We start from the raw sequence: 72089 nt of genomic DNA, 5'->3' as shown, positions 1-72089 counted from the left end.
TATCACAAGAAGGTTGTTCACAAACTATCATCATAACAACCTAAGCAAGAGAGCAAACAAACAATCAAGCACACACCATTGTTCGAGTACAATGCTCAAGAACCCCAAGCTAATATAAAAAAAATATCCAACGGGTACCCCACCCCCAACTTAAAATAATACATTGTCCCTAATGTATCTCTAATCTAAGTTCAACGAAAAATAAAACTGATGGAACCGAGACATACGCAGCGGAATTAGGATCTAATTACACTCTAATTGCACTTAAATTAAAGGAAATAAGCATGCATCATGAAGGAAAAAACAGTGGATTAAAAAGTGTAGGATACTACCTTTAAAGCCCCCGAAAACCGCTTCTCCTCGTTGAATCTCGACCCGAACTCTTTCAAACTACCACTAGAGTTGACCTACTATCCTCTGGACTCAGAACTGAATTGTGGGACTTGGTGGATGAAGAGAACCGAGAGAGAGAAAAGAGATGGAAAATAAGATGAATTTGAGTTTGGGTTTTTATTTTACTCAAAGAACATAGGATTTTCCAGCCCAAATTTAGAGCACCCTTTTTCTAAAATGGAAAAAGTCTTTTAATAAATTGAAGAACCCAATTTATAGAAAAAAGGCATGCAACAATTGCACAAAAAATCTTCACAAAAACCCAACACCTAGAATCCATTCATTTAGTGGGCTTAATGTCTCCACTATAAGCCAACATCTAGCCCACTATTTTGTTAGTGGAATTATCCAATAAAAGTTTGGTTTTTCCCACTAACTATAGTCAAAGGGCAAAATAGTCATTTGGTCAAAGTCAAACTTTGACCAAAAAGTCAACATTTTGACTTTTTATGATTTTTTCCATGTTGACTAATTTTGACCTCCCGAGCATGAATCCGCATTCATTTTCTCGAAATTCAAATCATATTTGAGTATAAGGTCGGTCAAAGTTTTGACTTTTCAAAGTCAAAAGTCAACTCTTTGACTTTTTACAACTTTGACTATTTCCATCATTTTCGAGCTTCCGAATATGAACGTATTCATATTCTTGATATTTAAATCACATTTAAATATTAAAGTTGTATCTCTAAGCTAAAAAAGACCCGACCACTATATCACATATACTTGTCGATTTCTCTCTCTCTACCTAATTCGAACAATTCAAATTATTCTATCATACTGTTCTAAGTTTATTCCATATGAGCTAGTAGGGGAACCTAATGGACCTATAGATCATGGGCTCCAACGATCCAAGATTAGCTAGCTAAACTCTTTAGACGGAGCTAATCAACATTCGTTAACTAATGGGTCATTCTACTAAAGTCTCGTAGTTGCACTCCCCTCACTATAGATATATTTGTGTCCATTTGATATAACCATGATGAGTAAGTTAATCCTTCACAGGTTTTTCGTAATCTCGGCTGGGTCATAAAAACCGTTTTACCCCCAAGATTACATCTTGTTTCTTAAGTTCCACTGATCCTCTAATGAACAACTGGTTTAAGGTCCAACCTATAAACCGAATCCCTCTTAGGTCAAGGAGAGGGTGGGGCCCCTTGTTCAAGACCTGGATTCAGTACTAAAGGGAACAACCTATCTACTGTCCCTATAATGGGTAGGAGTGAATTCTGTCTTGCACCTTATGTTCCCAGCTATCCGCCCAATCTTACCTCTGAAATGGGAAGCTTATTGGGCTAGCGATATTGAGCTGCCCTCACGTATGCAGATCTAAGGATAATTCTGAGTGAACAGGAGTTCATAGTTAGCTCAGGATTAAGATTAAATTACCTAGGTCATCAATTAACGAAATAGTCAGTTTTATACATAAAACGGTATTTATAACGTAAAAAATGACTATTTCATGGTTCAGTCTTATGTAAACTCTTTACATAGAATACCCCCACTCACATATCTCTATATGAACGATTCAGGATCATATCATTTGTACTATCTACAAAGTGGGCCGCATCCATAGTGTCCCCAGAATAAGGCGCCCAACCTTATTCATATACTATAGACCATTTTGGTTATATATTTGAATTTAATCCACATTTATGTCACTACATAAAGTTCAAATTACATTAAATAGCCTCGGAACCTTAGTTTATTGGATTCAAGATTACAATTTCAATAACAACTTTATCGAAAAACAAAATAGAATATATTTATTAATTTACAAACTACGAGGTGGTGGTAAGAGGGCGACTTCATTTGATTCTTATTTCTTCTTCAAGACTAATGAGAGAAACCTGCAAAAGAAAAATAAAATCTAAGTTAGGAAATCAATAAAAGAAAATAAGTAAATTTATTCACTTGACTCCCTCCAGGAAAGGAAAATTTTTAACGTCGATTTCTCCACGTGACGCATCTCCTATCAAGTTACAAAGAAACTCTCATATTTCTCTGGTCCTTTCTTGGATGAGTCGATATAGCCTGGTAAAGCTATAAGGGTTCCTATCTTTCAAAAAGAACCAGACAGGTCAAAGTTGTGATTTTTTTTAATTGATGAAAGGAAAAGGAAATAAAATAAAAAAATTAACGACTAACTTTTCTGAAAAATAAAAACTCTGATTCAAATAACTTAACTGAATCATGAGGAAAAGTTAAGCAAAATTAAAAAAATAAGGGAAATGCCAGAGGAAAGAATTTGATGAGGCCTTACAACCTCTAACTATATCACTTGGAGCTCCTCGATATGAAGCTGGGGCTCATACTTAACCTCGCAGACTTGCTCTGAACATGGCAGAGAATAAACTCATCATCACTTAAAGGGTAAGATTCCTCCACAAACTCAATCTCAGTTGTATAAACGTTGTGATCTGGACGACTCTCCAATGTCGACATGGAATTTGTAAGTTGAGAAATAGGATCCATCTCAACTAACAGGGGGCTTAAGTCTCCAGGTGAAACTCAGTAGACTTCTGCATACACTAGAAAGAACTGTCAACAAGTTCATGATGGAGTTGACATTCAACATGCAGAAGAAATTAAGGATCTAAGTACTCTAACTATATCAATTTTAGAGGAAAAACATGCATGTTCAAGGAGAAAACAGAAATAGGGTTTCTAGTATACAACCTTCATAGACTTTCCAAATTGTGTCCAATCTTCATGAATTTCTTCTCAATCCTTGACGTAGATAACCACAAAAGTCTTATCTACTATCCTCAGGCCTTAGATTGAGTGGTGGAACTCAAATTAAGAGGAAATCAAAATCAATTTAAAGTAAATAAATTTTATAATTTTGAATTACATAAATTCAAAATTTGATAATACTAAATTGAATAATTAATTTAAATAATTTAAATAATTTAATTTAATAGTTAAATTAATATAACACCTCAATGAATATTTAAATCATACTTAAATATTGTCAACTCTTGAAAAATCGTAACGTTTAATTCGTTAATTAAACATCAATTATATCAAATATAATAATGCAAACCCTAAATCGAGTTTGAATATTCCAAATTCTCTCAACATATTATTCTAAGGTTTAATCCTTTTACGAGCTAGTAGAGAAACCTAATGGACCTATAGATCATGAACTCCAAGGATTTGAGATTAATTGGCTAGACACTTTAAACCGATTTAATCACTATTCGTTAACTAACGAGACATACCACTATAGCTCAGTAGTTGTACTCTGCCCACTATAGATATATTTCTATCCACATGATTTAACCATAATTAGTAAGTCGATCCTTCACAGGTTGTTTTTATTTACAGCTGGGTCAAATTTACTGTTTTACCCTATAATACATCTTGCTCCTTAAGTCTCCGTTGATCCTCTAATGAATAATTGGTTTATGGTCCTACCAATAAACCAAATCCGTCTCAGCCACGAGAGGGCGAGGCCTCTTTGTTCAAGGCCAAGAATTAGTACTTAAGAGAACAACCTATCTGCTGACCCTAAGACAGATATGACTGAATTCTGTCTTGCAGAACTATGTCCCCAACTATTTATCCGGTCTTACCCTCAAAATGGGTGACTTATTGAGCGGTGATGTTGAACACCTCTCACTATGTAGATTAAAGGATAATTTCAAATAAATAAGAGTTCATAGTTAGCTAAGGATTAAAATGGAGTTACCTTAGGTCATCGAATTGAAATAGTCAGTTTTAATAGTAAACGGTCGTTATAAAGAAAAGTGACTATTTCGTGGTCCGATCTTATGCAAACATTCTTTGTATAGGATGCCTCCACTCACATGTCTCCACATGAACGACTTTTGGATCACATCGTTTGTATCAATATATAAAGCGGGCGACATCCATAGTGTCCCTAAGATAACGTACCCAACCTTATCCATATACTTATAGATCTTTTTGGCTATATACTAAAACTTGATCCTCTTTTATGTCTCTACATATAGTTTAAGTATGCATGTTATTGAAGGATCTCATACTGAGAGTTCCATGAGCGGGTTTAGATCGCTCGACTGAAACACAAACGACATACATTCAACACATACAGTTATGTATCTAAAACTCAGTATCGGCATGCTCAGAATACAATAATTAACAAGGAAAAAAGGTTCATACTAGATGAAAACTCTCTTCGTATGTCTGAACCTTAAGCAGTGGAAACCTCCCACCGATTTACCAACACCCGATGAGTATGTCGACTACAACAACACAATCCAAACGTACACGAACAATGTAGCGGGGACGACACCACCACAAGAGAAACTTGGGTATCCTCAGCGTAAAAAACCCAAAGAGTGGGCTCTTGTGAGTTTGGTAGAGGCTGGAGGAGAAGGCGTTGTGTAGACGATAAGCAAGTGGGAGATGAAACTCTGCTATCGTATAGCGAAAATGCTTATCATATAATAGAGCTACACAATCGTGTAGGAAAAACTGAACGATCGTTTAGGAAAAATGTATGTGATCGTTTAGCGAAACTGTGAGGCAAATGATCGTTTAGACGAATGAGATTCTATTGTATGGGCTCTTGCGATCGCTTTCATGAATTCTTTTGGGCACAGGCGAATACGAATGCACGATTGAATAAAATGAAAACGATTTTCATTACTTTAATCCGCTGGTTATCATAACCATCGTAGCCCCACTTCCCACATCCGAACGTGGGTAAATCCGTTAATTATCAAATAATTAATCAATTAATTTAATTAATAAATATAATCATATTATATTTATATCTTATAGCTTGATGATATAAATCATATTTATATCTAATTTCCTCCAAAATAATGTATTTCATACATTTAGCCAATTATATCATATATAATTAACCAGTCCAATTATATCATATATAATTGAACTTCCTCTTGTCAATTTGAACATTACAAATTAACCCAAACATTTGTTCTCGACTTTATCCATCTACCCAAGTGACCTAATGGACCTGTGGCTCGAAGATCCAACGGTACGTGAATAGCTGACTAAACTCTTTAGCCATGAGATCCACCATCCGTTAACTGTCAGTGATTCCACTAAAGACCAACAGTTGAACTCTTCTTACCACAAATATATTTACGTGTCCATCGGATATAACAAATCATGAGTACGATGACCCTTCACAGATGCTCGTAAGTACAACTGGGCATATTTATTGTTTTGCCCCTGTAGTTACATCTCACTTCTTAAGTACCACTGATTCCTCTAATGAACAATACAACATAGTCCAACTATGTGTGAACACCTCTTGAGCCAAGAGAAGGTGTGTGGGACCACATTGTTCAAGCCCCGGAATCAGCCCTTAAGGGAGCCATCTATCTACTTACCCCTGCCTCGGGGAAGAAGTGAATTCCATCTTGTGTAGTTGAGTTCCCAACTCCCAAATCAGACGAATCCCCAAAATGGTAGGTTTGAATCGGCGACCTGGCCACTCGCACCCATACAAATCAAAGAACTGCCCTCAATGGTAGGAGTTCCCAAATCACTCAGGATTGAGGTTATGTTACCTATGGTCATCCTAGTAAAGTGAAGTCTCTGTCATGGTCGGTGTTATATAACGAGACATTAACACTTCGTGGTCAGGTCTTATACAACTCTTTGTATAGAATGCCCCCGCTCGTATGTCCACAACACGAATGATTAGGATCAGACCATCTGTGACAAGTCACAACACTTGTGACCATTCCACAAAGCGGGCCGCGTCCGTAGCGTTACCAGGATAAGGTTTCCCTCATTTATCCATTTACTACAGACCATTTTGGTTACCACTCAAGACATGATCCACTTGTATGTCACCACATACATATTTGAGTTACATACAGATAACCAGGGATTTTATGTTTATTGGTTTGTGATAAAGCAAATAAAACAAAGAACCGAGCAAAACAACAAAATGTGAAGTAAATATCATATAATAACAATCATAGGTGCTCGTATATACTGTTTACAAACTACAGGAAACGAGACTTTAGGGCATCAACCCCAACAATCTCTCGTTTGTCCTAAAGCGAAGTGAGGTGTACAAAAGTCTTAGTACAAAACAATAAACTAGAGCATAAAAGCCCAGTACAAAATCTTTCACTTGCCCTAGTTCAGTCGCGGGTGACCCTCAAACACTGTAGCCATGTTAGTATTCGTAAATGGGTCAGCAACATAGTGCTCCGAAGCGATCTGCGTGACGATCACGTCCCCTCGCAGATCAGATGATAATTCCGCTCTAGGTGTATTCCGTGTCGGTGACTTCTTGGCTCCTTGGAGTTCGACACTGCCTCACTATTATCACAATAGAAGGTAATTGGCCTAGACATATCTGGAACAACTTTCATGTCTGTCAAGAACTTCTTGAGCCAGACGGCCTCCTTAGCAGCTTCGCAAGCCGCTACGTACTCCGCCTCCATAGTGGAGTCGGCGATGTACCCCTGCTTAGTGCTTCGCTACACTACAGCTCCTCCGTTAAGAGAAAAGATTGACCTTGATGTATACTTGCGAGAGTTCTTATCCGTCTGAAAGTCAGAATCTGTGTATCTTGTAAGGATCAAATCCCTCAAACCATACACGAGCATGTAGTCCCTCGTTCTCTAAAGATACTTGAGGATGTTCTTCACTGTGGTCCAGTGACCCTCCCTTGGGTTAGACTAATACTTACTGACTATGCCCATAGCGTAGCAGATGTCTGCACGAGTACAGAGCTTCGCGTACATCAAACTGCCAACGGCAGATGCATATGGGACCCATCTCATCTCCTCAACCTCTTGAGGCGTCTTATGACACATTTCCTTAAACAAAGTAACTTCATGTCTGAACGGCAGTAGGCCCCTCTTGGAATCCTGCATCGAGTACTTGAGCAACATTTTGTCAATGTACGATGCCTGAGACAGTGCTAGCACTTTGTTCTTGCGATCCTGAAAGATCTGTATACCTAGAACAAACTGAGCCTCTCCCAAATTTTTCATTTGGAATTGAGTTGCTAGCCAGTTCTTAACTTCAGTCAGTAGACCTAAATCATTCCCAATGAGTAGGATATCGTCTACATACAACACTAAGAAGACTACTGAAGCGTTGATGATCTTATTGTAGACACAAGGTTTATCAACGTTTTGGTCAAAGCCATACGACTTGATCGCAACATCAAACCGTATGTTCCAAGATCGAGATGCCTGTTTCAGTCCATAAATGAACCGATTCAGTTTGCAAAAATTTTGCTCTTGACCTTGGGCAATGAATCCCTCGGGTTGTACCATATAAATGGTCTCCTCAAGATTGCCATACAGAAAGACTGTCTTGACGTCCATTTGCCAGATCTCATAATTATAATAAGCTGCAATGGACAGGAGGATGCAGATCGACTTTAACATGGCAACAAGCGAAAAAGTCTCCTCATAGTCGACTCCCTCTACATGGGTATAACCCTTTGCCAAAAGTCGAGCTTTGAAGGTCTGTACCTTCCCACAACACCCCGTTTGCGCTTGTAAATTCATTTACAACCTATAGGGCGAACCCCATTAGGCGGATCTACAAGATCTCATACTGAGTTGAAGTACATCGACTCCATCTCGAGATCCATGGCCTTGACCCATTCATCCCTATCAGCATCCTCCATTGCCTTCTTATAAGACAACGGATTCTCAACGTCGCCATCTGTTACCATAGCAAGGATTTTTGTGAAACCCAAATAGTGAACGGGTAGGTTCACAACCCTCCCACTACGACAAGGTTCCCTCAACTCTTGAGGTGGAACCGACCTACTGAATGAACTCCCATCAACAACTCTTGTTGACGTAATAGGCTCTTCAACAACTCTTGTTGAAGTTTCAATAGTTTCATTAGAAAGCTCACGCAACATGACTTTGCTTTGCGGACTGTGCTCTCTTATATGATCCTCCTCTAGGAAAGTAGCATTTGTTGAAACAAACACCCTATGTTTCATTGGATCATAAAAATAACCCTCGTGTACCTTTGAGGTAGCCTATAAAGAGGCATAACCTCGACCGTGGTTCCAACTTTTTGAGATTAGCCTCAAACACATGTGCAGGACAACCCAAAATGCGGAAATGACGTAAACTAGCTTTACGCCCGTTCCACAACTCTAAAGGTGTTCTTGCAACACTCTTGGAAGGAACACAGTTGAGTATGTACACCGCAGTCTCCATTGCAAAACCCTAAAACGAGTTCGGTAAGGAAGTGTAACTTATCATCGAACGAACCATGTCTAATAAGGTCCTATTTCTCCTCTCTGCTACACCATTCTGCTGAGGTGTACCCGACACTGAGAATTGGGAAATGATTCCATGTTCTATCAAATAGTCCTGGAATGCGGAGTCCAAAAACTCTCCACCTTGATCTAATCGAAGTGTTTTAATCCGTATATCTAATGCGTTTTCAACTTCAGCCTTGAACTTTTTGAACTTTTCAAAGGATTCAGACTTCCGTTGCAAAAGATAAACATACCCGTACCTGGAGTAATCATCAGTAAAACTGATAAAATACTCATAGCCACCTCGAGCTCACACATTCATAGGACCACAAAGGTTAGAATGTACTAACTCAAGAGACTTCTTGGCTCTAAAACCTTTTCCAGTAAAAGGTCGTTTAGTCATCTTACCCTCAAGGCAAGATTCGCACATGGGTAAAGAATTTTCTTCTAACTCACTTAGAAGTCCATTTTTCACCAATCTCTCAATCCTATTGAGATTTGTGTGCCCTAAACGTAGATGCTAAAGTTGGGCATTTTCTTTTGGAGAAATTCGTTGATGTTTTGATTGAGTTACGACAGTTATGAACATTTCAGTATTATGAAGGGAATTAATGGCTAACGGCCTTAGCTCATATAAATTTGATTCAGGATTTGCTGTGCAAATAAAGACACCATCTTTATGACTAAACACTTTACTCAAATTAAAAGAAACAATGTATTTACATTGCAATAAATACTTTACAGAAATAAGGTTCCTTTTTAGTTTAGAAATAATATATACGTCATTTAAAATTAGAAACCTATTCTGTATAGTTAACTGGAGTCCTCTCATTGCCACAGCTGAGACGAAGTGCCCAGTACCTACTCGCATCGTCATCTCACCAGCCTTCAGCTATCGCCAAGATCTAATCCTCTGAAAAGAAGAACAAACATGGTTAGTGGTGCCTGAATCAATTATTCAGGCAGAATCATCATTCTCCACTAAACAAGTTTCGAGCACAAGTAAATCACATTTACCTTTATCTGCCTTGGCCTTAGCCTTGGCTGCTTTCTTCTCCTTCAGATACCGAGGATAGTTCTTCTTCCAATGTCCATCTTAGTTGCAATGGAAACACTTTCCCTTAGCAACTGGTGGATGCCTCCTCGGGGCGACAGGCTATGGGTTAGCAGATGCCTTCCCTTTTTCCTTACCACCCTTTTTCTTCTTCCCCTTTGCAGAGTTAGAAGTAGAAAGTACAGACTTCGTTCCTGAGGTCGAACCTCTATTGAACGTCCTTGAGGATGAAGCAACATTTGCCTCACCCTTCTTCCTCTCCTTACTTTTTAGTAAAGATTGGTATGTCTGCAACTCGTTGAGGAGAGTTATAAGGTTGTAATTCACTTTATTAAGAATCAAATTACTAAAAAAGTGCATGAAGCTCTCCGGCAAAAAATGCAGGATTATGCTAACCTGGCTGCCCTCATCGATGGTGGACCCATTCAACTCCGCCACATTGAAGTGGACCATCATGTTTAGCACATGTTCACGAACAGAGGTGCCTTATTGCATTTTGGAGTTGAATATGTATTTAAAAGCCTCATGTATAAGCTGTTTAGACAATTATCCAAACATCCCTCGCAGATACTGCATGATCTCACGGGCTGAGACCATAGGCTCATACTTCTTGGTCAAAACGTCAGAAAGACTTGCTAAGATATAGGCTCGGGCCTTCTCATTCGCCTTTGTCCATCACTCGTATGCCTCTCGAACATTTTGAGCGGCATTTGGAGCTAGAACAGGAGGATAAGCCTCCGTGAGAGCGAACATGAGATCCTCGATGATTAGGATCATCATGATCATGTGTTTCCATGTTGAAAAATTATCGCCAGTTAATCGCTTAACAACAATAAAGTGGCTGTAGCCATTTGAAAAAGTTGTTGAAAATACGAACAAATCTTGATTAGATTTTGCAAAACCACTTTTAAACCAATTAGTTTTGCAAAACAATTTTAAGTACCCTAAGTTATAGACTTCTATTTTGCAATGATGCCCTAGTGAGTCTGGACAAATTCCACCGGTGGGGTGATCAGTTGCCTCTTCACTAGGATGAGACATTCTCAACTATTAGATAGAACCAACTCTTGGAACTTAACCTAACAGGCACCATTTTTTGGTCCAGAATCGTTAACCTTTAACTATTCCGTGTAAGTGTAACCTCTCGTTTTCGGTGTCAGAGTCCCGCCCTAATGCGTTTACAGTAGGGAAAACACAGATTGGAAAAGAGACTAAGTTACGTTATCCTCTTACAGGAGATCAAATAAAGAAACGCGCATAATTGCCATCTTTTAGAGGACACTCCCAGGGTGCCTCGAGGCGATGTGCATAAACTTTATTCAACCTAACAAGGGAGACCGAGGGATATGTTGTCACACATCCCGCTCCTACTTACTATGAACATTCTCTCCATCCACCTTGATATTGACCTACCCAAACACCATCCGTTGGGGGGACACGCCAAAGGTGCCGCGAGACCGAGGATAGATCTCACGGTGTGGACTTTAGAAGAAAAGTGAAAGATTTAAGTGAAGCATCTTATGCCCCAAGTACCTCCTACTGAATGTTCTACCTAAGGATTCATTAACCTAGACAATCCGGCTACTGATTTTAGTCTAAGTGGTCTTTTTAAAGTCTGCTCATAAACAACGTTTGTTTATGAAATAAAAACAAGTTCAAGTAGTCACATTTAAACACTTTAATGAATTGTCCTTAACTTGCATGCATGCATCAAATCTATCTAATTCACCTTTTCAGGTAAGTTCCCATGTAGGGGTGTTACGTTTCCGTCAACTTAAATACCCCAGCCTAGATAGAACCCGCCTTAGACAAAAGGTCCCTTATAGATAGATTTGCTACACTTTAACCTTTTATTAGCCAATTTAATCTTATTAAACTGATTAAAAGATTAAAGCCTTAGGGTTGCTAATCATATTAGAACCGTGATCTTAGGTCTATGTGATCCAAGTTTTAAACATTTTAAAACCATGAATTAAACCTAAGTGAGCATGCATGTCTTGCTTATTTCTTTTAGTTCTAATCTCTTTAACTCTTAAAAAGAAACAACTAAAAAATATTGCACATAATAAGGCGTTTATAACAATTATAAAGTAACCTATGTGTCATGCTTCATGCAATGTCAGGTCATTACTATATAACTTTTATATTATTCGTAATAACCAAGCAAACATGCTATCATTCACCCTTATACTATAACAATTATAATATAAAGATGATGCATGTCAATGCTTTTTATACATGCATAAATATAACTCTTATATTATATAATGCATGAGCATGCTCTTCATAATTAAAATCATGCTTCTTTAAATTATAACAATTACAATAAAGAGATGATGCATGATCAATGCATAACCTAAGGTGGGATTTACTATATGTACATACCATATGACATATAAAACATACATCGCATGTATTAAACAAATAGATTAATGGACCGGGATGAGCCTTTAAACCCAAAAACCGGAATGAAAACCCTATCTATTACATTTTTCATCGAGCAAACCGGTTCACAGGTGAACCGGATCTTGAACCGCCAAAAGGTCTTCATCGTGTAGCAAATTCCAACATGTAGACGATAGTTCAATGTGCACTAGACGATAGAAACTTTAGCAAACGATTGCGTAGACGAGACAAGGCTGCGAAGCCTGATCGTTCAAATGATCGTGTGGCGCGATGACAGGTAAACAATTTACCTTGAGTTACTAAGCGATCGTTTAGTCAGTTACTAAGCGATGAAGCTTGCTTACCTAAACGATCGTCTAGCGCATTTTTAACGATACGCGAGCGTCTTCATCGTCTACACGATGCGTGCAACTTGGTAAATGATTTACCTTGCGATATTAAACGATCATTTAGTCAGTTACTAAGCTATAAAGATTGCTTTCGTAAATAATCGTCTAGCGCGCTTTAAACGATACGCGAGCATCTCATCGTTTACACGATGCGTGCAACTTGATAAACGATTTACCTTGCGATGCTAAGCAATCAGTTAGTCAAATACTAAGTGATAAAGCTTGCTGACCTAAACAATCGTCTAGCTCGTGCAAAACGATACTCAGCAATCGCGTGCCCGATCGTCAACTTGATACTACCAACTCTTGATCGCATACTCCATCGTTCAACCGATGCGTTCAACCACGATCGCATAGTCCTTCATCTTCATGATGTGATGGACAGTGATCGCATAGAACCTCTTCTGCACGATGCGATCAACTCTAGATCATCTCCTTCCTCGAAAAGCCGCAACCTTTGTTCAGAACTTCGACGAACGACTCAAGACTCCAAACATTTTGAATACAAACTCGATTAAGATTATTTATGCCCAAAAACGCTAGGGCCTTTACAAACAACCGCAAAAGTAAAAGGAATTAAACAGACCGAGGCAATTCATCCCGAAAACATCCATTAATCTGACACATCCACAGCAGAATTAACATTTAAAACAACATAGAAATGCACCCACCATGAATATATACATTATTTCGTTGCAACAGATGAAATTGGAGTATCAGAAACCTGGCTCTGATACCAATTGAAGGATATGATACCGAGAGTTTCATGAGAAGGTTTAGATCGCTCCGATTTCACAGTGATCGAAACACAAACGATTATGTGTTTGGAGATGGTACTTAGAGCTGCTGTATGAGCTGATTTCTGCTAAGAGCATCAGCAATAATGTTAGCTTTTCCTGGATGGTAAAGGATCTCACAGTCATAGTCTTTGACTAATTCTAACCATCTTCGTTGTCTCATATTTAATTCTTTCTGGGTAAAGAAGTACTTAAGACTTTTATGATCTGTATAAATTTGGATTTTTTCCCCATATAAGTAATGTCTCCATATCTTTAATGCAAAGATTACGGCAGCTAATTCCAAGTCATGAACCGGATAGTTTTGTTCATAAGGTTTTAGTTGTCTTGAAGCATACGCTATTACCTTTCCGTGTTGCATTAATACACAACCAAGCCCTTTCTTCGATGTGTCACTGTACACAGTTAAACCCCCTGATCCATCAGGTATAGTGAGAATGGGGCTGTGGTCAACTTTTCTTTTGGTTCATGGAAGCTTTACTCACATGCTTGGTTCCACACAAAGGATTATTCTTCTTAGTGAGGTTAGTTAAGGGTAATGCTATACTTGAGAAGTTTTTCACAAATCGTATATAATATCCTGCTAATCCAAGGAAGTTTCGCACTTCGCTGACTGTTGTTGGGCGAGGCCAGTTGTTAACCGTTTCAATCTTAGCAGGATCCACTGAGATTCCTTCTTGCTTTACAATATGCTCTAAGTAGGCAACTTGTCACATCCAAAACTCACACTTGGAGAATTTGACATACAACTTTTCATTTCTTTATGGAAAGAACGTCCCTAAGATGTTTTTACATGTTCTGCCTCTGACTAAAATATCATCTATAAATACGATCACAAAGTTATCAAGATGATCCTTAAAAATTCTATTCATCAAGTCCATGAAGACTGCTGGAGCATTCGTTAATCCAAAGGGCATCACAACGAATTCATAATGCCCATATCTTGTTCGAAAAGTCTTGGGTATATCTGACTCCTTGATTCGTAGTTGATGATATCCAGATTGTAAGTCTATTTTGGAGAATACTGAGGCTCCTTGTAATTGGTCAAATAGGTCATCAATGCGTAGGAGTGGATACTTATTCTTTATTGTCAATTTATTCAATTCCCGATAATCTATACATAAACGCATTGATCCATCCTTTTTCTTAACAAATAAAACAGGTGCTCCCCATGGAGACACACTAGGGCGTATAAATCCCTTATCTAACAATTCTTGTAATTGTATTTTGAGTTCTTTTAATTCTGCAGGTGCCATTCTATATGGTGCTTTTAGTTATTGGTTCAGCTCCGGGAATTAGATCTATACAAAATTCTATTTCTCGATTCGATGGTAAACCCGGTAGTTCTTCTGGGAATACATTTTCAAATTCTCTTATTACAGGAATGGCCTTAATTTCATTCTTTTGGTTTCGTAAATCTACTACGCTTGCTAAATATGCCCAAGCTCCATGGTTGAGCAAATGTTTAGTTTTTAAGGTTGAAATTATTCTTGGGGCTAATGGTATATTAGAACTCTTAAACTTAAACTTGGTTCCTGTTGGAAAGGTGAATATGACCTCTTTATTATGACAATCTTTGCTTGCATAATTTGCTGCTAACCAGTCCATACCTAGTATTATGTCAAAATTACTTATGTCTAGGATGATAAAGGTCATCCCTAGTTTATGTCCTGATACTAAAAACTTACAGTTTTCCCATCAGAACTTTATATCGTCTTTTAACATGAAGGTGGCACAATTTACTTTCTGTTCTTCTGGGATGTTCATGTGGTGGAAAATAGTTTTATTTCTATCCAATTCAATGTTATAGTTGGATGCACGGATGATTCGTCAAATATTGAAGGATTGAACATCCTGTATTCTCAAATCATTTTTTTAACTCATACCTATGTTTACTAAATTATTTACTAAATTACTTATTCAAAAATTTCACTTACCAGCGTATTTGGCATAACTATAGGCATCACTTAACAGGCCAAACCATCAAACACCACGACTCTTCTAATGCAATAGAGCCTATTTGGCCCAAACGCTCTGATACCAACCTGTAACAACCGGATCCTTACATATTATGGCCCGACCGCTACGACATGCATGCTTAGAATTTTCTATTATGAAATGAGTTTTGGTAAAAATCTCAAAAGAACATATCTAAGATTTTATAAATTAGGTAGAAAACTATATAAAAAGTTTATTTTACAAAACACCAGGATCCATAAAATACTAGTGTAGTGATACAAAAATGCATATGCCTATAATAGTGAGTTTGATGTTTGGTCATTTGAGCGACGTCCAATTCTGTCATCTACGCTGTGTCCTTACCTACAAAGTCTGTAAAAATATAAGATGAGTATATAATATACCCTGTAAGTAGTTCTCACGTAGGGTAGTGACCAAATGCACAATCACAAGCAACATGTCATGAAAACATATGGTTGGAACCGAAAACGTATAATAACATATGGTGGTTGGTTATGCTTCCAACATAAATCTCTCCGCCCTAATAAGAAGATGAGGACCTAAGCAAAAACTAACCCACCTGATGATTAGCGGGTCATGCAGTCAGTAGGGCCAGAGTCGCATCCAGTATCAACCATTAGCATAAACGTAAGATTGGACTAGAGGGGTGCAACCATACATACCCTGCTAGTCCCTAGCACAAACATAACGTAAGATTGGGCCTGGAAGGGTGCAACCATACATGCACTGCCAGTCCTGGAAGCATAAATTTCTCTGCCCTGATAGGAAGATGAGGACTTAAGCGAAAACTAACCCATCTGATGATTAGCGGGTCATGCAGTCAGTAGGGCCAGAGTCGCATCCAACATCAACCATTAGCATAAACGTAAGATTGGACTAGAGGGGTGCAACCATACATACCCTACCAGCCCTGGAAGTATAACCTACACCTAATTAAAACTTGATTTTAACATGATCGTAAACAAACATAATGCATGGGGTCCCTTGCAGAGAAACATGTTCTAAACATGTAATGCAACATAACAATAACATAATCATGCAACATAATAAAGGTACACTACCATAGAACACTTAAAGAGAGGGTGAGATAAATTACTTACCTTGACTGTGATCTAGTTATTCCTTATTATTCTTTGTGATTTGATCAGTAGAGCTTTCTTTTTAAACTAGAAGGAAGGAAATTTGGGCAGCACCTTATTTCTCTTTTAACCTCACAGAACTTCCTCACTCACACTTATTCTTTCACACTTTGTTACTGAGTTTTTGTTTAAGAATGGGTTCAATCTTCAGGCAAAGAGTCCTATTTATAGTGGTTTTCAGCTCTTCTCGGTGTGACAGCTCATCCTACAGGTGGTTTCTTTAAAATTACTTAGGGTTTAAGGATTTCTCTTAATAAGATACCTAATCTTGACTAACATTTGCCCTTACGTCATCATTCTTTGTTTGTATTCAATTTTAGGGTTTTTTCATGTATAATCTATAAGATCGTGGCCAAATTCAACGCATAATTCGTGCTTCTGTCCAAATCTCGCTCACTCTGCTCTCAGAATCTCTCTCTCTCCAGCTTTCTCGCTAGGAATCTCGCTCTCCAATTCTCTTCAATCTCGCTCTCTCTATTTTCAGAATCTTGCTCTCTTCAGCTTTCTCGCTGGGAATCCTGCTTTCTCCACTCTCGCTCTCAAATTTTCTCTTCAGTCTTGCTCTCTCTAGGAATCTCGCTCTCTCTACTCTCGCCAACCTCAATCTCGCTAGCATCGCTCGCTGGGGTTTCTCGCTCTCCAATTCTCTCTTCGATCTCGCAGCTCTCTTCTCAGAATCTCACTCTCTCCAGTTTTCTCCCTGGTGTGGCTCTCGCTCTCTCCCACTTTCTTGCTGCAAATCTTGCTTTCTCCAATTTTCTCTTCAAGAGCTCTCTCCAGCTTTCTCGCTAGGTGGCTCTCGCTTTCTCCAATTTTCTCTTTAAGAGCTCTCTCCAGCTTTCTCACTGGGTGGCTCTCGCTCTCTCCCATTTTCTCGCTGCAAATCTCGCTTTCTCCAATTTTCTCTTCAATCTCGCTCTCTCCAGGAATCTCGCTCTCTCTACTCTCGCTTTCTCCAATTTTCTCTTTAATCTCGCTCTCTCCAGCTTCGTTCTTTCCAATTTTCTTTTATTTTTTATTTTTATTTATTTATTTATTAATTAATAATAATATTATTTTTTAATTGTTTATCTGCTTCCTAAATTAAGGTTAGAGTATTTATATTTATCATCCAATAAATTTCAATATTTAATTTCCTGTAGTGTATGCATACAAATCTGGGTTGTTACAAGTTCGCTTCCGCTGGACTGAGTTTGAGTGAAGATTGTCTTCAACTGGTACGTTTACTCAGTCTTTTGTATTTTAATTGTTAAAGCATGTCTATAATTAGTGCTACAATGCATATCTGTTCGTTAAAATAAATGTGTGGTAATTCTGTCACAATGAAATCGGAAAGATCCGCATCCGCTCATGGATACTCTTGTTTAAGAGTTCCTTCAAAATAAGCTTATCTTCCCTTTGCCAAAAACAACCTTAAATCAAGACCTACAATAATTAAGCCAAGAATTAAATTAAACCTTTGGAGTCTAATTCGAATTAACCAAATTTATCTAAATGTCTCCAATTTAACTTACCGAAATTGTTGCTCGGTCCAAAATTAGTTCCAAAACTCAATTCAGTTGGCCAACCTAAACATAAAAAAAATCCAAATTTTATTAACTTAGGCCCCATTTAGTAATAATTTGATTTTTTGCTTTTGTTTTTTAAAAGTTAAGTATATTTCATCCACATTTCTTTTTATAATTTGCATCCTTATTAAGTACGATGGTTGAATTCTTAGTCAAATTTAAAAAACAAAAATAAGTTTTTGAAAGCTATTTTTTTAGTTCTCAACATTTGGCTTGATTATTTAAACTATTGGTGTAAAATAGATAACAAAGAAAGAAATTTGGATGTGGAAATAGTATTCATAACCTTAATTTAAAAGAAAAAAACAAAAAAACAAAATGGTTACCAAACAGGAACTTAATTTTCAACCATTTTCATTAATCCAAAAAGGACCAAAGTGCTAAAACTCACCAAAACTTACCAAAATCCTAAAAAAAATCAATCCTTGTTATGTTGGATAGTACGTTCCCAACTTTAAACTTAATTCCAATCTTCAAAACATAATGGCATCAAAGTTTCGAAAACAACATTCAATGGGTAATGGAACAATTCGAGTATCCCACCAAAAACTTATCGAAAGCATTCTGAACGACTAGACAGTAGCCTAAAACCTCCCAGAAACTCCAATATAACCTTTCAATGTCAAAAGGAAAATGAAATTAAGTTTAATTCGTAGTAGGTGTTCAAGATTTAAGCCAAAACCCTTCAAAGAGAATGTCTAAAACCAACAAGAATTCACCAAAAACACCCTTGAATGTGCTGGACAGTGTGACTTGGATCTGGCGTGGCCGATGGTGGCGAAGCACGGAGATATGATAGGGAAAGATGGCGGTGGTTGGACAAAAAACAGACAGCGGTGTTGAGCTGAGCGGAACAGACCGCAAGAGGGAGAGCGAGCGACACAACTAACTATTGGGTTTTATATCCTAAAACTCATGGTTTGTAAATAGTAAAACATATTCTGAAAATTCAATAAGTTGTTTTTGAATATATGTATTGCTTATTTCGTTTTAAAAATAAATCCAATAAACTAAAAGATCTATGACTATTAGATGAGTACTTGAACTTTATGTGGAGACATAAAAGTAAATTAGGTTCGAGTAAATAGTCAAAATGATAAACTAAAAGATCTATGACTATTAGATGAGTACTTGAACTTTATGTGGAGATATAAAAGTAGATTAGGTTCGAGTAAATAGTCAAAATGATCTATAGTATATGAATGAGGTTGGATGCCTTATTCTGGTAATTCTATTGGATGTGGCCCAATAGTTGTTACAAGGAGTTGTAAAATGCTAATGATGTGATCCTAATTCGTATATGTTATGACATGAGGAGTGACATGAGGAGTGGGGGCATCTTGTGCAATGAGTTTGTACAAGATCGAACCACGAAATTAGTCACTCTTACTTTATAACATTGTTTACTGTTTAAGACTGACTATTTCAAAACGATGACCTAGGTAACTTGACCTTAATTCTGAACTAACTATGAATCCCTATTTATTCGGGATTATCCTTAGATTTGCATAGGTGAGGGTTGGCTAACAGCGCCGGCTCAATAAACCTCCATTTCAGAGGTAAGACCGGGTAGGTAGCTGGGGTGCAAGATGAAATTCACTCCTACCCACTTTTAGGGATAGTAAAGAGGTTGTTCCCTTAAGTGCTGACTTTGGATCTTGAACAAGGAGCCTCACCCTCTCATTGGCCCGAGAGGGACTCAATTTGTTGATTGGATCACAAATCAATTGTTCATTAGAGAATTAGTGAGACTTGAGGAACAAAAGGTAATCTGGGGGGAAAACAGACATTTGACCAGTCATTATTACGAACAACATGTGAAGGGTTAACTTACTAATCATAGTTATATCAAGTAGACATAATATATCTACAGTGAGAGAGGTGCAACTATGAGTTTTAGTGGAGTAACCCATTAGTTAACCAATGGGGGTTAATTCGGTGTAAAAAATTTAGCCAATTAATCTCGGATCGTTGGAGCCCATGATTTGTAGGTCCACGAGGTCCCCTTACTAGCTCCTAAATGGATTAGCTTTAAGTAGCATGATAAACTAATTTGAAAAGTTCAAATTAGAATTAAGAGAATCAGTAACTATACGAGATATAATTATGAGTTTAATTTTGGAATTAAACGAAAATTGGAGAATTAATTAATATTTAAATATGATTTAAATATTAAATTCATGAAAGTGGAATGTGTGTAAAATTAATTTAATATTTGATATTAAATTAATTAGAATTAATTAAATTATTTAATTAATTATTTATTATTAATTTTATTAGAAAATTAATTTGTGAAAGTAATTTTATAAAATTAATAATGTTTCCAATTTTGAAATCAAATTAATTTTTGAAATCATTTTGTAAAATTGGAAAAGTTTGAAAAAACACGAAATGAAAATATGGATTTTTCCATTAACACCTTCAACTAGCTCACACTAAACCCACTTAAATTTTGCTTCAATTCTCCAAGCATGGGTTGTATCTCATACAACCTTCTCTGTTGCATGATAATCCTGCAATAAATAAAGAAAATTGAAGTGGAAATGAGGCATACATCATTTGAGTTTTTTTCTAAAAAATTCTAGTTGAAGAAAGATGTTCTTCGAATGGGTGTAGCAGTGAGTTCTTCTCCAAATTCCCTTCATTCAAGCTTATTGAGTCCCACAACTCAATCTAAAACTCCAAGAAAATAATAGGGAAGATCTTGAGGTGGTTCACAACAACGAGATTTGGAGAAGATCTAAAACTCCAAGAGAATAATAGGGAAGATCTTGAGGTCACAACGAGATTTGGAGAAGATTTGCAGCTGATTCAAAAGGTTCTACAAAGGTATTACTTGAAACCCTTTTATTTTTGTATGAGCATGCTTCATTTATAACCAAAATTGATGAATTAGAATGTTTATTGATTTGTGTTGCTTCCACTGCATGCTGAAATACTCCTACACTAATAACGACTCACGAACATAATGACACGGACATGACCAATGGCAAGAACGATCGACGGACAACAGAGCTTGAGCGGTAGCCAGAAGAACCTGAAATGGTGATTAAGGTTGAAGTGCGGCATGCTTGAAGAAGAAAACGAGAGGGGGGGAACGAGTCTGATGCATGAGTGAAGAGGAGAGAGCGAGAGGAGTTCTTTATTTTTCTTTTTTTTTTCCCTTTAAACTCTTATACTTTTAATCCTAAACCAATGGGTATATATAATAGTTCAAAACCCCTTTCCTTTTCCTTCTCCAATTCTACATTTCAATTTTTTTTTTAATAAAAATAAACTCTCAAATCCTTTTGGAAAAATAAATTTAAATCAATTATCCTATAAAAATTGATTTAAATTAATTATTTTCTCCAAATTATCAACAATTTCTAAATCTTCCAATTTTAATTCAATTTTCCAAATTGAATTAAATATTGAGTGAAATCCAAACTCTCATTAAATTAAATTTAAGTATAAATTCTCAAATCCTCCATCGAAGCAAAATTTAAAATTAAATGATTCTTGCACAATAATTCAACTTAACCTCAACAATTCAAAATAACCCTCACTTATTTCAAAATAATTTAAATTACCTAAAAATTTGTGATGTCACATTGTTGATCATAATATTTGTGATGTAAAAGCATAGAAGTGTTATTGTGAGTATAGCTCAATAGTTATTGATATGTCTTTCTTGAGGTCGATGAGGTTAAAAATTTTATTCCTCATCATTTGTTGTACTAAAAAAAGAAATAGAATCACAAATATGTGTATGCAACCATTCGTAAAATATAAGAGAATAACCTCATAATAAATTTTAATCAACTTTTCCATATCGAAATTTAATAACCAATTATAAAAGTCAAGGTTTAAAATGTCGATGTTGACAGAAATATCGAGATCTTAATTTTACGAAAATTTCTATGGAAATATCAATAAAATATTGATTTCAATGGATATTTCTGAAAAGATTATAAAAACAAAAATTCAAAAAAAAAATCTTAAATTAGTAAATAAACTGTTTATGATTTCAAAACAAGTTATTATGCCTATTATTTATATTATATTTATATTAGTGGTGTTTTGATGATTATTTTTTATGTTTCATGAGTTTTTCTACGATATAATGAAAATATTGATTTATCCTTAATGTCAATGTCAAACCCACAGAAATGTGAAAATATCGAAAGAAATATGACATTTTAATAGAAATTTAATACTATATGTAGAACATATATTTTCACATTTTATAAGTTAATAACTAATTAATCCAACATGATTCTCAACTTTTTACTACCAAAATTTAATAACTATATATGTCTTTTTATTTAGAAAGATTTGGGAATATGTGTAGAGTTCATCAAATAATGATTTTGTAAAATTTATCGACTCAAATGAGATGTAAATTTGCTTTACAATCCGGTTGATTCACATAATTATTTTAGCCCAGAGTTAAATTTTTATTTTTATCAGAAATTTATTTATTAAAAAAATTAATATTAAACCTAACATTATTTATAGCATTTCCAAGCAGTAAAAAATTCTAACATGTATAGCTCAACAAATATACTTGACTGTTTTACTAAAAGAAACCCTTCATAAAATCATCTATAAAAATAGTAAAAAAGTAAAAAAGTAAAAAATTAAAAAAAAAAAGGGAAAAAAAAAAAAGAATCCTGGCCTGATTTGCTAGATGTAGTTGGGAATATAATAACTTGAACACCATCAAATATGGTAATTGTTTTTGCTACTTTGTTACGATCTTGTAAGAAGAATAATGTTATATTTTAGATCCTATTTTGAGTTGATTTTATTAGATAAAATAAAGTGAAAATAGATATGAATTACTAATCAAGGTGGTCTAAATTGATTCACTGTAAAATTAAAAAATTTAAGACTTTAAGTTGATTTTTTCCAAATATATAATAAAGGATTAAAATTTGATATGTTGTCTACATTAACTTTGGGTGTTGTTATTATCATTATATTTTAGGAGATTTTCAAAACAGAAAAATAAGTAAATTATTTACACAAAATAGTAAAATTTGATTTTCTTTGATATAGGTTGACAAAGACTGATAGAAGTCTATTAATGTCTATTAGTGATAAAAACTGATAAAAGTCTATCATTAATATTATATGATAGACGCTGATAGTGTCTAACAGTATTATTTTTGTTATTTCTGTAAATAGGTTGACATTTTTTCTATCTGTGAAAATTTATCATAGAATTTTGATAAGTAAGTGATGATTTAATTTTTCACAATATTTTCAAAATCATTTAAAATGCAAATTAGTGTCTTCCACTATGTATTAGATTGTGTGTTTTTTTTTAATAAATTGTTTATTAGGTTAAGAATATTTTAATTTTATTTATCAGTATAATAAGTAGAGAAACATAGAGATTTAAACCTTCGATCTAAAACCGATAGTAAATGTCAATTGTTACAAAATTATATTCATGTGGCACAAACATTAGTTACTCTTAAAGATGTGTGAATAGAAAATAATTGTAGAAATAAAAGTGGAAATGAAGACATATTTGGTCTTTTTGTGTTACTTTGTGCAAACTTTAGATGGTGGGAGCAAGGTGCACTATTTTCAAATGATCTCCTTCTTTATATTTTTGACCATCATATTTCTTCTTACTTTGAAACCACTCTCTCTTTTCCATTCATTACTTCTTCCTTTTTCATAATGTTATTTTTTTTTTATTTGAATTTAGTTTTCTTGTGCATAAACTAAAGTAAAAAGATTCTATATCGATGAATATATATATATATATATGAGCGTTTAATAGAGATGTGAACATATATAATTTCCTTTTAAAGTTGCGAGTTCTCTTTTTCTTTAATTGTCTTAGGTTGTTTCTTACTTCTTTTTATATGGGTTATTTTTCATGGTTTCTCTAACCATATTCTAATTTTATTGTTGTCGGATCTGTTTTCTTAGCAATACTTTCTTTTCTACAAAGAAGAAAAAAATAATGATGAACTCTATTTAAACGAGACATTTTGGATAGAATTCAAAAATAAAATTAGGTAGGTTTTGGTTTTATGTGGACGATAGACCTTTTATGTTTGGATAGTATAACATCATATCATTACATAAAGAGCAATGATTAGGTGCAATTAACTTAATCTCATGCTCCCAAATAAATTGATGCATGACAATTTTTTATTAGACAGTTGTTTGAACTGTATAAAAATAAGTATAGCCAGACAACACTTAAAATGAGAGCTATATTTTAGATTTTTGGTTATATTCTTTCTCTTGTTTTAATTAATGGAGGCTTTATTTTTTATCTTCCTCGCACATTTCTTGTCTGAAATTTACTTTGGGAAGTCCAATGGAAAACAATTTCTTGGAAAGATGAGGTAGCTTAGAGTTGTTTTTAGCTCATATATGGATCTTTCTTTTTGACGTATGGTATTTGGCCTCAAAATAATTTACAAGACAGAGAAAATATAGTCATGAAAAAAATTGTTTGTTAGGATTGCGTTTAGCTAGTTAAGTTTAATCTTAAAGTTTTGGTCTCAATAAATTGAATATTTATGATAAGTAAGGGGATAACTTTATATCTTTAGTTAGCTGTGTTTTTGTTTCTTTGATAATTTATCTATAGATGTGACATTGTCATTAGGATAGACTATGCATTTTGAGTAGGGTTTGAGTACTTTCTAAATAAACTTTTATTGTTTTTTAATCACTATTTAAGTGCATGGTATATATAGATAAATGTAGAATTTGTTTAATACTTATAAGTTCAAATGTCTAAAATAAATTGGTTGTCAAGTGGATATTGTTTTTAAATTAACTCATCCTAATGCAAGTATACAAAGGTAAGTAAAGACATTTTTTTTCTTTCTTTTTTTTTGACATAAATGTAAGAACATAGCTAAAGATGCATAATTTGAAAACTTTGATTTAAAAGGCAACATTGTGGTTCATAAATGCAAAGTAGTTGGGGTTATAGAGGGAAAACGGTACAATAGTTTGTGTAAATTAAAGGTGAGTATGAATGAGGCAATGAAGCATGTGTTACAAGAAAGCCCTTTCAAGTGGTGTTTCATCATTTTATGCTACATTGATTTCACCCTCACATGCTTTGTTTCCCCAAATTTACCCTTTCCTTTGACCTATATCTAGTAACCCAATTATTCTCTTAAAATTAGGAAATATTGTTAGAGACTGATTAATTTGTTGGGTTGAATTGCAACAACTTCATAATTTCGAGGATATTAATGATAACAATATATTATAGACTATGATTTCTTCAAGGCTTATTGACTATGTGAAATCATCATTAAACCCAAAAGTTTAAGCTGATAGGCTTAAACAATATTTTATAGGTTTGAAAAGGTAGAACTTTTTGCTTTTATACTATGTGTTAAATCACCACTAATTTAAAAGATTCAAGTTGATATAATTCAACAGACTAAATTATAATAAAATTCTTAAGGTTTTTGAAGATAATTTAACACTTTTTTTAAACAGCCCATACATTTATTGAACACTTTTTTTTCAACTTGATTATAATGTTATGTAACAATATTACAATCTTTTCAGTTGCACCAAACTCGCCTTGAGCACATATTAGCATTATTCTTTTGGATTAGTTGATTAGATTTTAATTGAAGATTATACTAGGTTTGATATTAACAACACTCCCCTATGTTTTGAGAGTTAAATTTGCAACCATTTTCATAGTTCCTTGCCATAGAAGAATAATTATAACTATGTGACATAAGAAGATTTTCAATAGGATAAATATATGATATTGTGAGTTCTCTTGAATGTTTGGACCAACCTAAGCATAACTTAATTAATTAGTTAATAAGTCATGAATCATCGCTCCACAAACTACTTTAGTCCTTTAATCCGTAAAATCAAAGATATTGAAACCTTTTTAATGTATTTCTTAAAATTTATAGACTAAAAGTATTTTAAAATTTTGATGACAACTCAATATCAAAAGGTTGTTTATTATTATTAAGAAAAATATTGACTAAACCTTTAAACTGATATCAATTTAAATCATAAACTTTGTAAATGTACCAATTTACCCTCTCTTTTAGATTTCATTAAAAAAAATATCATATGAAATAACTGTTTTCATTAAACTATTAAATTTTTACAAGAAGATCAATTTAAACCTTTTATGATAAGAATATTTTCGAAATTATCAATGCATCAATTCTTATAAGTACTATGTAGACTACTTCAAATGTCATATTAATAAAATGGACCACTATTTTAATTGATACAACTCATAAAAGGATATTTGTCATTTGCCCTCTTCTTTTAGTTTAAGCAACTTGAACTAGAAGATTCAAACTCTTGAAAAATGTTTTGTTTTTGAGTTTACTTATTTAACAGTCACAAATTGGGGACCATAAGACCACCATGGATGAATAAACTCGAATGCTTAAATTTGAAGGAGAAATAAAGTTTAAAACACCTGAAAAATGCCATGGAAGAGCTTCTGTTTGTACTCTCAGGTCAAACATCTACTTCTCTCTCCCGTTTCTCACTACACATTCTCCCGCCAAATATCAATTTCCCCATTACCCAACTTGAAAACTCTGTGTTCCAATGGCCAACTGAAGGAAGCATTGCTGCAAATGGCCATTTTAGGCCCTGAAATGAAGTTCGAAGGTTACGATACAATCTTGAACGAATGCGTTAGTCAAAGGGCTATTAGAGAAGGCCAAAGAGTTCATACCCACATGATTAAAACTTGTTATTTGCCACCCGTGTACCTCAGAACGAGGTTGATTGTGTTGTACAATAAGTGTGACTGTTTAGGTGATGCACGGGAAGTGTTTGATGAAATGCCCCAGAGGAATGTGGTTTCTTGGACGGCGATGATTTCGGCTTATTCACAGAGAGGTTTTGCGTTTGAAGCCTTGAATTTGTTTGTGGAAATGTTAAGATCAGGTACTTCTTTTTGTTCATTCTATTTGTGTAAGTGGGTTTGTGAGATGGACATCTGAGAGGTTTAATTTGGTTTTCTTTCCTTAGAACTGACATTTTGTACTTGTTTTATGGATTAAAAGAGTATTCACAGTTAAAATATGTTATTCTAGGGCCCCCAAAAGGATGGACCTCCCTCTTCTTGCAATTTAATGACAAAGAAGACGTTGCTGAAAAATAATGTGTTAGGAATATTGTTTGGAAGAATATTAGAAATATTATTAAGATGCTAGGGACATATTAGTATTTGTATTAGACAGATAGCTGGAGTTCCAATTGTTCCATAAGATTAGTCAAGATCCATGTGAGCTTGCATGGATACTCATGGATGTAAAAAATAAATAGAGTGAGTTATGGGAGCTGGTTGACAGTATTTTTAACTGCTTGTGGGAGATTCGAGGACTGCGGTTCTTGAATTGCTTGGGGTACTGTAATTGACTTCCTCATATCAATATTTTTTTGCATAAATTTCCATTTCATGTTTTGGTTCCTACCATAACAATGAATTTCCCTGTTCACATAGATTGGTTCATAGATATTACTCCCTCATCAGGAAGGAAAATGAAATCATTAAACCACCAGGAGTTAGCTTATTGGCCAATAATGGTCAATGTAAATAAAAATGACTTAGATGGAATGACATCTAGTGACCATCTATAGAGGATTTAATATCCTATCTTACGAGTTTCCTGAGTAATCAAATGTAGTAGGCTAGATGATTGTCCCTTAGGAATATTCGAGGTGCACGCAAATTGGTCTAGAGATGATAGTTTGATTAACTACGTATACTAAATCCTTGCCAAAGTTCTTGTAGATAGATTACAGAAAGTCCTCTCAAGGATGATCTTTGAGTTTCAAGGTGCATTTATTGTTAGCAGACAGATCCTAGATCAATCTCTTATGGCCAATGAGGCGATTGAGAACTACAAAAATCGTAAACAAGAGGGGATTATTTATAAGATTAGTTTTAAAAAAGCCTATGATCATGTGGACTGAGTTTTTTAGACAAAGCTCTACATAAGAAAGGTTTTGGATATGAGTGGATACCGTGGATTTGGAGTTGCAACAGGATTATGAGATACTTAATCCTTGTTGATGGCAAACCTAGCGGTAATTTTTACCCCTCTACAGGCCTGACATAAGGAGATCCTATTTATCCTTTCTTGGTTTTGCTTGTGGTGGATATTCTGAGCAGAATCATTAATCATGGGGTTGAGGAAAATGCTCTTAAAGGCTTCCAAATGGTAAAGATAAGTTGGCTTTGTCTCACTTAACATTTAACCGATGATACCATTGTCCCTCTCATCTTAATCATTTATCATCTTTTCTGGGACTACATTGGGTTTAAAGAATGGGGAAAATGTTTACTGTTGGGGATTTGTTGTGATCCTTTTAAACTCAGTAGAGGTATTTCTTGGGTGGGTTGTGGGATTGGGAGTTTCCTTCTTATCATCTAGGTCTTCCTCTTGACCACAATCCTAGGAGTCAGGCGTTATGAGATTTTGTTCTGGAGAAAGTTTAAAAGCAAAATTCTTATTAGAAGAATAGTTACTTTTCGAAAGGAGGAAGACTTACCTTGACTCGGTTAGTTTGAATCCCAACATATTCCCTATCCTTATTTCAGATTCTAGTGTTGGTCTGTAAATCTCTAGAGAAAAGCATGAGGGTTGGTAAAGGTAAAGGTTCTCATCTCTTGAATTGGAGTGTAGCGACAAAGCCAAAGGAACTCTAAAGGCCAAGCATCAGTAATCTTAGGAAGCACGATGAAGTCATTTTGGCTTAGTGGTTGTGGCATTTCTCCTATGAGTCTAATTCCCTTTGGCATAAGGTTATTGCAAGCAGATACAGTACTCACCCGTTTTAATGGATCTTGAGTGGGTTTTCAAAAGGCACTTCTCGACACTTATAGAAAGATATCTCTGAAAGGGGTTCCTTTTGTTTCATCTATGTTTAAAATGTGGTGGGAGGGGTGAACACTTATTTTAGGAGGACATTTGGTTGGGTGACAGATCCTTTCACTCTCTATTCTCTCATTTATATATGTTGAAATATGGTGCTTTAGCCCTAAGGGCATTTTTGTCTTTTTACTTTATGCCTACTAAATTAGGGCTTCCCCTCATTCTATTTATATATGAGGTTGGGGTCTCTTGTATGTATGACATTAAAATAATAAAAACTTCTCTATCGTGTTTTTTTCTCCCTGTGTTAGGGTTTTCCACGTAAGCCTTGTCTTGTCTCTTCTCTTTTCTCCTTATTTTTCAATATGGTATCAGAGCAAGGTGATGAAACCCTAGTCTCGATAGAAGAAATTCAGTTATCAAACATGGTAGGTGATGGAACAATGGCAAACGCGACTAATATGGTCATGATCCAGGCAGCCGTGTATCAGTATCTCCGGACAATCTTGAACCCGGCGCAATAACAATCGATTGGAGAGCAGTCGCCGATCGTCTTCAACCCAATAGCTGCGCCATCCGCAATCCTTAGAGCCGCACCATCAAGCAGCCACAACCCAGCTAGATCACGGATCGCCCAGACGGCTGGCGATCCTGCTCCAGAAGACGCGCCAGTTTTCGTGCAAATCTCCCAGTCGCAGAAGCCGTGGGGCGAATTTGTTCCAGCAACCGGGTCGAGTTAGTTGATCGGAGCTTCTCTTGCCTCCAGTAGCTAGTCGATCGCTCCCGAGCCGTTCCCGCACTACCTGATCGCGCCTCCGTTCGGGAGCAGTGCCGAGCTTGGTGGGCAGTACTCGATTGGAGCTCCTCCAGCAGCACCTGTCCAATAGCAACAGTACCTCCCAAACGTGTATTTGGTTCAACCTCGGTATCGAATACGTGACTCCATGGGAGAGAATTCCATTCCCGTCTCCTATGGGCAGAAAGATCCAAGATCAGAGTTCCATGGGGAACTCCAACAGCAATTGGCAAATCTCCAACAACAGTGGCAGCTCTCGGGGCAAAAATGAATGGCCATGAATCTTCGAGTCTTCCAATCTATTCAGAAAATTCAGTAACAATGTTTCCTACTCTCCCTATTGTTAATTTTTGTCTGAGACTATAGGAAACTCTGCAGGGATGATCACAAGAGAGAAACTGGATGGCCAGAATTATTTTTCTTGGTCCCAAACAGTTAAAATGGTCCTTGAAGGGCACCATAAATTCGGGTACTTGACCGGAGAAATACCGCGACCAAACCTTGGGGATCCCTAAGAGCGTGTCTAGAAGGGAGAGGATTCGTTACTTCGCTCGATGTTGATCAGCAGCATGGAGCCTCAGATTGGAAAACCCTTGCTCTATTCAGCCATGCACGGGATATTTGGGATGCAGTCCGAAGGTTATATTCTAGAAGGCAGAATGCGTCTCGCCTGTATACTCTACGTAAACAGGTCCATGAGTGTAAAAAAGGGAGGATGTAACGTCATACTTCAACAAGATGTCCTTATTATGGCAAGAGATGGATTTGTATAGGGAGATCGTCTAGAATTGCTCACATGATGGAATTTAGTGTTCGAAGATAGAAGAGATTGATCTTTGTATGACTTTCTTGCGGGATTGCACCCAAAATTTGATACGGTTCGGAGTCGAATTCTAGGGCAAAAGCCGATATCGTCTCTCATGGAGGTTTGCTCAGAGGTCCGGTTGGAAGAAGATAGATCGAGTGCGATGAGTGGCTCTGCTGTTACCACTATGGAGTCCGTTGCCTTTGGGGTGAAATCCTCTGGATCGGACAGTGACAAGCAAAATGGCAAAACACCTCCAGTATGTGAACATTGCACGAAGTCGTGGCACACGAAGGACTAATGTTGGAAACTACATGGTCGGCCTCCTAACGGCAAACATCGCCCTCCAAATGACAAATCAAAGTCTGGCCGAGCTCTTGTGAGTGAATCTGTTGAGGAGGCCGCACAACCTCAGGTGACCAACCCGGGTGACTCAGGTAATGTAGGGATCGCAACAGTTGTTTAGTCAGGTACTCCTCAGTCCTTTAGTTTCTTTGTTGAAGAGAATGAATTATGGATTCTAGATTCAGGAGCGACCGATCACTTGACTGGCTCATCTGATTGATTCCTCTCTTATTGTCCGAGTGCTGGAAATGAGAGGATTTGAATTGCAGATGAGTCATTCGCTCTTGTTGTTGGAAAAGGTCATTTGTCCCCGTTTCAAGGATTAGTTTTACAAAATGTACTACATGTGTCGAAGATTTCTTACAACTTGTTGTCAATAAGTAAAATAACAAAAGATTTGAACTATAGAGACGTCTTCTCACCAGATGCTGCTTTGTTTCAGGACTTGAACTCAGAGACGACGATTGGCACTGCCCAATATGATAGAGGCCTCTATTTCCTTTTTGAAGATGCTTCCTCTAGGAATTTGTTAAGGACTAGTCTATTATCGTTATTTACTATGTTTGAAAAGGATTATTTATTGTGGCATTTTCGTCTTGGACATCTAAGTTTTCTATATATGAAATATTTGTTTCCCTATTTATTCCATAATGTGAATATTTCTTCTCTATCTTGTGATGTTTGTATACGTGCTAAACAGCCTCATGTTTCCTTTGTGTCTCAGCCTTATCCTACCCAGCCTTTCCACCTAATCCACAGTGATGTCTGGGGCTACTCAAACATCTCTACCTTGTCCGATAAACGGTGGTTTGTCACGTTTATCGATGATCATATCTGGCTTACATGGGTGTATCTCCTTACTGATAAGTCCGAGGTTGTATCTATCTTCCAACAATTTTACACCACAGTCTTAACTCAGTTTAATACGAAAATTGCCATTCTTCAGAGTGACAATGAACGTGAGTTCGTCAATCACACCCTCCGGAAATTCCTAACTTCGAAAGGAATTGTCCATCAAAATTATTGTGCTTACACTCCGCAATAAAATGGGGTGGCTGAATGGAAAAATCGCCATCTCTTTGAAGTTGCTCAATCCTTGATGATTTCGGCGTCTCTTCCATCGTATTTATGGGGAGATGCTGTTCTCACTACCGCCCATCTCATTAATAGGATGCCCTCACGCGTTCCTAAGTTTCAAATACCCCTTGAGTGTTTTAAAGAATACTGTCCGTCCACGCGTCTTATTCTTGAGGTTCCTCTTCGTGTGTTTAGGTATATAGCTTTCGTGCATACTCACGATCCTCACCAGACTAAGTTTGTCCCACGAGCTCAAAAGTGTGTGTTTGTCGGGCATCCCCTTCATCAGCGGGATTATAAATGTTTCCACCCATCTTCAAGGAAGTACTTCGTCACTATGGATGTTACGTTCCTTGAAGATGAAACCTTTTTTCCCATTAGTCATATTCAGGGGGAGACCATTAATGAAGAAACTAACAGTTCCACATACTCCGTACCTATTGATTTCAACCTTGAACCTAGTCCAAATACAAATACAAATGTTCCTGTTCTACCTAGTCCCGAATCTGGTCCAAATATTCCGGTGTCTGTTCTCCCTACTAGACAGGTGCCTTGGATAATATACTATAGGAAGAAAGGAAACCTAGGAAACCCCTGTTGTCTCATTGGAAGCTGTCCAAGAATTGGAACCAGCACCAGCTCAAGTTCAAGATCTTGTTGTTTCAGAGAATGTCCTCGAAGGAAAGTCTGGATGTGTAGAAGATGGTGAGACAAGCTCAGAGAAGGGTGAAACTAAAGATGGTAATGAGGTGCTGGAAGGTCCTCGGGAGAATGAGGACTTGCCACAGGAGTCCGAGCAGAGTCAGTACCCTGATACTGGAAAGAGGTTGGAGAAAATTGGCGATTATGATACCACTTTTGATATGCCAATTGCTCTACGGAAAGGAACCAGGTCATGCACCAAGTACCCTATGCAGAGCTTTCTGACCTATAGGAATTTGTCTCCTAGTTTTAAAGCCTTTACTACCCAACTGGATGCTCTAGCAATTCCTACCAGTGTGCACACAGCCATGGAAGTTCCTGAGTGGAAAGTGGTAGTATTGGAAGAAATGAGAGCCCTCGAAGAGAATAAAACTTGGGATCTGGTGGCCCTCCCTAAAGGTCACAAAACTATTGGATGCAAATGGGTGTTCACAATGAAGCATAAATCTGACGGAACGCTCAAAAGATACAAGGCTAGATTAGTAGCTAAAGGGTTCACTCAGACGTATAGGATTGACTATTCAGAAACTTTTTCCCTAGTGGCTAAGCTCAACACGATCCGAGTTCTTTTGTCCGTTATCGTGAATAAGGACTGGCCTCTACATCAACTGGATGTAAAAAATGCCTTCCTGAATGGTGAGTTAGAAGAAGAGATTTACATGAGTCCTCCTCCGGGTTTCGAAGCTAAATTTGGGAACCATGTTTGCAAACTCAGAAAGTCCTTATATGGGTTAAAACAATCACCGAGAGCGTGGTTCGATAGATTCACGATGTTTGTTAAATCCCAAGGGTTTGTTTAAGGGCATTCTGATCATACCTTGTTCACCAAAAGATCATTATGCGGGAAGATTGCTGTTTTGGTTGTTTATGTCGACAATATCATTTTATCAGGGGATGATACGACAGAGATTGTTAAGCTGAAACAGAGTATGGTATGCGAATTTAAGATCAACGTCTTGGCAATTTGAGATATTTTCTTGGGATGGAAGTGGCGAGATCACAAGCAAGAATATTCGTGTCTCAACAGAAATATACACTGGACTTGTTAAAGGAAACGGGAATGACCGGATGTAAACTTGTTGACACTCCTATTGAAGTCAATGGCAAACTGAAAAATATTACGAATGGAGTTCCTGTAAATAAAGAGAGGTATCAACACCTTATGGGAAAATTGATTTACCTATCTCATATCCGACCTGATATATCATATGTTGTGACTGTGGTAAGTCAGTTCATGCAGAGTCCGTATGAGGAACACATGGAAGTCGTTACTCGAATTCTGAGATATTTGAAATCTACCCTAGAAAAGGGCTTAGTTTTCAGAAAATATGACAAATGGAGCATCGATGCATATACTGACTTAGATTGGACAGGATCAGTAATCGATAGAAAGTCAACCTCGGGATATTGTACCTTTGTATGGGGAAATTTGGTTACCTGGTGGAGTAAGAAACAGGGTGTGGTTGTCAGGAGTAGTGCTGAGGCAAAGTATAAAGCTATGAGCCTGGGAGTGTGTGAAGAAATATGGTTACAGAAAGTTTTTTCTGATCTGCACCAGGACAATCCTGGTCCCATGAAATTGTATTGTGATAATTAAGTATAAAGCTATGAGCCTGGGAGTGTGTGAAGAAATATGGTTACAGAAAGTTTTGTCTGATCTGCACCAGGACAATCCTGGTCCCATGAAATTGTATTGTGATAATAAGGCTGCCATCAGTATTGCCAACAATCTAGTGCAACATGATAGAACCAAGCATGTTGAGATTGACAAACACTTTATTAAAGAGAAATTAGACCACAGTATGATTTGTATTCCCTACGTTCCTTCAAGCCAACAGGTCGCAGATGTTCTTACCAAAGGGTTGAAGCTTGTGTTAGCAGGTTGGGTCTCGTTGATATCTACGCCCCAACTTGAGGGGGAGTGTTGAAATATGGTATTTTAGCCCTAAGGGCATTTTTTTCTTTTTACTTTATGCCTACTAAATTAGGGCTTCCCCTCATTCTATTTATATCTGAGGTTGGGGTCTCTTGTATATATGACATTAAAATAATAAAAACTTCTCTATCGTTGTTTTTTCTCCCTGTATTAGGGTTTTCCACGTAAGCCTTGTCTTGTCTCTTCTTTTTTCTCCTTATTTTTCAATAATATCATTTGTCTTTCATGATGCTTCATTCGGTGGCTTCCTTCTTTCCCCCTTTGATGGCTCTTCCTCCCTCTTTAACCTTGGGTTTTAGTGGCCATTATTCAGTAAGGAAATGTCGATATTTAACTTTTTATCTTCATTGGGGGGTTTTACGTTTGTCCAGGGATCTTCATTCTTGGATTCCTAGTTCTTCTCAAGGGTTCATGTGCAAATTCACAAGGATGACTAATGTGGTACTTAAGTGGCTTGGCTCTCCCACCCCAATAGCTAGCTTTTGGGGTGTGGTTCTCCAAGGTGCTTAAATACCTAACAATGGTATCAGAGCCAGTTGTCGACATTCCAAAGTGGAACCGATGGGGGATTCTGACTAGGTGTGGTCGAGTGAAGTATCGCCGAAGTAGCCGCCGGGACGTCGGCTTTCTAGAGATGAGATATTGTTAGGAACCAAGGTAGTATGGGATGTCTTTATTCCACATTAGTTAGAATGGGATGTCTAATGTGGTACTTAAGTCGCTTGGCTCTCCCACCCCAATAGCTAGCTTTTGGGGGTGTGGTTCTCCAAGGTGCTTAAATACCTAACAATAAGACCTCCAATAATGAAGGTTTGCGAAAGGAAGAAAGGGAAGGGCAAGATGGGAAGAAGGGAAGTTGGAGGAGAAGAGGGGACCAGCCACGGAAAGGAAGAAGGGACCAGCAATACCATTGGAGGCGCATAGGGTGGCATGGTACGGGAAGACAGGGGTGGGGACCAATGAAGGATCTATTTGAAGGAATGACCAAGGAAGGGAAGGGAATGTTTTTTTTTTTAAGGTTTTGGTGGGAGAGTCGTCTTCTCGAAAAGCCGAGTGAAGCTTTGTTTCCTTTCTTATTTTTTCTGAGATTGTTGTCTTTCATATTTCTATCTTAAGACTCTGTCGCTGTTATCTTTTATCATATCATATCAAGGTGAGTTAATACCTTGTTTTCTAGCATTGGGTGTCCATTGGGTGTATTTGTGTTCGTGTTCCTTGTGCAGGTGAATCGGATACCTAACAGAAATGTTGATATTTAACCTTTTATCTTCATTGGGTTTACTGTTTGTCCAGGGAGGAGGGATCTTCATTCTTGGATTCCCAGTTCTTCTCAAGGGTTCATGTGCAAATCTTTTTTTTTTTTTTCAATTGTTTGGTTAATCCCTCCTCATCCAACATTTTTTTTCCTTTGCTTTGGAAGGTTTCAAGAACGTAAATTTTTTTGTTTGGCAGGTTCATAGTAGAGTGATCGTGGATCAGATTATTTGAAGGGTGTCCTTGTTGATTGGTCCATAGTGTTGTATCCTTTATAAAGGAGCAGCAGAGGACCTTGATAGTCTTTTGTGGTCTTGGTGATTATGTTTCGGCTGTCTGGATCCATTTATTTCAAACCTTCACATTAGCATGACTTGGCCTAGATTTTTAGTTCTATCTTCAAAGAATCAATGTAGCATTCCCCTTTTAGTAAAAGGGTTGTTTTTGTTGGTTGTTGACATCTGTGCTTTGCTTTGGAGTCTTTTGGGAAAGAGGAACAATAGAGTGTTTATAGGTATGGAATGGTTAAGAAGGAAGTTTAGTTCCTTGTTAGATTCCGAACCCCCCATATGGGCTTCAAATTGTAAGGACTTATGTAATGATCTGTTAGGTCTCATCTTGCTTGATGAGAAGAGCCATTTTCTTTAGTCGGGCTTCTTTTAGGTTTTTTCCATTCATTTCTTTCTTTTTGTATACTCCTTGTATTCTTTCTTCTTTTTTTGTTTTTTTGTTTTGTTTTTTGTCAATAAAATCTCGTTTTTAATAATAAATCATTAAATTTCATTCTTGGGTGAAATGATAATTGAAAACACATTGATTAGATGATCCCAGTTTTCTTGATTCACTTTTAATATGTCGATAAAATGGTCTTTTTCGCAGATACAGAACCAAATGAGTTCACTTTTGCTACCATACTCACTTCTTGCGTAGGTAGTTTGGGATTTGAAACTGGTAGACAAATTCATTCCATTGCCATCAAAAGAAATTATGAATCCCACATGTTTGTTGGCAGTTCACTTCTTGACATGTATGCAAAATCGGGTAGAATTCATGATGCTCATGGAGTTTTCCATTGCTTGCCAGAAAGAGATGTTGTTGCATGTACTGCTATCATCTCTGGCTATGCTCAAATGGGTCTTGACGAAGAAGCATTGAAGCTATTCCGTCAATTGCAAACTGAAGGAATGAATTCAAATTATGTAACTTATGCTAGTGTTTTAACTGCTCTATCCGGACTTGCTGCACTAAATCACGGCAAGCAAGTTCACAACCATGTTCTTCGGTCTGGACAGTCTTCTTATGTGGTTCTTCTGAATTCTCTCATCGATATGTACTCAAAATGTGGGAATGTCTGCTATGCCAGGAGAATTTTTGATAGCATGCCTGAGAGAACTTGTATATCATGGAATGCGATGCTCATCGGGTATAGTAAACATGGAATGGGGAGAGAGGTGCTTGAACTTTTTAAATTGATGAGAGAAGAAAATAAAGTTAAACCTGACAGCATTACATATTTGGCTGTTTTATCTGGTTGCAGTCATGGACAGTTGGAAGATAGGGGGCTTGAAATATTTTATAACATGGCAAATGGAAAGGATGGAATTGAACCAGATATTGAGCATTATGGTTGTGTTGTTGATTTACTTGGGCGTGTTGGCCGCATAGAAGAGGCTTTTGATTTTATAAAAAAGATACCTTTTGTGCCAACTGCTGCTATTTGGGGAACACTATTGGGTTCATGTCGGGTTCACTCAAATGTCGAAATTGGCATAATTGTGGGTCAGAAGCTTCTAGAGATAGAACCTGAAAATGCAGGGAACTATGTTATTCTCTCACATTTATATGCTTCTGCAGGAAAATGGGAAGATGTGAGAAATATTAGGGACCTGATGCAAGAGAAAACTGTGATAAAGGAGCCAGGCCGCAGTTGGGTAGAGCTTGATCAAGTTGTTCATACTTTCCATGCAAGTGATCACACTCATCCAAGAAGGGAAGAGGTGGCAAAGAAGGTAAAGGAATTATCCATTAAATTCAAGGAAGATGGTTATGTTCCCGACTTGAGTTGTGTTTTATATGATGTGGACGAGGAACAGAAAGAGAAGGTGCTTCTTGGCCATAGTGAAAAGTTAGCTTTGGCATTTGGGTTGATTGCTACTCCTGAAGGAGCAACAATCCGTATCATAAAAAACCTCCGAATTTGCGTCGATTGTCATAGTTTTGCCAAATTTGTATCGAAGCTTTATGCAAGAACAGTAATCCTAAGGGACAAAAACCGGTTTCATAATATAGTTGGGGGAGTATGCTCTTGTGGAGATTACTGGTAAGCTTTGAAGTTATAAATGGTAAAGAGTTCTCGCATGCTGCTATACTGCAGTCTAAAAGTTTTTTATACATGAACTGAAGTAGCATATGATTCAACGAACGTGAAGAACAGTTAAAGATCAGCCTTAATTCACAGTCTGGAATATTGTGGTGTTGTGGGAAGATATGAAATCTGAAAATCTTTTGACACAGAGTTCCGACTTCCAGATTTTTCTGAACCTATTGAGTTTAGCATCAGAGAAACTGCTGCAATATTAAGAACATTAGCATTTCTCATCGGCTTGGAGGTTGAAACAAGTCGGGTATCTGCTGGTGGTGGTGAAATCATCCTCCAATAGCTTGAGAATCAAGGCTTTTACCTTGAGGAAATGAACACTAGAAGATGGACAGGACGTGGATGTCTGCTGATGGGAACTGGAAACCTTGTAGGTATGTTACAAAAACAGCTCATAGATGTTAGATATAAAGGGTAATCAAATTAGTTCCTATAATTTTAAATTTCAATTTGGTCCTATAGTTTAGTTAAATCTCTCTAAACGTTTTTATTATTTTGCCATGAGATTGTTGATTTATCCATTGTTGTTCTTCATTTCAGAATAACCAAGAATGTCGGGATTCCACCCCGTTTCGACCAGCTTCGAGAGAACAAAATTTTTATGGCGGAGTCTGCTGTATATTTCTTAATGTTCCTGCTCATTAGGAACTTCGACGTTTTGTTATTAGATAATTTTATGTTTCCGTCTTGGACCTCAAACATTTGAAACATGATTTATGAATTATAATAAAGTACTAAGGTTACTTTGCAACACTATAGTGTGTTTAAGGGTTATAAAGTTTGGTGATGCAACTATCTACAATAACCCTTAAGGGCATGTTTGGGCCTAAGATTAGAGTGAGGTGGAGTGGGTTACCTTGTTTGGGGCTCCAACATTTTTTAGTTGGAGCTACAATTATACTTCACACTCTAATCCTAGGGGAACTGTTCCCAACCCTTATGATACATTGTTTCCATCTCCTCTGTTCTCCATCACATTTCTGTCTGATCGTTCTCCCTTGATTTTTCTCCTTTCTTATCCGATCGAACACTATGCTCAGGTTTCGTTCTTCCTTCTCTTTACTTCTCCAGCTTCAGATCTAGTTTCGTTTTTCCTTCTTTTTACTTCTCCGGCTTCAGATCTGGTTTTGGCGCCGTCTTCAGATCTGGTTTCACATTTCTTGCATGTTTTTCTTCAGATCTAGTTTTGCATTTCACAGATCTATAGATCATGTCTCTTCCCCTTGTCGCTCCAAACAATCTCTCTCTCGCCACTCCAAAACTTTGATTCCCTTTTCTGCTTTATTCAATCTTCTCACTCTGTCGAAATAGACCTTGGAGCTTGATAGGGGGGAGGTCGAGATTTGAAGCTTGGAAAGGGGGGACATCCAGATTTGGAGCTTGGAAAGGGGGGAGGTCGAAGGTAGTCTTCTTTTTCTCTTTTCCAGCCGATGATGAGGTTTTGAATTATTTTTTTTCCAATTTTAGCTCAAAATTTTGTAAATCAGTGGACAAATTATTTGATGTTCCTTATTTTACTTTCAATTATTTTGCTTCCAAATTATGTTATTCATTCTACTAAATTCATTCTTTTGCTTTGAATAACTACTGTCTCTGAAAATATAACGATTTGTTTGTCCATTGGTTAGCCAAATTGCTTTGAATTACTACTGTCTCTAAAAAATTTTGTAAATGAGTGGACAAATTTGTTCATTTCAGTCTCTGTTTGTCCATTGGTTGTCCAATTTGTAACTTTTGGCCTCCATTTGACCATTGTTTATTGTATATTGATTGATTGCGGTTGTTAGGTACTGTTTACGCATTCATCATTAGCATATCTCTTATTTTTAGGATGATTTATTGTATATTGATGGACAGTAGTTGTTAGGTACTGTTTATGGTATTCATCATTGCCATATCCCTTTTTTTGAATGGTCTATTCTATATTTACTGACAGTGGTTGTTAGTTTACTATTTATCGTATTCACACAACTATATATATGTATCTCACTTCACTTCGACTTAGGTCAAACTCATTCTATCTACTTGCTTAATGCAATTGGTATGTTATTTCTCTTGTTTCCAATATTTTCTTATTGTGTTATTTCTTTTGTTGGTTTACTGCATTCATCTTGTTGGTTTCTCATTTTGTTGGTATTGTTTATTGCATTCATCTTGTTTTATTTTTTGTACTTTATAATTATGCTCTCACTTGTCTTCAAGTATAAGGACAAACACATTCTATCTACTTCATAAATGCAAATGGTATGCCTTCTCCCTCTTTATCTAATATTTTTTTTTATTACGGTTCTTGACTAGTATATTAATGTTGTTTATTGTAATATGTTTTAGGGTTGGTCTTATACAAATTAGCCGGATTAAACACTGTTTACCAACTTTCTCTTGCTGAGGTATTTACATGCACTTAAATATATGTTACTTTTGTTAATTATTTTTTTATATTTGTTACTTTTGTAATTTGTTTTTCGCTATATTTGGATGATTGACTGTAATAATATCACGATCCAATATTTGTTGCTATATTTGTAATTTGTTTTTATTTTTATTTATTTATTATTTTTTTGTGTTCATTATTTTGCAGCTTTAAATTAAAACAGATTTTCATGACAATTAGTTAAAAAATATAAAACTTGGGAAACTTTTGCAATTGATATATATTATTATTATGAATTGGTATGTATTATTATTATAGAACAAGAAAAAGTAACAAAAACAACCATTAGAATAAGAGCATTAGAAAAAGTAACAACCATTATTATCAAACAAGAAAAAGTAACAAAAACAACCATTATAAAATTTGGAAAATTTTTACAATTGATATGTATTATTTTCTCAGTTAGTATGTATTTCAAGAGTTTCAAATAACTACGGGTGTGTTTTCAACAATTTTTATCAAAGTTATTTTCTCAATTTATAAAAATGAGTTTTATCAATGTGTTGCAAAGGAGTGAGACAAATACAAACAAACAATTTCTATGGAAATTTTTGTTATTTTTAACATCCACAACCAACCGTTGACATTCATTCCCCTTTTTCTTTTCGTAGACAACAAAAAAAATGTTATAAATGGTAAAATCAAAGTATGACTAAGTTTATGGTATTAGAAAATAAAAACCTTTTGGAATTTGACTAAGTTTACTTAACAAAATAATACTTTTTTTATAAAAAGTTATATAAAAAGTGTTGTTTTTTAAGTAATATAAAAATAGTAATATAAAAAATTAGTGTTAACATGACTAAGAAATATTTTTGGAATTTGACTAAGTTTATTTTTTAGTTTTGTAATTATTTTATGATCTAAAATTTTTCTTCAAGACCAGTTCCAAATTTATTAGTACATAATGGACCCAACAGAACTAGTTACGATACTAACAATATTTACAGCTTCACAACGTCAGTTACTTTTAACACTAGAGTTATTATTGAATGACCATAGGAGGATAGAAAACACATCACACGACAGTTGACATCGTATTAGACAATTAGCAATACTTTCGACTCATTCATGAATCCAATTTATGTTGTCATCAAAGTAAGATGTTATGCCATTTTATGTCAGTTACTTAAGACAACTAGCGGATTAGTTGGAACTAAAGTTATAGATGTGGAGGAGATGGTTGCTATGTTCTTACATATTTTGTACAGTCTGGTGAGACTATTTCTAGGCATTTCAACACTGTTTTATTAGCGGTGTTACGATTACACGATGTGTTGTTAAAAAAACTTTGCTGGTCACAAACTCATGTACAAATCCGCGATGGAAATGGTTTGAGGTACAGTTCAACTACACCAACATTAGTTTGATGTGATTGATGTGACTTATTTCTTAAGAGAACTTATGTGCATGAGTATTTCTTATTTTGTTTGAATGCAGAATTGCCTGGGTGCATTAGATGGCACGTACATCAAGATAAATGTCAGTGCAACTGATCGCCCAAGGTATAAGACGAGGAAGGGTGAAATTGCAACAAATGTATTCGGTGTGTGTGATACAAATGGCGACTTTGTGTTTATCTTATCAGGGTGGGAAGAATTCGCAGCTGATTCTCGAGTTCTTAAAGATGCAATATCACAATCTAACAAACTGAAGGTTCTGAAGGGTAACTAGCTACATGTCACGGTCATGCTTGTCCAGGTCTTCGACATGCTCCTCTATGTGGGCAACAGAGCCCGATGAGCTATCGCCTCGTTCAAAGCTACCGGGCCATGCTGTTTTGGTCTCGAGGGTCTCTACCCTCATCTCAATTCTCTGACGGGTAATCCGTCTAGGCGGCCTACTACCGCATCAATTTCATCGGCTTTCTCAGCAACTTCTTGTAGCCGAGTCTCTAGGAAACGAACATTATCCGGGACCTCTCTCAGGTAGAGCATTTGCTCTTTCATCTCTACCAATCTGTCCACATGGGACTTGTTCAGGTTCTTCGTCACCGACATGATCACTGACCTTCCCTCTGTAAGTCAACCTGTCTCTGATACCAACTGTCACAATCGCTCTTTCGGAAGCTTCCCTTAGCGATTGTGCGGCACTTGTTCCCGCTCACGAATAAGTCAGCCAACTCGAATACGGACTGCCGGTGGCACACCGAGTGCCTCTCGCAACCTCCACCCCCGTTTTAGGGAAAACGGTTTTAGAAAACGGGTTTGGAGAAAAGGTTTTCGTAAGAAGTTTTTGTGAGTGTGAATAAAGAAAGAAAGATTGTAGTAGACTAGAAAGCAATAAGCAACAACAACAGTTTTATAGAGTACTATTCCGGGTATGAGGAAGTGATGGTTAGTCTTATCCCCATATAGTGCATTTTGAACAAAAAGCCAACTGGCGCCCTTGCATATGCAAAAAGGCGAGTGGTCACTTACAATGAAAATGTAAAGAAAGCAAGCTAACTAAGCTAATACAATACAAAATATGAAAGTATGCTAGAAGGGGGTTGGATTGGGCATGCGACCATGGGCAACAGGCCCTGGACAAGCATGACCGTGACACTACACATACCATCTCTCTCTACTCATTGTATTTGTAATATAAGGTTTGAAACGATTGGACATTCAACAGGGTATTATTATTTATGTGATGTTGGATACCCAAATGCAAAGGGTTTTTTTAGCTCCATATTGAGGCGAAAGATGTCATCTTTCAAAGTGGCGTGGAAGAGGTAATGCATCAACAACTCCATGAGAATTTTTTAACATAAAACATTTTTCTGCACAGAATGTCATCGAGAGAATGTTCGAGTTGTTGAAGGGTAGATGGACAATCTTGCGAGGAAAATCATACTACCCAGTGCAAATCCAATGTCGAACCATCATGGTGTGTTGCCTTCTGCACAATCTTATCAATAGGGAGATGACTAATAATGAACTAACTGAGGATTTGGATGAGGTGGATTCAAGCTTTGCTACAACTGGGGGGATGAGATAAATTATATTGAGAGTTCAAATGAATGGACCTAATGGAGGGATGAACTGGCGCAACAGATGTTTGCTGAATGGGAGTTGCGTAGCGTGTAGTGCCTTTATACTTTTTGTTTATTGTAGTGCCTTTATGAATGATATCATTCGAAACTCTCTCATTATGTTTACAATATTTTGTACTTAACTTTATCCATGAACTCTCTCATTAGTTATGTTACAACTACTTGTCATTTATTGTTTAATTATATTAAAATATGTACGTGTATATACTAGAATGTCAAATTCCTCAAGAGCCTCGAAGTACACTTGGACTAAACAGGAAGAAGCAAAGCTGGTCGAGTACTTGGTGGCATTAGTCACATCTGGTAGATGGAGATCAGACAATGGTACGTTTCGACCTAGCTACTTGGCACAACTACAACGTTTGATGGCTAAAAAGTTGCTCGGCTGTAATATCCAAGGATCACCAACTATAGATTGTCAAGTCAAATCCCTGAAAAAAAACTTACCAAACGATCATGGAAATGAGAGGACCAGCTTGTAGTGGATTTGGCTGGAATGAGGAATTCCAATGCATCACTACAAAGTGGGACTTATTTGATGGATGGGTGAAGGTACAATTTTGTCTAAATTGATTTACGAATATTGGTAACAAAATCATAACATCCACTTCACCCTCGCATCTTGCAACAAAGGGGCTTCTACACAAGTCGTTCCCATACTATGATGATTTGGCCTATGTCTTTGGCAAGGATCGGGCTACGGGCTACGGGAGGACAGTCAGAGATTTTTATGGACGTCGGGTCTAACGTGCCAAACCATATGAATGATGGAGTTCCTATTCATGAATCATAGGATCCAAAAATCTCCACGATGTCTAGTCAGGGAATGGACATGTCACAGGATGACATGCATGGAACATGTACCGGTCGAAGTACTGAACAAGGAAATGCTTCGAGAGGAAGCGAAGTGGGAATCAATATGAAATGGTAGAGATTGTTAGGAATGCGATGGAGTTTGCAAATGACCAATTGAAGGCGATTGCAGAATGGTCAAAAGAGAAGCGTGCAACTGAAGTCGAACTACGTGCAGAAGTTGTAAACCAACTTCAAGATATTCCTGAATTGCACAACCGACAGAGGGTAAAGATTATGTAAATCATATTCCGCAACGTATCTGATCCCACAACCCTAAAGTTGGATTATTGCAACCTCCTCCTTAAAGAGAATGTTTGATCAACTCGTGTTTTGGACTGCTTTTCAATAATGAACAATGATTAGTTTGTTTCAATTATGCATTTAAGTTTGTAGTACATTTGGTACCTAAAAATAAAAGGTCATATTTTATTCATCAAATCATGAGTTAGTTATTTTGTCTTAGAGATGCTTGTACCTAAAAAAAGAACTTTATATATGAAACACATGAATTGCATCCGAAAGTAATGCATTTTTTTTTTCTTTCTTGGCCATGTTAACTAAGGTATCTCTGAAAATGACAAAAAAATCGTTGTTAGCTTTTAATATAAATTACAATGAAATTAATTTTGTATAAATTGGTGGAACATATTTCATATGCATAATTATTAGTATTATAAAATATGGTAGTAGAAAAAGTTACACATGGTCTAAAATAATCTACATTCAAATTACAGACGGTTACAAATACTTTGCACCCCAAACACAGACTATTATAACCCACAGACTATAATAACGCATCCCAAGCACAGACTATAATAACACATCCCAAACACAGACTATTATAAGATATAATACAAATACTCACAGTTTATTATAACCCACAGACTATAATAACCTACTTGTGCCCCAAACGCCTCCAACTTTCAAAATCCTATCATCATCTAATTTTGGTCCTTGAGATGTTGGTAATAGGTTAATTTTTCTCAGTTTCAAAATCATACAATCAACGCTCTCATGCAAAAAATAATCAATTTTGATCATTGACATCTTCTCCCTATTATATACTTTAATAGAAAAATGAGTTTACAATTTTTTTTTTGAGGATTTTGATTGTATAGCAAAATTTCAAGGGGCAAATAGAAAATTAGCAAAAACGAAAAAAAAAGTTGATTTTTGGCAAAGATGATGTCAGCATGATGGGTAGCTTTTATTGTATTTCTGCTCTTTCGATTGATCTAAAGTTTTTCTTTCACCTCCTAATTTACCGTGGTGTATATTTAACACATCCCCTAAATTTAAGTGTTATTTGTACTTTTTAATATAAATATTTTATTTTATTTTATTTATCTTTAGATTAGATATTCGATTTAGGTTTTGAATTTCAAATCACGTGTTTTTTTTTTTCATTTGAATTTTAAATTCGCATATTTTTCTCCTTACAAAAAAAAGAATTTAACCCTTTAAATTACTGATTATTGATCCAAAAACTTAAGTGAGTCGTGAAAGCGAATTTAATTATATATTATCGAGTACTCCTCCTCACTTCCCAACAAGTGAGTGATTTGAATACAAGAATTCTCTGGATCAAAGCTTAAATTAGTGGATGAAGATGAATTTAATTATATATATCATATAACAAACCCTATCTTCAAATTTTAATAAACAAATACAGATCCATCTTTTAATGCAACAAATAATCGAAGCAGGAAGTGAAATTCAAAATTCCAATTGAACAAAGCTTTTCTCAAAAGGGAAGGGTAAAGGACATAACCTTCATCTAACAAAAACCCACAACTAATAATCATACCAACCAACCACAAAAGCTTCTTGAAATTCTAGTTTTGGGTCAAAAATAAAGAGTAGAGGTTGAGATCTGAACGGCCAAAAGGAAATAAACAAATTTCAAAGAAACCCTAATGTGGTATTTGTTTGTTTGTTGAACTCCTTCCTTTTTTTTAATAGTTATTTTGAAAACAATATATTTTTTAAATGTTTCTTTTTTGTATGTGTTAGGTAGGTTTTTTATGCTGAAATAATTTAACGTTCGAGAGTTGACAAAATATTTGAATTTTTAATAATTAATAGAATCTTTATCGCATATATATTTTTTTAATTGGTTAGTATTTTCGTGAGATTTAAAAAATATTAGATTCTTAAATAGTTAATGGAATCTTCTTTTGTTATGATTTGAATTTTAGATTTGATGTTTTCGGTGGTTATGGGATATTTTCGTTTTTTTGATAATTAGTAGTTAATAATCTTGAAAATAATTTTGCTATTTTCTAATTTTAAAATATTTTTGCTATTTTTTAAAATGAATCTTTAAATTTTAGCCTTTCTTGTTTTCTTCTTTTAAAGCACGCACTTGATGACCACCTACTTAGGATTTTATATCATAGGAGTTTTCTTGATACTCAGATTTTATATCCCAGTAAATTTTCTTGATACTCAATTGTTGAAGCCAGGCAAGTTGTATTGTAAGATTAGCAGAAATATGCATAAACTAATCGATAAAAAAATAATAATAAAACAACATAAACAATTATAAACTTTAAAAAAGTAAGAAGGTTAAAATTTCATTTTCAAAGCTTAAAATGGGTCCCCTTCTATAAATTTATAGTTTTATTATTATCATTGTGTCTTTTCTTGCATGGATTTTCAAGGCTTAAAATTGGTTCTTTCAAGTTACATGAATTTTAGAAACATGTTCCGATTGTATCTTTTCTTGTATATAAATAATAATTATTGCTTGGCCAATTTTGATATAAATTAACTTCAAATTAACTTATTAAAAGTATAGTAAAATTTTAGAACTATGAACGATAGATGTTGATACAAGTCTATTGGTGTCTAGTTCTAAAATTTTGCAAATATTTTTCACAGATTTACATTTAAAATAATTTTTCTAGATTAAATAATATTCTAACAAAATAATTTTTTGGCAAAAAAAAAAAAAAAAAAAAAAAACCCTTCCATATACCTCTCTTATTTATCTCTATCTCTCTCTCTCTCTTTTTTTTTTTGTCTCGAAAATAAATAAATACGTTTTGTAATATTTGTTTAATAGATCAACCGTGTAAAAGTAGGAGCGTGGATGTATTTGGAGGGAGTTAATCAAGTGTGGTTAAATTGAAATGAAGGGTTAAGATCAAATATAGAGTGTTGTTGACGCTACACTCGCTTGTAGAAGATCATCGCGCGGGAAAGGAATGAACCCAAAGCCCTTCATGGCGGGAAAAGAAAAGAATAAAAATCCTCAAAATGAAGAGTTTTTCGCCCACATTGAGAATCAAATTCGTCCATCCAACGAAACAATCATCGTCTTCTTCATCCAATCCTATATTTCTTAGGTTCTGCGCTGCGATTCTCGTTTTCATTTGAGCTTTTACTCCAATTGCAATGGCGAAGAAGAAGAAATCTAGGGTTCCAATGGAAGAAGAGGAGGAAGAGCAAGTTGAGACTCCCACCCAATCTCCAACCAATCAGAATAGCCTCTACGAGGTACGGGGTTTGTGTTATCGCTGTTCTGGAAGTTTTTTCTGTCTTTATATTTATCGCTCGATTGACCATTTTATCTCGAGATTCTTTTGCCCTAAATATGGTGTCGGGTTTTTTCGGTTTCTTTTGCGGAGGGAGGGGGCGGGGGGTGGGGGTTTGAGCTTTGTTTATTTACGATCTGAGTTTTAGTATAATCATGATGGACGTTTTTGTCTTACGATGTGTAGCTAATCGCTAATTTTCAAAGGAGAAAATTGTTGTTCATGCTCAAATTCCCAACCTTTATTTGAATTTGGTGGGAATTGGTTAGTTTTGAGACAACAGCGGAGTCAACCGGATCACTTAATGCCGGCGTGTAAATGAAAAAGAAAAGGGAAGTTAAAGGCTCGCTAGAGAGGGACATGGAGGGGAAAAAACAACTTTAATCACCCGTTCATTGTCTAACTTTAATCCAAAGAAAAGGGAAGTAAATCACTAGCTCTCTGGTTCTGTGAAAGTGAAGAATTCAGTTACCCAGATCAATGAAACTCGAGAGTGTCCTAGTTTTCGTTTAGGCATTATGTGCTGATAATTTCTTTGGATTGTGATTTAAGATTTTTTCCTGCACAATTTTAGTTGTTTACTTTTTCTTGTTACTGATACTTGTTCTTAAGATACTAGGATTTTGAACTTTAACTTTCCCATGTTCTTTCTACTTTAATAATGAGTTACAACCATTTTATTATTCTGAATGTAGGGGGTTAAAGAATATATTATTTACTAACTGCAGCACCACAGTGTAGTTGCCAGTTGTTGTCCTTCACTTCCTAATTTTCATTTATGATAATGCTTGTAGGTTCTTGGAGTGGAGAGGACAGCTTCTCAGCAGGAAATAAAGAAGGCATACTATAAGTTGGCACTTCGCCTGCATCCTGATAAAAACCCTGGAGATGAGGTTAATTCTGATTTTAACATCTGCAAATTTTAGTTCCGATTAGCTTAATTTAATCTTATTTTTATTAAGCATATTTTCTTCTCTATCAGAAATTATCAATATTTGTTTATCTGTCACGTTTCTCCCTTAGGAAGCAAAAGAGAAATTTCAGCAGTTGCAAAAGGTTATGTCGATTCTTGGGGATGAGGAGAAGCGTGCAGTTTATGATCAAACTGGCTGTATTGATGATGCCGTAAGTACATATTAAACTTTATTACAGTTGGTGTAAAAAGAATTGCATCTTCCTGGACAACATTGTGAAAAGAAGAGAATAGTTTTAATATATAGTGACATATAGACGTGAAGATCTAATATGCCCCTATGTTGGTTCTTTTCATATCAGGACCTTGCAGGGGAAGTTGTTCAGAATCTTCATGAATTTTTCAGAACCATGTACAAAAAGGTTTCACCATATCAAAATATCAATACTTTCATAATCTCACTGCAACTAGTTTGTCTATAATGATATATATGGTTAATTGTAGGTCACTGAAGCTGACATAGAAGAATTTGAGGCAAATTACAGAGGCTCCGAGTCAGAGAAGAAAGATTTGATTGATTTGTTCAAGAAATTTAAGGGTAATATGAACAGGTAAGGAGAATGTCCCAACTGTCCTATTTTTGTCTGCATATGCCTAGTTGCTCTCTCTTAAAATTTCTTCTTCCACAGGCTGTTCTGCTCAATGCTTTGTTCAGATCCCAAGCTTGATTCACACCGGTTCAAGGACATTTTAGATGAGGCAATTACTGCTGGTAAGCTTCCATCTTGCTTTATTGGTAACTACCTGGGCAAGTAATTACCTTGATCCGTTTCTTGTGCTGATGGAACTAGTCCAATTGCACTTGTCTTCGAATTCAGTATTAAGTTTTATATTGAACTGAATGTTTGATCATGTTCTGAAGAAAATGTTTGATTATGTTACCTAACTTTTTCTTATACTTATTCTGCTCTAAGGATGCTACTCATTCAGTGCTCAGAAGCAGTCTACCTTCTCTTGGATTTTCTGTCGATAATTCTGATACATTTCTTGGCAACTTTCTTAGATGTGATGGTGCTAATCTTCGTATTTTCTTCCTTTTTGTTAGGAGAGCTAAAATCGACAAAGTCCTACGATAAATGGGCAAGGAAAATATCTGAAACGAAGCCACCTACCAGTCCTTTGAGGAAAAGGGTGAAGTGAGTTTTCTCTGCATGTTTATTACTTTAATGATGATATTATTAAGTTTTTTATCAGCCAAATCACGTTTACTTTCAAAGCTTACCTAGTGTCTGGATTTTTATACAGTTCTAAGGAGTCAGAAACAGACCTCTATGCAGTAATATCTCAGAGACGGAATGAGAGGAAAGAACAATTTGATTCCATGTTCTCATCTTTGATATCTAAATATGGGGGAGGCGGTGCCTCTGAACCGACTGAGGAAGAATTTGAGGCTGCCCAGAAGAAGCTAGAGAGCCGAAAGTCCTCCAAAAAATCCAAGAGGAAGTAATTCTCATCTTCAATGAAAAATCTGCTTGATCGATTGTTTGTTTCTGTACAAACGTTTTAGCTCTGTCCTACTGAATGACTGCAGAAATGTCATGTCAATGGTTTTCCATGATGAAGTTATTTATGTTTTTTACTTTATGAATGTACATTTTTCAGTTTGCTGTCGTTCTTTATGTTCCCTGCCTATTAATTATTCCAGGAAAGTTTGCACTTAAAAGACTAGAAGAAGCAAAAGTATTTTTGCATTTGAAATCTTAAGTAATGGTTTAGACTCTTTCATTTAGGGTCTTGGTCTCTTCCCACTGCTTGGAAGTGTTTCATATTACCATTTTAGTATGAAGATGTGGCTATCCTTGGAAGTTATCCTTAGTGTAGGGAAGATCCGTCTAATGCTGTAGTGCCCCATATTTGATTTCATCTGTTACAGCAAGCACAAATCTATATTGTATATGTATTCTTCATGACTTGTGATTTCATTGTACTCAGTTCATAGTGGTTAACCCCATATTGATATTTATCATAAGTTTTAGGTTGTGTCATGAAAAGTATTGTTGAACTTTCGATAAAATATATTCCTATTATTATAAAAGTTACAATCTTTTCCAAGACCTTTCATCAATGAAAATTGAGACCTAAGATAGTGTGACAATGACCTAAGTTACAATCTTTTCCAAGACCTTTCATTAATGTTTCAAAACTGTTGTTTGAGTAGTAATCCTTTAAAATGACGAATGAAAATTGAGACCTAAAATAGTGTGACAGTGACCTAAGAACAATATATCGACCCAAATTTCTATTCAAAGTCACAATTACATTGTTTTGTCTCAATTTTTATCTAACAATCGAAAAAGTTTATACTTCAAGGATGGTTTTGAAACACTTACGAAAACGTTAAGGCAATAACGTGCCTTGCAAAAGAATGGTGATTTTTTTTTTCTTTTAAACAAAGGATAAATTCCACGAGTAGTTTTTATAATTTGGGCTAATTCTTGTTGCAACCATACTTCAGTGCCATGCTTACTTGCTTATTGGACTATGAATTTATTGTCTCGAATTGTCTACTTAACTCGATCAACCAAAATTTTTCAATATCATTTTGGCATCTTCTATAAAGAAAACTAAAAAATTGAAAATAGGTTGAAGTGAGAAAAAGCAACTGAAAGTGGTTTGATAAAGGACATGAAGAACTCAACCTTTCTTCAAATTGAAAGTGAAATTCACCTTTGATGGTTAAAGAGGCTAGCCATATCAAATAAACATGTGTCATCTTAGGAAAAACTTCCATTCATAAGCTTTCTTCCTTGGTGGAATTGGTTCAAATATTCAGTCGGGACCTTACTTTTTATATTGAAAGTTGGAACTCAAACCATCCAATCTAACTACCCAAAGTCCAATGTTACGATTTAGTTTTGAATTTTTGTTTATAATGATTTACTCTCTATATTTTTAATTGGTAAAAGTTTAGTCCGTAGACTTTAATTTGTAATAATTTAGTTCTTATAGTTGACAAACATTTTTAGATAATATAGACTAAATTGTCACACATCTGAAAATACATAGATAAAATGTCAAAATACCGTAACTATCTCTTAGAAATCTTTTTAGCATTAAGTTTTCATTTTACGTATTATTAAAAATCATACGAACCAACGTAGAAACAATTAAGAGTCTTATTTACTAATTCAAACCATTTTAACCAAATTTCTCAAAATTTCCATCCATCAAAATTTTGTTAAGTGAAATAACCCATTTGCAACAAATGAAAAATACAACTTTTATTGCCAAATAATCAAGTCTAGGAACAGACCATTATGCGGCAAGCTCTTAAGTCTTTGCAGAATACAATTATTCTATTCTATTCACATTTTACTAAAAAAAAAAAAAGGTTAGAATTCAAATAATCCACAAACTCTCATTCACTGAAATAACCAGAATGAAAGTTCGAAAATGAGATGTTATTCACAGTGGAAGGTCTGAAATCCAAAGGATTGTTCCATTGTAATGATCCATCATTATCAGACCAATTCATATCAACATTTTCTAGATTCAATCCTTCAATGTGTTCCATAATCATCCCTGCCATCCCATGTTTAACAAAGCCTTGGCATCCAGGTCTGTAGTCTGCTAAACCACCACCATACTTTGTCCATCTTTTGTAGGTCAGCTTCACGTTGGTGAATCTCAGATTACTTAGAACGCCAGATTTCGATCCTGATAAGAAAACCCCATTTTCGGATTTTGCCGTGATATTTATGAAGCGTATATTTGAGATTGAACCTTCCTTCGATCCTGAATCTCTTGGACAAGTTGTAACGTAAATCGGCTCGGCTCTTCCCCACCATGAGGGATCATAGTATCTTGTAGTGATGTTCATGTTTGAGAATGTAATATCATTTGCACTTCCTGCAGAAGAGAATATTGAAGAGAATTTCATTAAGCTTTTGAAAGATGAATGGTTGGATTTTTTTCCTCCAGTTTTCAGGTTGAATTAGCACATTAAACTTCAGAATCATGTGGTAAGCTAAGAGCTAAGTTCTAGCTGGCATACAACTCTACGGAACATTTCACTCATGGTATGGTATCAATAAGTCTAAGGACATGTTTGGGAGTGATGGCTCAATCATTCAAAAACACTTTTAAACACAAGCAAATGCACTCAAACATTTTTTTTTTTTTTTTTTGAGACAAGAAATTTGATAAATGAAATATCCAAAGAATCCATCAGAAAAGGCTCCTATAGAGATACATGAGGACCAAAGTGACACCCCAATGTAACATAAACCAAGGGGGAGGGGACGACAAAAGGGAGAGAGACGAAAAGATGTAAGTTGGATTGAAAAACTAAAAACATGTTTCGAGTGAATTTTACCCTGACATAAATGATTTTAAATATTTCGAAATCACTCCCAAAGATACCCTGTTATACTCATGTTATGAAGCACAAGACTAGAGTTTCTAAAGTTGTACCATTTACTTCTGGAGGCTTGGAATCTTGTTCTAAAAAGGAGAGCTATAAGCTAAAATGGCTCTCAGAAAGCCTCAAGTTTCTGCATCAGAACTAAGAAGGGAAGCAAGAACTTACCTCCATCACGCAGCTGAAACCCGAGACCTCGATGAGAATCGACAATGGTGATATTGTCAAAGAGCATCCGGGTGAAATTAAACCAACTGGCGCTGCCCAGCTTAATGGCAGAAGATTTAGTTCGTATCCAGCAGTTAGTGGCTGTTAAGTTGAAGACAGGACCATTAGATGTCTTGGGGCAGATTGCATCATCCCCAGTGTCAATTCTACACCTTGTAATGAGCGTATTATTGGAGTCCTCAATATCAATTCCATCGTTGTTGGGTGTATCGAAATCTCCATAAATGGAAACATCTTTAATGACTGTGTTTTCACATCTTACAAGATGCAAGCTGCATAAAATTTCACTTTTAAAACATATTGATAACAAACTCATTTTTAGTTTTTATGTTTTAGCGATAAAAATACAACAAAATTTTCATCTTTTAAGGTACGTTCAATAACAAATTCATTTTTAGTTTATGTTTCTATGTTCATTTTTTCACAATTTCTTTACTACAATACAAAGAAATACTTGTAGTATTCTTAATCAAATTTCAAAGCAAAAACAAGTTTACTATGGTTTCACCATCAATGTGTAAGGGATAATGGGAATATTAATTTGGTTATTGGAAAGGGCAAATTAGTAATTAGATAGTAAGTTTGTTAGAAATTTTAGTAATAAATAGAGGGAGGGGTTGGAGAAAGGTGTGAGTAATTTTGCGGTTCCTTTGGGAAATTGTGAGAGAGAGTAGCCCTCTCGAAAGGTTGTGGTATATTATAATTTCATTATTGATATAGTAATATAAATCTATCTTTTACTATTCTTGTTTGTTCTTTGTGTTCTGAGTGTTTCTTGTTAGGAGGGATCCTAGTACAATAAAAGTATTTCTTAATTTGATAACTCATTCGTATTCATTAGCAATATAGCACAATCAAAGATTCATTGGACACAAATTCAAAGAAAAGGAAAAGCAAACAAGGTATTAAACATAAAATAATGAAACACAAAATTATACACATATTCGTTGAGTTCTAAGGACTGTTGAACAGTGAACACTAAATCAAAAGTGGAAAGCATACAATTCTAAAATTTGAACAAAATGGAGCACAAAATCACACAAATTACAAACCTCTATGGTAACTCAAATTTTCATTTCCTTCTAAAACTGTGACCAAAATCGACATTCAACACCAATATTTCGTTATCTCAGCTCCAAATATTTGTTTCTTGAACATATACTGTAACGATATTAAAATTTAACTCCAAATTATCTTCCTCTAATTGCTAATATAAAAAATGTGCTTGGATTTTCCCCCCTAATTTGAAGTCTAGATGAAGTCAAAAAGATTGGCACCGACAAAGTCAAAGAGAAAACGAAGTCTATGGATGAAGAGATTGAAAATTGATGAATTAGTGAATTTCGACTGAAAACTGATGAATTTTGGTCAGAATTCATCAAATATCACTAGAAATTAACTGAGATTCAAAAGGTTTTTTTCCAGAAAATTCAAATACCCTTGAAATATTTGTTGAAACATTTTTTTTTGAGAGACTATTTTTTGAAACATTAAATAAAATCAACCAAAAAAACTCTCAAATTTAGTCTTAAAGTAAGAATAACTTATGTAAATTCCGATTCTTTTATAGATACAAGTTAATTCAACAACAAATTGACAGCTTTCATTCAATTGGAGAGAATGAGTAAGAAAGTTGTTGGATTAAACACCATTTTGGTCTGGTCATTTAAGATTGGCTTTTCAGCCAAGTGGGAATACATATAGACTTTTGGAAACATTGTTTTAATTGCATTTTTTTTAGAAAAATTTTCCCAGATAGAAAAAATGTTAAACTATTTACAAAAATAGCAAAAAAAAAAGAAAAAAAAAAAAACAAAAAAAAATAGCAAAAAAAAAAAAAAAAAAAAAAAAACACTGATAGACTCTATCAACCTCTATAAAAAAAGATTAAATTTTGCTATTTTGTGTAAATAGTTTCCCTTATTTTTCTATTTTTGAAAATCTCCCTTTTTTTATACTAGCATGTCCCAAACCACAAACTTATCCAATTGCACTTTTAAGATGATGAAAAAACTACAACCAAGATGCACTAGTTTCTTTACCATATATCCCCAAAGCACCAAAAATATTTGGTTGTTTCCATCAACCCCCGTCGAAAGTAGAAGTCTAACATTGTCCTTACCTCTTAAATAAGTTCTACTTCTATCTACAACTAATACGGAGCAAATGCAATTAAAAAAATTCCCTGGGTGCCAAGGCCATGAATACATGCTTGAAGTATCTTCCTACACTTCAAATGAAAAGACTGAACCAAAATCTTTTAATTTGTAGGGTTTCACCAAACTTTGTAACATTTTGTATGATTCTTCTGGTGATCCCCTAACTAGAACTAACGCTTCTTCTCTTGATTTCCATGCCTTAGCTTTAACTAACACCGAATTTATGTCTCATGTCTTTCAAAATGTCTTTTGGCCTATAAGAATAACCAACTTCTTCATATTTCTACTTTATTATATGGCCAAGAACCAATTAGCAACGTGCCTATGGTCATCAGTCTAAATTTCATTGTTACATGTACGAACATTATATTACTTGAAAATCTTAAATATTTCACAACCTTTCAATTTAACACCACCCATTCTCCATTTGCATTTTTCAACAATGCATCTAACTTTGTATAGCTTTTTGGTCGACTTCTTGACCCTAAACCGAAAGTTACATCTAATTGCTAAAAGAGACAACCTCATCATCTTTAAAATTTTCTTAGATAGAAGAATAAGCTTGACTTAGCATGACAATTGAGTTACTTTACGGATGTGGCAAATTAGGACATACTGTATATGGAACATTAGAAGGAAATCTAGAGTTCTACACATGATGATCAAGGACTACATCATCTACTACATGGGGTTCTTCTGAATGATATGCATCAGCATCTGCATCTACTTCCTCTCCATCATCACCTGTTTCCCTCCTGAACCATTCATTAAAATCTTGAGTAACATGGTCCACATCACCCCCCAAGTTATGTGTCACCAAATTGCTAGGCAATGGAATAAGTGATGGGTTCAGGCCAAAATATGTGGGTGTCAATGGAAGGGGCATAGATGTTGATGGAATATCATCTATCTTATAAGTGAATGACCAAGATGTTGATGGGATTTCTTGAGATGGTCACATATATGATGTTTGACACTAAATATAGACGAAATGTTTGGTTACTCGAACGCTTTAGAAAAGTGGATACGTAAAGGGATATTATTATAGAGACTTCTTCCCATGTCAGGAATGTGTGAATGTCTTATTTCTAATGACAAATGCATGATCTTGGACCTCAATTGGAATACACATCTTATTACTACTCATCCAAATGTATACACCTTATCTTATAAACCCAATTTAATTACCTAAAATTTTTAAATGAATAGTATTACAATGGGTGCAAAACAAAACAAAAAAACTAATTAAAAAATTTTCAAAAACTCAATCTTATGCCGGGCAAAAAAACAGATTACATCATTTTTGGTCCCGAATACCCCCAAACATCTTGGGTCATCGGGTATAAAACCAGAACCTATTTTCCCCAACTCCCATTGTTTAAACCCAATTATGGCCCAACCGGGTAAATCAAATGCCCTAGTCTTTGCCATGTTCTTAAAATATGAGGCCCGACTGGGATCCATAATAAAGTTCGAAATTTTGCAAAAATCATTATACAACACATATATTTTGAACTATGCAGACAACATAATGTTAAATGGATGAACTACATATCTTTTTATGTAATGACAAATCATAATGTTGGGGAGTAAAATTTGTGCCAAGAGACAAACGTTTTGTGGAGAGAAATTGATTAAGTTGTGACTGATGATAATGTTGTGAGTACATCTTTTTAGTAAAACATTCAATTAATTGTTAATGGTAGATAAGAATGTTGGTCGATTAATAAGTATATTGTATTTAATGAGGTGAAGAGGATAGAAAAGTAACTAACTATTCCATGTTTTCGGGAATTTCATATGGTTTAGGGGCTCAAATGAAGGGGAAAAAAAAACTAGTATTTAAAAATAATTTTTTTTTTACCTTTTGCTTGCTTCATCACATAGTCAAATTACCATAATAACCTTGAGATGCATACATGGTGGCTTGATCAAGGTTGGCAAAAATCTCTGTGGGTTGGGTCCCCGCCTCGACCAGGGATTATAACCAGGTCTCCAATCGGGGACGGAGCGGGCATGGGGAGGGTATCCTCGCCTTGTCCCCGACCCCGATCTCGCCCCGCTTATATTTTTAATATATATTTGAAATTATTATTTATATATATTATACTTAAAATGAGAAGAATCAAATTAGGGAGCCCATTTAAGGCTCAGGCGCAAACATTTTTCCACTTCACCATTAAACCCTAGCTTTTAGACACCTATTTTCCTTTTCATTATCAGTATCTCGTACCAATACTGCTTCTTGGCTTCTCCTTTCTTACTTCACGGCTTCACCTCAAATTCTAAGTCGTCACCATCCATGAACATTTCCACCGCCGCCAACAGTGGCAAGGGAAGTGTCTTTTCTGCTATTTTTTCCCAACAGTAGCAAGAGAGGTGTGTTTTATGCTATTTTTTCCCCATCATTTGAGTTAATTGTTTCTGTTTTTTCAACCATTCTCTCTCTTCTTTATTTTTCCTCTCTCTCCATCAAGATCTATCGCATTATAACAAATTAAGATTTAAAGATTAATTTTTAAAAGTTGAGTTTAATAAAAACGGAGAGCTTAGTTGGGGTGCCATTAACACTACAGATCGTATACAACGTCACATGCTTTATATGGCTCTTTCTCCCTCCTGATGTCATATGTGTTGTCAACAATCTGAATCTCCGATCCATTTGCTTTTCCACTGTTCTTTTGTTAATTTCTAGACCACGGTTTTGTCTACTTGTGGTTGGTCTTTTACACGCCCTAATTCCATTTCTGACGCGTTGGCTTCGTGGGTCATCCCTTTGGTGGTACAAAGAAGTTGATTTGGTTGGCTCTCTTGCATTCTTTTGGAGTTTATGGAGCGAGAGAAATAGACCTCTTTTTCAAGGATCTTTTTATAACTTCCATCGTTTCATGGACTTTGTTTTATCTATGGCTTTATCTTGGTGTAAAACAAAGCACCCTTTTACACACTTTAATTTATCCTTTTTAGTCTGTAATTGGCGCACACATTTCATCAATGAAATGTTTCTTTTACCAAAAAAATAAAAATAAAAACGGGGATAGGTCTCTACGAGGACTCGATTCCCTGACGGAGATAGGTCTCTGAGAATCCCCATCTCCTTCCCCGACTTCAATTCACGGGAATGGGAATGGGGAGTGCTCCCTCGCCCCGGCCCCGTTATCAACCCTTCATGATACTTACGCAAGCTACTTGATTCTCACTCTAGTTCTTGTTTTTTTCTTAAGATTTTTTGTAGATATTTTTTTTTTCAAAATACAATTGATATAAATATCTTTTTACAAAACACGTGATATTTTTTCACTCATTCAATTTTTTTACAACAAAATTTTAAGAAAATGAGAACTAGGGTGAGTATCGGGTAGCTAAAATGAGTATCAAGTAGCTAGAGTGAGTACCGAGTAGTTAGACCACCACGTGTTTGTCAAGATTGTTATAATAATTTAACCATGTGATGAAATAAGCAAAAGGTTAAAAGATAAATACCAAATTTTCCATGCTTACATCACTTTTCATCTTCAAGGCTTCAAAAAACGGTTTTTTCAAAATGGTCTATTTTCCAAACTAAAACTTGGAAGAGGCTATAATTATCAATTTCTTCTAAACAAGACAAAGTAGTTTCATTTTTCAAAATATAAACTTGAGGGGTTATAATTGCAAATTTCCCACAAATAATAAAAAAAATGATGTGAGAGAGAGAGAGGAGAGAAGATCGCACCACCAGTGAGCAGGCTGATTGAAGCTAACATTGGAAACCCTAACATTGTTGGAGCCGATGAACCCAACCAGATCCGGCCTGCACTCGTCGCCATAGCACGCCCCAGTTTTGTTCCAACTCACCATCACATTCTTCCTTTTATCAAACTTCTCCACAAATTTCAGCCCCTGCCCATCCACCGTACCTCCGCCGCTGATCCCGACGTCGCTCGCGTTCTCCGCCACTACCGCGTACCACCTCGACGAATCCGCCGGATAGTCCTCCATCTTCGTCCCGGCGAGCACGGTGGCGCCGGGCTGGATGTCCAGTACGACGCCAGATCGAAGCCAGATCGTCGCCGTCAGGTACGTTCCTGGCGGAAACTTGACGTAGCAGCGAGAAGGCGAAGGACAGCTGTTGATGGCGGACTGGATGGCGGCGGTGTCATAGTGGAGGCCGTCGCCGATGGCTCCGAAGTCGGTGACGGAAAAGGAGGTTGGTCGGCGGGGAAGTCGAATGGAGGGAATGGCGCAGTGTGAATGGATGATGAGAAGGAAGAAGAAGAAGAGTTGAATGGTGTTCGGCGTCTTCATCGCTTCCCCTTTTGGTTTGGTGTATGGACGAAAGCCACTTTGTTCGAAATTTATGAATAATTGCATTTATTTTATTTCTTTGAGTTGAATAAACTAGCGTTTATTGTATTTATACATGTGGATAAGGAAGGAGTAACATTAATTAATGTATATATTATAAGTTAAAATTATGCAAAGTTACATTCAAACTACTCGTTGATTTTTCAAAATTACTAGAGTAATAAAAACCTCTACAACCTAAATACTGCCACACTCATCTCAAGTTCTAATTTTCATTAAAACAAAATTTAAGGTATTTCTACTAATTACGTAATCAAAGAGTAAAATTCTGAGGTATTTTTATAATTTACCCCATAATATATAGTTAAGAAACTAAGATGATGTCATTTGATTCAATTCTAATGTAGACCCATTGAACAATAACAATATTCAATATTTTATATGTGACACGAATACACATCATTATCAAGCTAAACCATTAGTCAATTCGAGTATAAAACGACAATTACCATCTCAAATTGGGGAAGGCAAGTAGGGTTGGGTTGAGATTCATGGCGTTAAGCTTCTTTGTGTTTTTGTATTTGACCCTCTCCAAATGAAAATGAAAAAATGACAATAATGAGAGGTTGAAAAGACACTGGCAGAACAAAGTTTGCACAAATAAGTGGAGTAAGAACATGGGTCAAGTAGCAATCACTTTAACAATTGCAATCACAATCAATACAATTTTAATCAGCCAATCTCAGTATTAGCTTGAAAAGAGCCTCCAAATTAGTATACACATAAAAATTCAGATATTAAGAATTGGAGATACCAACATTCCTCTTTGGTTGTTTGTTGTTGATAGCAATCTGGTTTCCAACCAAGTCGACGCTCGGCTCTCAACTTGATAATTAGAGAGAACCTTGGAGAAGAAGAACCAGTTGAAAGCTGAGGAAGATTCTCTACTTCTCTGCTAACTGCTATTACTATTATTATATATATGGCTATATACACTACTTGGCTACAAGTAAAACAATTATCATGTTTGCTCTTCAGAGCTCCATCTTCAATTGATTTGAGTGCAGAGATGCTGTTTCATGACAGTAATATCAACTTAGTTTTCATTCTCATATTTAGGCTCAATTCAATGACACACTAGTTTTGTTATTTTCTAAGAGTTTCTTACCTGAATTTGCTGAAGAGTCATAACTTAAAAGAGAGTTTTCAGGAGTACTGAAATTATGATGATTATTATGTTCATCCCTCGCCCAGGCTTGCTGGTTAACTGAAACATCGAAATGCCATTGGGGTTGATATTGTTGTCTTGTTCCACTTACAGGGATTTCTGGCCATATCAATGGTGTTACCATTGTCGGAAAGTTGCTCTCGAGTACAGGTTCGTTCTGAAATTTCAGTAGACAATAACATGACAGAAGTTAAATTTCAGTAGCTAGTTTACAGAGACTTGTAGAACAAAGTGTAAATTTCCTCCCAACCTCACTCTTTCTCCCTCTCTTATAGACACACCCACAGAAAAGCTGACAAAGAAAAGAAGCAGAAGTACTGATACTTACTTCTGCAGCCAATATGCTATCAATATTGAAATCAACTCTGGGGTTAACTGCTGCAAGCCTCATTGACAAGAACTGAAACACAGCAAGCTCAACAGAGTTGGTTCATATAAAAAATAGATGGTTCAACCTTCAAGCAAGCGGTTCAATAACTACCATGCTTAATATGATAGATTTTACCATGCTCTTCATTGAGTTTTCATCTTCAAATTTACATGGGTGGAAAATAAAAAAATAAAAAAATAAAAAATAAAAAACTACACCAGTATCACATAATAGAATATGAATTAAACCTACAAGCAGATGAGAAAAATCCTATGCTTCCTGAAGCCAACTTCTTTGAAATTTAAAGTTAGTGCCATGGAGATTTTAGATTTTCCAATTGATGCTAGAAACCTAAAATAAAAATCTGATGAAACGTAGGGATGTTTGATTCCACAATACATGTTACAATACTGTCATTGCTAAAGAAAGTTACTAAAAAGCCATGCAGCAACTTTTGCGAAACGAAAGCCATGTGACTATGTGTCACAGGATTAAACGTGGTGGGACACTAAGACATTCAAGAATCAAAACAATGGGATAGGCAAAGATCTATATCAACGACCACTGACTTGGGAGAAAACTATAACCATTAGAGTTGATTATAAAATTACTAAATGAGTATATTACCTTTTCAAAAAAAGCAAAAAGATACATTGAAAAAAAGACACTGGTTGACAATTCTCATGGAGCTTACACATTAGCCTATAGAATTTCAGCTTGACTTTCAAGTAATGTTCACATAAAAATTGTTCAACATTTCTTTTTACAGAGTTATGGCTAATACGTACAATTCCACAATGAGTCGTTTATTTATCTAGGAAAAAGTTTCTTACATTTCTCATTTCTATTTTCTACCCAATCAAATTCACGGAAGCTTAAGGCATTTTGTCTCAATCTAAAATTTATTGAAGTAGTTAGATTCTGACCTCCACTTGACGCTGCAGTGATTGTACATGGTTGATGATTTCATCCAACACTAGGGCTGTACCTGAGATCTACACAGAGAGGGAGGAAGAAAGAAAGAAAGAAAGAAAGAAAGAAAATCAGTGTCTAACTTGCAGGGTGCTTAATTGCATTTGACAGTAATAGATTAATAGTCAACAGCCAAGTGCTTAATTGCATTAGTTCCATCACTGGTCGAGTAAAAGAAGTATTATGCCTCTACCAATCCAATTAAAATCTTAATTTAGAACACGGGAGATTCATTTTCTTTTTCTTTTATTGTATAAAGGTACTGTTTGGAAATGTTGACATTTTATGATAGGCACAATCATAAAAAGCATTAATGTCTATTATCATAGGAGTCCAATAATTTGATTTGACAGCCATGCTTTAGCCAGACTAACTTGAGCTGTTTCAGCACTTAATAAAGTAAAATTTCTTGGCATGATAATATCCACAAAAATAAAAGGGCCCAACATGAACTGAATAAAATTAACAAATAGACTTTACCAAAAAGCAATAAAAACAGACAGTTGTGATGTTCAAACATTATTATGTATTAAATCTAAACATATAATCTCAATCATTCATGGAAAAGATATGCAGGAGCAGATTCTTGTAGAAATATTTATAATAAAAAAAAAATCCAAATTTTATAGTCGGAACCACTGGTCCCCGGACCTTATCCTACAAACTATTAAGTGTGCATGATTATCAGGAGTTCAGCAAAATTAAAGTTCCGAGTGCTGTAATTGTGCCTTGAAGTGTAATTTTAAACTTAGATTAGACATATATACACACCATCTAATCTGATGACATTAATTATCAAGTAAACATATAATCTTCCTCTTTCTACTTCTGAATCTTCAGAAGATATTGATTGTGGTTTAATCACATGAAAATTAACCATTGAGGTAAGGTCGGTCTCAATCCCTTCATTACAAAACGTCTCACAATTCGTTGACAATAAAAACAAAACTCAACTTGCTCTGTATTGGCTATTCTCAAATCAATCTTTAAAAGCTAAAGGGATGGATATTTTCTAAAGACTCTCACGTTTTCATATCCCTGAGAAGTTAGGTGAAGGGAAGTTTGGTATATATGCATATACTCTGCTGATAGAAGTTGCTCTTCTGTCATCCTATATTCGTCACCCAATTTATGATGGATGCCTAACTCAAAACAGATGGAGAGTACTATGGACCCTCAAAAGAGAATCAACAAGCCAACAAGCAAATGGGACCCTTCTGATTCGACATGCCCACTATAGATGTCCCCCAACTGCTTCAAGGCAACTCCAGCTAGCATTCCTTTGGGACTAAATTTTCCAGCCAATCAAATTGAAAATTGCTGAGGTTTCAAGCAATCTCAGGGATGTAAAAGAAAATATCAAGCACTGATGAGTGGAATGGAGGATAAAGTTGACTACCAATTTTTAATAATTTGAGCTCTTCCAAGCCAAAATAAACAAGTAACATCTAAAATTCATCTTCCCACTTCTCAAAGTTATCGGCCGAACTCATACAAGTTTTTCACCTCAAGTCTCCAAGTCCAAGTAAAAGGATAAACCCACATAGTAATTTTTCTTTTTCTTTTTTTAATTTTAAAAATTGGGTTCCTGTTAGATGCAAAATGAAGGCAAGAAAGAGAAAAAAAATCTGGAATGAAGATAAAGAAAAAGACCCACAGTGCACTTCCCTTGGCTCAAAAGCAACCACTTTATTGCAGAAAAGGTGACAATGACAAAAACCGTTATTAAAGCTCATAATCCAAAAACCGTAATTCCACTTTTTGGCAGACAATTAGACAGAAATCATAATAAAACTCCACAGATCTCAATCAAGAGAATTTAATTATGATAAAGACTGCATAACTACGAAGACTAACCTTATTGCAACCAGGGACCAGTTCTTGAAGTAGCTTCATCCGAGCATTAATTTTCTCTCTCCTTGCCTTTGGAAACCAAAAAGCAAATGAACAAAATTAAGTGTTAATTTTGCACAATTAATCGAAAATTAACCCTTAAATACAGATTAATTAACAAAATTACTCGTTCTGCAAGGCTATGGCTGTCTGTAGCTTGACCACGGCGAGCTCGGACATGAACATAAGGAAGCTTTTCGGCATCCTCGTTGCTTTCGTTCTTGCTCTTCTTTGTTGACCCTTTTCCCTAAATTGATTGAAGATTGTAATTAATTGAAATTCAAACATGGAAATTGCTGAAGTACCATAGAAACCCAAACCCTAGATTTCTTCTTCGTTTTTATTTTCTTTTCTTTCGGAATTATTGGTTACTGATTACCTTTTTCTCGCGCTCCTTCCTCTTCGCCGATCTCTGGTTCATGTTCTCCACCGTCGGATCGGAGATTAAAGTCTGCAAGGGATTAGGGTTCGAATCGGTTTCAGTAGTGGGCTCGTTCTTCACCTTCTCCAAATTCACACTCGAATTCAACGGCACTGAACTTGTCGTTTCCGGCGAATGCTCTTCGGCCAAGACCGAGAGCTTGGCAGCCCGTTCAATTAGAGCCGAGTTAGTCGGGAAGGTCAAATTGCAATTGAAGGCACTGAAGTAGGGTTTCGGAACGTCTTTGATACAGTGGTGAACGGAATCATCGTTCACAACAGCCGCCGTCGCGGCACCGTCAGAATCCGGCGAGTGGAGTAGCTCTAAAGCCTGCGTCGCCGGAAGTTCCAGAAGTGCCGTGAAGGAGCTAGCATTTTCCGGCGGAATCGTCATCAACCCCTGAATTTCTTCGCAGAATTGAAGCGACTCAAGTCCAGTATCATCCGATTGACGCCCGATTGGACTGGATCCACCTACAGTCCCTACTTTAATCTCCATTTATAGCAACAACAACTTCACAATTCACCAAATCACTTCCAAATTTAGCAACAACCCACCTCAAATTCCCAAAAGAAAATCGTATTCAACAACCCAAATTCCCCTTTCACGGAATTCCCAGTAAAACCCAACTCCTCAAATGTGGGATTGCAAACCCAGTCGATCAATCAAAGGGGAAATGGAGGTGAATCAAAGAGAAATAGCAACTGGGGTTGAAGGAAAAGAGTGTTTTCGTTTAAAGCTAAGATGTATTAATGAGAAGAAAAAGGGAAATTAAAGGTGGTGCTTCAATGGCGGCCAATCTACTTCCTTTCTTCTTCGTCTTAAATCAGTCTATCTTCCCAAGAGATTACTTCTCGAGCCCATTTGAAGTATAGCGAAAGCAACGTTGCTTGGTGGTACCGTTCAACTTGGACTGCATAATTATACGCAAAACCGAGTAATTCTTTATAAAGATCGGAAAGAAATTGAAGAAAGGAAATGAGAGAAAAATGGTTTCTCTACGGTTTTTTACTCTCTACGGTTCCTCTCTGATGATGTAGACTTTCGGATGGACCACCAACAGAAATTTTTGTCCCCCTTTTTTTTTTAATTTCATTTTCTTTCATTTCTCTTTTTTAGTTAATCTTCAATTTCCTTTTCTCAATTTTTAGCCACTTATTTTTGGATTACATTTTTTCATTTCGATCAAAGAAGATGAAATATATTTATTTTTTTGTCGTGTGGATTGTGAACAGATCCATTCGTCTATGACGATACCGAATAGGATTTTCAGGCCTTGATTAGTTTAATTTGTAATGAAATAAATAACATTGAAGTCTTTGATTTTACATTGACGAGAGAAAAAAAAAAGAATATCTTAGATATTATGATTTGATGTTGATACTCATATTATGGTCCACTAATGGAATCGGATCGATTTCTATTTATATATAATTAATTATGTTAATTTCTTAGGCTTTTTATAGATTTTGTTGCATTAGTTATGTCCAATATAATTGTGACAAGTATACATTGATTAGAAGAATTGAAAAATATAGAGTAAAATGTGCATAAAACTTAAATAAATTTTAAAATATGGATAGTTGGTTGATAAACCTATAAATATGTTGATAATTATGTGAACCGTAAGTTGACTTAATATTTTCAACTTTTTAAGTCATTTTATCAAAAGTAGATTAATATATTTTTTTAATTTTGACTAATAAAGGGAGAATAAATTGATGGAGGAGAAAATATAGTCATGATAATGTGAATTGTGTTCCCCTTCCAACTTTTTAAACATAGATGGACAAAAACTATTCATTCTCAATTAATCAAATGACTTACCAATAATTAAATTATCTATATTTAAATAATATTTCCCTTAAGCTTCTCGAAGTTCGATGAAAGACAAATATTGCACTTAGATAGTATGAAAGTATTTATGTGGCCAGATATATTTACCAAGATTATTTAACTTTCTAACTATCATGATTATAAGAAAATACATTTTGATGTAAGTAACATGATGTTCTGACACAATACAATAATAATATCAATGGTCAATATATTGCAAATAGTATATAAACTATCATTCTCTCTTTTCAGAGGCGACAAAATTAGTCAAGTTAGTAAATCGATCACCACAACAAATAAAAAAGAAAGAAAGAAAGAAAGAGAATACGATACTGGTGATACTAATTCGCCTAAACTTAGGACTAAGTAAATCTAGTCTTATTAATCTACAAATAAAACTCTAACGGGAGAGATTACAAATGACATTCACGCTCACTTTACAAATTATCATTAAAAAATCTTGACAATGACTACTTTGATTTATAAGTACTACAACCAAGTAACTTAGGTTATAATTTGCAACAATAAATCAGGAAAAAAACCACTATTGCACACACAAAAACTTGTAAAGGAATTTAAAAAAAAAAAAAAAATCAAAGTCAAGCTTTTGTGACATGTCGTAATTTTCTAACGCCTCAATCCCACGTAAATTGCTTTTCGTCAAATTGTGTTCTTTTGCATCAAATTTGAGTTCTTGCAATAATAGTGTTAAAATGATACTATGTATATAAGTAGCGTTATTCGTCACTTCTTGCGACAAACATCATAGTATACCTCTTCTGACCATATATATACTTTGTAGTACTATTTTATTTCTACAATCCAACATAACATCTCTTAATTAATCGAGTTTATAATATGTTATTTTTCGCTTCACAAATGAGGGGGAAAAAAGATGGAAATATTAGATCTTAAGGAGAAAAGAGAAAAGAGAAAAGAAAGCAATTGGCAGTGAGGCAAACCAGCTATGGAAAATGAAATAGACAACGTTGAGGGAGGGAGTATTAAATTATCAGATGACACGTGTACAAAGTTCATTGGAAGAAGGCACGTGTGTGGACCATGACACGTGTGAACTTGTGAGCTCCACAAAGAAGAAAATGTCAGGGCAATTGGTTTTGGCAAAATTAGTCATTATCTAACCTTTTTGTCTCCTAATTAATCAAGTTTGCTCTTTATTAGTAATCACTCCCCTTTAATTGGATCTTACTATCTCCAGCTCATCATTTTCTTTTCAAGGTCCAATTATAATAAATGGGTCAAAATACATCACTTTCTTGTACAAATACCAAGGAAAATCTGCTAAAATTTGTTGATTATGTCATTAAAAATTAAATTACTATAATTTTAAATTTATTTTAAATTTACTCCTTATTTGATAAAACTTTATAAATGATTTTTATAATTTGATAAAATTCTCAAATTCTTTGAAAAGTTCTATCCAACTGTAATGACTATATGAGATCTCATAAGGATTAAATTCTAATTATAAATCATAAGGAATAAATTTTAACTTTTTTTCGAATTATAGGAACTAAATATGTAAATTAACTATCATTAAATTATTGAGTTGTGTAATATTGTTCAAGTGGGTATGTAAGAGTTTGATTATAGTAGGATTGAGTTTCATGTTAAATAATATTTTAGTGATATTTAAACATGTGTTCAATTATATTAGTGACGTAAACATATCATAAGGCATCGCCTTTTTATTAAAAAGTATTGACAATTTTCTTACTAAATACGTCCTAATTGAAAACAAGTACATTAAAGAGAAATTTATGAAGTTTAAGAGATTAAAGATGAACTTAATAATTACTTTAGATTAGGTAACATATAATATATTTAGCCCAAAACCAATCATTAAGAATTTTACTTGGGAATAAATAAAATAGTTTTTTTTTTCCAAAATGAGTGATAGTATAAAACTAAATATTGGTATTAGCTTCATTTGGGTTTAGGGATCAACATTTATCATTAAATGCCTAAAGATTTTGTAGTAATTTGGACAAGAATTCAAACAACAATTACTTGTTCTACATCTTTGTTTCAGCTAAGTTTATTTGCATATTTTCTGCTATTATTTCACTACATCAAGGATAAGATATAGAAATTTGAACATTCGATTTCAAAAGAAGAAGAACGTATCAATTATTTTAAAATATGCTCATATTGACCAATTCAAAATCCATGAAGACGTGATTATTTTAACTTTTTCCCTTTTAATCTCTTTTCGCCTTCCTTATTTCCATTAAATTAATTAGCCTCACAAACTTTTTAAATGTGAAGATAAGAAAATTTAATTCGATATCTTTAATAATTCTTATAATGACATTAGCATAGCTCAATAAATAAAGTACTTATTATAATGTGGTAAAATAAAATGTATTATATTCCTCATAATTAAAAGTTTGAGTCTCACTTTTACATGATCAACTTGAGTATAATTCAACTAGCTAAAATATATACCTTCCATCTGTTGGGATTGATGCTCTAAATCTCTTAAGGTCCTGTAGTTTGTAATTGTATTGTTCAAACTTTTTATTTATTTAATAAAATATGAGATGTTTTATTTGACATTTAATAGCATTAAACCCACAAACCAATAAACTAACATCCAACGTTATCATCTGTAGCTTAAATATGTATGTAAAGACATACAAGTGGATCATGTTTAAGTGATAACCTTAATGGTCTGTAGTATATGGATAAGGTTAGATACTTTATACTGGTGACACTACGAATACGATTCGTTTTGTAGGTGTTACAATTGTTGTAAAGTGCTATAAATGATATAATCCTGATCATTCATGTGGAGACATGTGAGCGGGGATATTCTATGTAAAGGAGTTTGTATAAGATCGGACCACAAAATGACTAGTCTCATTATATAATGTCGTTCATAATAGAGACTTACATTTCATCAGGATGACCATAGGTGACATGACCTAAATCTTGAGTGAGTTGTGAACTCTTACCTATGAAGGTGGTTCTTTGATTTATAGATGAGAGTGGCCGAACGACCGACTCAATAAGCCTACCATTTTGGGGATTCATCTGATTGGAGAGCTGGGAACAAAAAATATAATTCCTCTTCCCCAATGTCGGGCTAAGTAGATAAATTGCTCTCATAAGGGTTGATTCCGAAGTTTAAACAATGTGGCGCCACACCATCTCTTAGCTTGAGAGGGATTTGGTCATAGTTGGACTATGACTTCCTGTTCATGGGAGGGATTAGTGGTACTAAAGAAATTAAATGTAACTACAGTGGCAAAACGGTAATGTTGGCCTAGCAATACTTACGAGCAATTTGTGAAGAGTCATTGCAATGTTGATTGGTTATATCCAATAGACACAAAAATATATCTGTAGTGTGAAGAGTACAACTGTCGGTCTTTAATAGAGTGCCCGACAGTTAATGGATGTTGAATAATTTAATTAAAGAAGTTTAATTAATTATTCAAGTACCATTGAAGCTTCAATCTATAGGTTCATGAGATCCCCTCTGTAGCTCAACAAGGATTTAATGAGAATCAATTAGATAGATATAATTAATTTCATTTAATTATATATGATATAATTACTATAATGTATTTGATACATTATAATATAAAGTTTATTTGAAAGGAAATAAATACTTGAATATGATTCAAATATTAATTATGTGAATTGGATTCATATGATTAAATTTAGTATAAATGATATTTATATTAAATATCATTGATGAGAGAATTAAAACTATAGGTTATATTGTATATTATACAATATAAAACCATAGGTTATATGTTATATATGATATAACATATATATATATATAATATAAGTTAGATATTTTTTATATATAGATATATATATTAAATTAAAATTAATTAATTTATTATTTATTATTTTTAATTTTAATTTTGAATTTTAGGGAGGGAAATAATTCCCCTCCCCTGATCTCTCTCAATTCACGTAATCGGTGGAAAGTTATGTGAGATTTTGGTGATTTTCTTTTTATAGAAAAAATTACACTGAGATACACAAAAGTAGAGTTCTCTATAATTTCCCAGACATTCCTCTCTCTTCTCAATCCTTCCCTTTCTCCCAAAATTTCAAGAGCCCACATCTCCTTAGATTCTCATCCCAGAGAATACAGAAGGTTTCAATTGGTGGTGGTCATTTGGATTGTTCATTTTTTGTTCATGACAAAATTAGGAGAAGAGGAAATTCGTGAAGACTATGAATTCTTCAAAGGTAAGGTTTCCTGAAACCCTAATTTTTCCTTTTCTCAATTTTTTGGCATGCTGTAATTTTGTGATTTTGCATAATTTATATTTTGTATTTTTCGATCCTGTGAAAACCAAAATTGGAATGATCCATGTTTCTGCTCAAGACCTTCACATGTTCCTTCAATTGGCATTAGAGCATGGTTTTGGTCCCCTTTTTTATTTTTTCTTTATTTTCTACAATTTAATTGTAATAATGGTGTGTTTTGCATGTTGTGTTCATATGATGAATGTGTATTGAATGTGGTTTATAATTATTGGATGTTTCGGAATTGGCCATTTAGATTTACTACTTTAATTTACAAAATTGATTTGTAAGGGCTTGAGTTTTGGGCATATAAATTTGCGATCAAGTATGTATTTATCTGTAGTGAGCCGCTCATGATGTTGCTCGTGAAATTATGGAGAAAACGAGGCCCAATTTGGTGATTTTTCAATGAAGATTGAATCTGTACAATAGCTTGGCAACGATGTGCCCTAGCGTCGTGATGCTCCGATGTGGCAGATGGAGTTCTTTTTTGTAGCGTTGCGACGCTCTAAGATGAAGAACAAGCGCAGTTCAGCATCCATTCGCCCGCGATTCATGGAGTGTAGTTCCGATTCAGATCGTGGCTGGTTTGTGTTGTTCCCAGTCCGATTCAAGCGGTTCAAGGGCCAATTCATTTGTTTCGAACCAGTTTAACTATTAATTTATAATAGGTAGATTTTTTTAAAAAGATTATTTAAATTAATATAAGTGTTATATTAATTTAATTAATTGTTTGGGTGTCCAATTCTGGTCCAATAATTTTTTTAATGATGCATATGATGTATGATTTATTTTTATTATTATATGTCATAATGTATGTCATATAGTATAAATCCCACCATAGGTTATGCATATTAGATGCACAATTTATATTATAAATGTTATAATATATAGTTGCATGATTTTATATTTATAGCATGCTCATGCATCATATAATATAAGTGTTATAGTATATGGTTGCATGTATTAATAATACAGGCATGCATCATTTATATTATAAGTGTTATAATATATAGTTGAATGTATGTATGGATATATGTTGTTAATTATTTCATTGCTTTGTTATATAAGTGCTATATAATTTTAGTAATGAAATGAAATTGCATGATGCATGAAAA

General features: G+C 35.3%; 4 protein-coding genes and 1 pseudogene across 4 annotated transcripts; 3 read left to right on the top strand and 2 right to left on the bottom strand.

Annotated features, from left to right (window-relative positions):
• The first annotated feature begins 26162 nt into the window (after window positions 1-26162).
• LOC120089935 (Pentatricopeptide repeat (PPR) superfamily protein) lies at window positions 26163-38834 on the top strand. Its single transcript, XM_039047382.2, has 3 exons — window positions 26163-26857; window positions 36586-38457; window positions 38624-38834. Exons 1-2 carry the CDS (start codon window positions 26386-26388, stop codon window positions 38028-38030), a joined length of 1917 nt encoding a protein of 638 aa, XP_038903310.1. The 5' UTR covers window positions 26163-26385; the 3' UTR covers window positions 38031-38457; window positions 38624-38834.
• A 2491-nt stretch (window positions 38835-41325) lies between these two features.
• Window positions 41326-44815, top strand: LOC150032914 (uncharacterized; annotated as a pseudogene).
• A 2617-nt stretch (window positions 44816-47432) lies between these two features.
• Window positions 47433-50650, top strand: LOC120090105 (Chaperone DnaJ-domain superfamily protein). Its single transcript, XM_039047617.2, has 8 exons — window positions 47433-47910; window positions 48743-48841; window positions 48972-49073; window positions 49224-49283; window positions 49366-49472; window positions 49551-49633; window positions 49967-50057; window positions 50167-50650. The coding sequence occupies exons 1-8, from the start codon at window positions 47809-47811 to the stop codon at window positions 50366-50368; spliced, it is 846 nt and encodes a 281-aa protein (XP_038903545.1). The 5' UTR covers window positions 47433-47808; the 3' UTR covers window positions 50369-50650.
• A 1466-nt stretch (window positions 50651-52116) lies between these two features.
• On the bottom strand, window positions 52117-60140 carry LOC120092181 (Pectin lyase-like superfamily protein). Its single transcript, XM_039050414.2, has 3 exons — window positions 59384-60140; window positions 53450-53781; window positions 52117-52770 (listed from the first exon to the last, which is right to left on the bottom strand). The coding sequence occupies exons 1-3, from the start codon at window positions 60019-60021 to the stop codon at window positions 52280-52282; spliced, it is 1461 nt and encodes a 486-aa protein (XP_038906342.1). The 5' UTR covers window positions 60022-60140; the 3' UTR covers window positions 52117-52279.
• A 480-nt stretch (window positions 60141-60620) lies between these two features.
• On the bottom strand, window positions 60621-66009 carry LOC120092182 (transcription factor bHLH48-like). The gene is made up of 7 exons (XM_039050415.2): window positions 64798-66009; window positions 64546-64665; window positions 64383-64448; window positions 62480-62548; window positions 61512-61583; window positions 61124-61340; window positions 60621-61027 (listed from the first exon to the last, which is right to left on the bottom strand). Exons 1-7 carry the CDS (start codon window positions 65335-65337, stop codon window positions 60990-60992), a joined length of 1122 nt encoding a protein of 373 aa, XP_038906343.1. The 5' UTR covers window positions 65338-66009; the 3' UTR covers window positions 60621-60989.
• Window positions 66010-72089: the final 6080 nt, after the last annotated feature.

This window comes from Benincasa hispida, chromosome 11 (assembly GCF_027475165.1).
Source record: "Benincasa hispida cultivar pf3 chromosome 11, pf3_genome.v1.1, whole genome shotgun sequence".
NCBI lineage: Eukaryota > Viridiplantae > Streptophyta > Magnoliopsida > Cucurbitales > Cucurbitaceae > Benincasa > Benincasa hispida.
This window is presented reverse-complemented; position numbering and strand designations above follow the sequence as displayed.

What these genes read in the sequence shown, in the direction of transcription:
- LOC120089935 (XM_039047382.2), top strand. Translation starts at nt 26,386, where the DNA reads ATGCCATGGAAGAGCTTCTGTTTGTACTCTCAGGTCAAACATCTACTT. An exon ending in TGTGGAAATGTTAAGATCAG is followed by an intron (nt 26,858 to 36,585) that starts GTACTTCTTTTT and finishes TCTTTTTCGCAG; the next exon opens with ATACAGAACCAAATGAGTTC.
- LOC120092182 (XM_039050415.2), bottom strand. Translation starts at nt 65,337, where the DNA reads ATGGAGATTAAAGTAGGGACTGTAGGTGGATCCAGTCCAATCGGGCGT. An exon ending in TGGTCCCTGGTTGCAATAAG is followed by an intron (nt 62,549 to 64,382) that starts GTTAGTCTTCGT and finishes CTCTCTGTGTAG; the next exon opens with ATCTCAGGTACAGCCCTAGT. An exon ending in CACTGCAGCGTCAAGTGGAG is followed by an intron (nt 61,584 to 62,479) that starts GTCAGAATCTAA and finishes GCTGTGTTTCAG; the next exon opens with TTCTTGTCAATGAGGCTTGC.
- LOC120092181 (XM_039050414.2), bottom strand. Translation starts at nt 60,021, where the DNA reads ATGCAATTATTCATAAATTTCGAACAAAGTGGCTTTCGTCCATACACC. An exon ending in AATCAGCCTGCTCACTGGTG is followed by an intron (nt 53,782 to 59,383) that starts GTGCGATCTTCT and finishes AATTTTATGCAG; the next exon opens with CTTGCATCTTGTAAGATGTG. An exon ending in GTTTCAGCTGCGTGATGGAG is followed by an intron (nt 52,771 to 53,449) that starts GTAAGTTCTTGC and finishes TCTCTTCTGCAG; the next exon opens with GAAGTGCAAATGATATTACA.
- LOC120090105 (XM_039047617.2), top strand. Translation starts at nt 47,809, where the DNA reads ATGGCGAAGAAGAAGAAATCTAGGGTTCCAATGGAAGAAGAGGAGGAA. An exon ending in TTTAAGGGTAATATGAACAG is followed by an intron (nt 49,473 to 49,550) that starts GTAAGGAGAATG and finishes CTTCTTCCACAG; the next exon opens with GCTGTTCTGCTCAATGCTTT. An exon ending in CCTTTGAGGAAAAGGGTGAA is followed by an intron (nt 50,058 to 50,166) that starts GTGAGTTTTCTC and finishes ATTTTTATACAG; the next exon opens with TTCTAAGGAGTCAGAAACAG.